The following is a 72,089-nucleotide window of genomic DNA, read 5'->3' as shown; positions in this document are numbered from 1 at the left end:
TCAAACTCTGCTTGTGTGGAATAAGTAACTTTACTGAGGGAAACAAGTCCCTTTCCTTCCATTTTAGTCTAACCTGGAGTTTAGAAAACTGTATAGTACTTCAGAGGTAGAAAATATACTGTAATTCATCATATCACAGCAGTTTTGTGTTTGTCTTTGGAAGCTGTGGTTGTGATTTCTAAATCACATTATCACTTAGGTTCTGGCTTATTTTAATTGTTGACTTCCTCCTTCCTTTTGCTCCTCTTCATCAGTGGAGGTCAGCTCAAGATATTTCTATGTTTTGGCTGCTGAGATCCAGGAAAATTTGGAAGGCCTTTAATTCTGACATTTCATTCCTGCCATTGATATGAAACAGATTACATTTGATAAGCTTCAGGAAACACAGCAGAGAATAGGACACACTTGGATTTTCTTTTTTTTTTTTCAGTAGGCAGTACTGAATAAGACTGAGCTTTGTTTTTTTACCTCTTTGAATAGAAAATTTCCAGGAATACCAGTGCTTTTTTTTTTTTTTTTTTTACAGTTTTAAAATTTTATTGTAAATTAACTAGTGGGAATGATGGGCACATCATGATTAAAACATCTTATTTATGTATACAGCAGACAATCATTTGCAGCAGGCACCATACATATATATTGTGAAAAACAGGCACACAATAGAAGTTCTTTCATAAAAGAGATGTACTTTTCCAAAAGAGTGATGTACCTGAAATACTGTATAACAAAAATATAGCAACTAGACTAATAACATCAGAACCAGGTCACATAGAACCACGACCAATAATTCAGTATTTTGAGGACAAGAACAAGAAAAGAAGACAATATGTAAGCTTCATAATAAAGAACATAACAGAATAAACAGAGAAGATTCTTTTACTGGCAACACTTGGAGCTGAAAGGCAGCTGAAAGAGAGGTAAACCGAGTTTCATGCACATCCTCACAGGAAGGGCACCAGATTAGGTAGCCCATAGAATGACCTGTTCTTGAAAAATAGTTATATACTGTTTCAGGCCAGTCGGACGGTTTTTGTTTTCGGACGTTTGAAAACAAAACGATAGGTTTTGTTTTCAGGCAAGCAGCCCTTGCACTGATTTCCCCACCACTGAAATGAAAAGCTAACAATAAATACAATTTTGAGAATCAGGTGTTTTTTCTTGTAGCATGCCACTTCCACTCTGATCAATGGCTTTATGAAAGATTTAACCACTGTAACTGTCAAATCTGACCAACCACTTCTTTGCTCCACTCCACTTTTTGCTCCACTTTTCACTATGCCTTAATGGTGCAGCATTATTATTTCTCTGCTTTTTTTAAAATTTTGGACTTACAATAATAAAGATGACTGTTCAAATTTCTGAGTAATTGGCCAGAACTATATACAGATACTGTATTAGATACTCCCATCATGAAAATGATCCACTCCGCTGGTTTATGTCCAGCTGGATGCCACAAACTAGAACCAGAGCTTAAGCTACTACGTAGGCTGTGCGGGGTGAGCTCCCACATGGACCAGAGCCTTGAGCTAGGATGGCAGTGCAGGGGTAACCAGGAGCTGAGGTGCTGTGCAGTTAGGGCAAACTGAAGCAGCCCTTCTCTCTCCTGCAAACACTGTATTTGTCAATGCTTTGGCCTTTGAAAAGGATTCAGAAGATTAGAAGGAGGCTCCTATAGACCTTTTGTCCTGCATACACATGTAAAAGAGAGGGACAGATCTATCCAGTTTACAAAACATCCAGGTTACAAGGCTTTGAGCGAATAACACCTCCGATAACTTGTCTAGCGTATGTGCAGTAAGACTTAGGGAAGTGAGCAAGCACAGTTCACTGTTTCAATAACTTGGCAAAAAGCTTGGAGATTTTCCATTTGAAAGCTTAGTTCCACTGATTTAGATGGATAATTCTGACATTGGGGTTGTCATCACTACTTCATGACTCAGTGTTCCTTCCTTGTAACAAAGGAGGGGAAAGACAATGTACAGCATGACATAGGAAAAGGCATCAATCTCAAGCAGAGCTATGAAATTATGAATTAAATTATATAATTGAACATATATATATATTCCATTATATAATGAAATTATATAAAGACAAGCTATGCAAATTATGCAATATTATGTAGCTTATTATACGCAACATTTAAATGGACACAGAAAGAGTGAAACTCTTTAGCAGGAATGGAAAAAAAGAAGAGATTTCTGAAGAATTCTACCAGCGCTATTGCCTAGACAAGAGCTATGTTTCTTTTAAGCTAAGTCCACATTTGACTTAGCTTAAAAGTCATGTGTGATTTGACACATCACTATAAATTAGGGTGAAAACCCCTGAAAACAGGAGAGATATTCTTAAAATCTTCTGTAAAAGACAGGAAGATATGATTTAGGAGTAGAGCCATGGGAGAATGTAGCAATAGCAGTTCTGTCACACATATTAAATGTTCTGATCAGGCTAGCTTTCTTCTTCCTGAGTTCCCACAAATCTGCAGAGGGGTGTTTGAAAGTTCTTAATTCTGCTATGCAATCTATGACAGAAAAAAAAAAAAAGAAAAAGAAAAGAAATGTGTAGGTGGACTGTATTTGAGCCTGTATAACAGTAGATCTCAATGTGGAGTGTGAAGCACATGAAGCACATGACTTTATGCCAGATTTATGTTCTTTTCAAATTGCGGTTGACCCAAGCATCAAGTTAAAATAGCTTATCCTTTATGTAAGTTGCATTTGGTCTGGTTATAAGTAACAATGAGACTAAATGCAGCATTGCTTTCTGAACAAAATATTTTTGAATGATACGTAACTGTCTCCTGAATAAACACCATTTGTAAGCTAAACTGTAAATGTTCAGGAATTTCAGATGACCTCAGAGTCCTCTAAAGAAGATAAACCCTGGGCACACAGTGTCTCATGATTAGAATAAGTGATTACCTCAAAGCCCAATATAAGGTCCATGGAAATCAACAGGAATTTTAGATCAGGCTGTGGAAGAACGTGGACAAATCATTCCTACTGCACATCATTTCATTCATCTGCCCAGCAATTACAACATACCTACACATTCTGTGACAAGTGAGAGTCTGTCAAGTGACTCCCACCACATTTTCTCCTTTCATCCGGGAAACTCCTTCACCAGTGATAAGTCTCTGTGCCCTGGCATCCATGTACCAGCCGAGGGGAGGAACCTGTTTGTAAACCAGATGCTTTGACATAGCTGGAACTTGGAAGGGAGGCAGCAGTATTTGGCAAACAAACTTGTAATAAGTGCACTTTGCTTGAAATGTTTATAATTTGTTCTTGAAAAATACACTGAGAAGATGGGCACTAGACATACTGCTCAGCTTTGAAGTTCAAGTTTGAAGGTGGGGATCCTGAATACTTCCCAAGGAACGTTTGACAAAAACAACCTGGTGTTCTGTAAAGTAAAGAATGTGCTTGAAGAGAGGGAGTAGGGAGTGTTAATAAGTCCCACTGCCTTGCCATCTGCAGAGAAATTATCAAGTTTCAGAGAAAAGCAGCTTCATCATAAGCAGCAACATGTTTGTATGGATCCTTCGTAATTAGCTGGTATATCTTTAATAACCAGCACACAGGTATACCAAATATCTCTTCCAAATCATGTTGATGATACTTTCAGTTTACCTACATACTGAAAAATTAGGCAAATACATGAGCACAAAAGGAGTCTCATTGGCTGCCTTACATCTTTTTAACGTAAGACACATAATGCAGGAATTACTTTGTTCAGCTGAGATGTATGTGATGCCTACTGATGATCCACAAAATGTTACTGCTAAGAAAAGAACACCAACTAGAGCTTCTCCTGGAGACAGTCTGATCAAGGTGGAAAAAAACCAGTCCTCAGGTGCTCAAAATGTGAAGACTAACATGAAGGTTTCTTCCTTGTGATAGTCTCATTGCTCTGAGGACAGAGAACTGCAGGTAGAAGTGTTGAACGTGGATGGAGGGTAACCTGAACAATCTTCTGAAATCAGGCACAACAAATGAATTCACATTTAGAATTTGACTAAACAAAGGGAGGCAAAGGTATGACAATTTTATGTTTTGTAACTTTGCAATCAAATAAATTAAGCTGAGTTTAGATCTCAAATTGGGAGGGTATACAGCCACACAAAGGGGAGCTGAGGGAGGTTCAAAACCCTCAGGAATTTTCCATCCGATTCCTCTCCTGTCAACTCAGTTTCTTTTCCCTCCCTAGCTCCCTTTCCTGCTTTGCTCTCCTTTCATCCTAGAAGACCCCTCTTTTCCTGTAAGTCTGAAACAGTTAATGTGAATCCGTGAAGACAGGGAGGCAAGCAGTGTTTGAATGGAGCGTGTGTAGCTGTCTAGACAGGAGATACCTCCTCAGCAGGGAAGGTGGTTTGTTGTGCAAGGGGAATATCAGTCTCTGAGAGATGTTGTGAAGCTCTAACAACAACTGGAAGACAGGGGCCTGGCAGGGCCAAGCAATCTAGTTAAGGCTGATTTGGTGAGGAAAGCAATGAGGGAGTCCAGGGGACCTCTACTGGAAGGTCAGTAGCAGGACCCGGAGAAGGGCAAAGTGGAAACCTGGATTGCGCTAGGTTAGCTGGACCTTGAAATGAAGTTTCAGGGAGGAAAAATAGACTCTTGTACTCTAAAGATGGCCAGGGTGGCTGGAGGCTGGGGACCTAAAATCCCATAGAAAAGGTAAATGGCTGAACTGAAGCAGCTTTGGAACCACTGCCTTAGAGCCTAAGTCAAAAGATAGGTAAGATGGAAAGAGATAAGGGAAAATATTTAGGGATTAGTTGTTGCATAAACAGTAAAGTAATATTCTTACAAAATTTTGTCTGTGTTTAATTAAGCGTGAGAATAGTTTCATTGATACCTAGTGGGAATACACATGAGTAAAGATAAATATAAAAAATAGAAACCTGAAATAGGAAATGGTGCACAAACCCAGGAATAATTAGTATGGAATAGGAAGGGCTTCGTGAAAAAAGGTGGGGAGAGAGAAAACAGATGAGCAAATATAATTTTAAAATGAGAGAAGCAAATCAGATGGAGAAAAATGATACTTTATTGATTATTTTCTGTTGATGATTTAAATATATAAAACCATATTTGATACTGATATTACTTTTAAAGGCTCAACTCAGAATACATTAAAGAAAGTATATTCAGCTTCCACAGATTAGTGAGAAGGCAAGATCTGCATTTAAAATAAAAGTCCAGATCATACAACCTCTCAGATAGGGTTAAACTAGACCAGAAAAAATTGCAGGGTCAGGGCCAAGGCAGCTGCCTGCATGCCTGTTATGTCTGTCATTGTTTGTTTTGTCTTTTTGGACTTGTAAGCTCTTTGGGCTGGGAGCGCTCCCCATGGGGCCTGTCCAACCTCCACCGCTTCAGCCGCACCGGGGAAGGCTTTGCCCAGCAGCTGGCTCAGAGGAGTCAGGGCCTGATTGAGACTTGTGTGTTATAGATGTAATACCCACCAAAAAAAAGTATCATGAAGGCCCCGGGAATGTTTTATCTCATACTGGGACTTCGTGCAGCCCTTAAGTGGTACCCACACAGGGCAAGGCTGAGGTTTTGGGTCTTAGACGCTGCGGTGATCGGTGAATACAGTGTAAAAAAAAAAACCCAGGACAGATGAAAAGACAGTTTAAAAGCAGTCCCTAAAACCGTTCACGCTGCTCGTGGTTTCACCAGCTCTGCCGGAGCCGGAGAAGAAAGCGCAGCACTCACAGGAGGCGAGTGACTTTTGGTGGCCGCAGATGACTTGCTGTCCTGCTTCCCTGTGCCAAGAAAAACAACTATCGCAAGTGCAGCGAATAGCTACAAAGGTGGGAGAGAAACCCTGCCAACACCGACATCTCAGCCTCGGTAAACACTCCGGTCGCACTTGACCGTCGGGGCGGTAAATGCCCCTCGGACACCGCACCGCGCAGGCGGCTCTTCGCCCAGAGCCTCGCTGGGTCCCGCCTGGCACCGCCCGCACCGGCCTCGCATCGGCCCCGCAGCCCCGCCCCTTGCCGCGCGCACAGCGCGATGTGCGGGGTGAGGTGTGTGCGGTGCGATGTGCGGGGTGCTGAGTGTGATGTGCGTGGTGAGGGGTGCGGGGTGCAGAATGCGGGTGCGAGGTTCGGTGTGTGGGGCGCGGGGTGCGGGGTGCGGGGTGCAGGGCGCGGGGTACGGAGCGGGCGGTGCGCGGCGATTTGGTGCCACCGCGTGGCTCCCGGCGGGGCCGCCTCCTGCCCCGCACCGTTCCCGGCGTTTCATTGCTCTTCGCCGTGTGGATGCGGCGGCTCTGGGACGTGTGGTTTCCAGGCAGAAGCTGCTCGAGACGCGCAAGGAAAGGTTCCAGGATTCAATCGCACCTCACAAGAAAATTCTGTGGATTTTGTGTGTTTGTTTGTTTGTTTTTTTCCCTGTAGAATTACATAAAGTGGGACTTGCTACAGCCAGAGGAGACGAGCCAGCCGCCAGGAATGGGGCTGCGCTCACTCCAGCTGTAGCTGAAGTGCAGCCCCGCGGTAATGCGCTCCCTGCGTACAGATCATAGAATCATAGAATAGTTTGTGTTGGAAGGTAACTTAAAGAACTCATCCAGTTCCACCCCCCTGCCATGGGCAGGGACACCTCCCACCAGATCAGGCTGCCCAAGGCCCCATCCAACCTGGCCTTGAACACATCCAGGAATGGGGCAGACACAGCTTCCCTGGGCGACCTGTGCCAGTGCCTCACCACCGTCAACATGAAGAAATTCATCCAAATGTCCAGTCTAAATCTGCCCCTCTCCAGTTTCTAGCCATTGCCCCTAGTCCTATCACCACAGAACTTTGTAAACAGCTGCTCCCCAGCTTTCTTGTAGCCCCTGCAGGTACTGGAAGGTCACTATAAGGTGTCCTGCAGCTTTCCCTTCCCTAGGCTGAACAATCTCAACTCTCTCAGCCTGTTCTCCTATGGGAGGTGCTCCAGCCCTCTGATCATCTTTGTAGCCCTCTTGTGGTTTTGTTCCAGTAGCTCCATATCCTTCTTATGTTGAGGATTCCAGAAGCAGACACAATACTCCAGGTGAGATCTCACAGGAGAGATATAGAGGGGCAGAATCCCCTCCCTCGCCCTGCTGGCCATGCTTCTTTTGATGCAGCCCAGGATATGGTTGGCCTTCTTGGCTGTGAGCACATATTGCCAGCTCATGCCGAGCTTCTTGTCAATCAGCACCCCCAAGTCCTTCTCCGCAGGGCTGCTCTTAATCACATCATCCCCCATCCTTTATTGAAACTGGGGATTGCCCTGACCCAGGTGTAGGACCTTGCATGTGGCCTTGTTGAACCTCATGAGGTTCGCACGGGCTCACATCTCCAGCAGATGATCCACTACTAGCAGTCGCAATTTTGAGTGGAGATTTCAGGGAAGTCTGTGATGCCTGGAGTGCAGTTGACTGAAGTCATCTTCTTTGCCTTATTTTTTGCAAACTACAAGGTCCGACGCAACAAAAACAAGACTAACCCTATAGGCAGGGAACCAAGAGTAGGAGAGAACAGACAAAGAGATGGTTATAGAATGCGTTTTAGCATGTCACAGTGAGACAAGGCTCAGCTTGATTGCTTCACTCAGTAAGAGTGGACATGTGTTCAAACACAGACATTTTCTTACCCTCCATCAGAAAATGTCAGTGTATACCAGCATACAATGCTTTGTCTGTGAAACAGCTTTTAGCAAATAATGACGTCCCTGAGCTTGAACACTCACCCTGCTTGCCAGGCTTGGCTACCTCTTCCCAAAAATCAGGTTGGTGCTCAAAGGAACCCACTTTTTGTTGGTAGAAGATGTGAAACAAAAGCAATGGAGGTCCTCAACAGCCTTTGAGAAAATGATCTGTGGATTTGCTTTGAACATTGGCTCCATCTTACACAACTCTGTGTCAACTCAGAAGGGAACTATGTTGAAGGTGATCATAGTTAATTTTCTTGATTTGTTAAATACAAGAGAGTTGCAGGCACAGTCTCGGGTTTTTTTGTGTCAGACCTCACACATATTCTCATTTTTTGTGAACTATATATTCTGAGGGTCCATCTTTTAAAATATTTGAGTGTAGTGTTTTCTCTTACCATTGTGATAGAGGTCAGGAATTGCGTCTAAAATGTTATAAAAATAGAGAACCCATAAGAAATCTCAGGGTAAGTTTTGACTTCTGGAATTGGAAGAGTCTTGAGGTGAATCAGGTGTGTGGCACCTCATGTGTTTCATTTGGAAGCCCTGAGCCTATTTCAGAGAGCATGTTAAAGGTGGTGCAATTTCAGTTGTTTCTCTTCATTTATTATGATAAACAATGTCTGAATTAGTCCAACAGAAGAACTAGGAGTAAGCACAATGCTTCCTGGGGAAAGAAGAGTGATCACTAATTTTATCTGTACAAAAAGTAGCCAAAGCTTCTCATAGTGCAAGCATTTACCTGTTCGGCTCAGCTCTTCCCCTTTCTTTGTGACAATTAGTGTATGAGGAGCAGTATTAACTTTCTCTTCACGATAAGGGCATGTAGAAAATCCTGTGGGTAACTAGTTAAAAGACTATGGGGGTTTCCATGTACTCTTTAGACTCCATTCTTGGACCTTTGGAATTGAAACTTAGAAGTCTGGGTTCCCACTGCTGAAAGTATATTTCAGGTGTTACTGATGAGCAAATATTTAGAATATTAAATGTAACTCAAGGCTGCCTTTCTTAGACTTGTTAGGCTTTAAAATAAAAAACAAAAAAAAACCCAAAAAATCCTTTGCTTCTGAGCTATATTTTGTGACTATGATCTAAATTGAAGAAAACAGACTGTAAGGCAATAGTACAAAGTAGAATTTGCTCTGAGTTCAGTGGTGAGTTTTGTTTGTGCCCTGGAAATTCTGGTCCTATTGAAGGCAATGGCAGAAGCTTTAGTGTTTTCAGGAGCAGAATAATTTCCTGCTATCCTTTGTTTTTATAAAACTGCCCAGAGAACATGATAAGCATTGCAGAGTTTCAAAGTTATTCTTAGAAATAAATCGATCAGAAATCCACAGGTGTTATGTATGGTCCTGTGTATGATTTCGACATATGAGTCATGTTTGGAACTGAAGAAAAATGTTCTGTGTGCCTGATCCTAAAGTTAAATTTAATGTATAGTGGTGTAAAGGCTATATACTATCTTAGTCCTTGTGTTCATCTAGTTTATGAACAAAACCACTTGTTCATATCAATGGAAAAATGCATGAAAGTATCCATGCTGAAAAAAAATCAAACACTGCAAGAAAGAGAGAAAGGTACCAATGCTGTGTATTGCCTCCAAGTCCAAGGCATGGAGTTGTCATGTTCTGGAATTCAGTGATGACCCATCTTGCATATCTGAACCTCTTCACACTACTTAGAGTTGGCATTAGCCGAGTCACTTGCTACTTTCAGTTATAGCTCCCTCATAGAGAAGGTATATTAGAAAAATCAATAGAGAAATCAATACATTTTATCCAAGTTATCAGATGTGCTTCAGGTGCTTAAGTTGCTAAATAACATTTGATTCAAATAAAATGTATCTTGCATCCTTTGTATTAAAGTGAGAGTTGGTATATATTTCTCTTCCCTCCCTCTCCATTCCCAGTTGAGTAGCGTTTGCACTCTGGCACCAATTTATGTGGAATATCAATATGTTTTTGAAATAAAATTGATTAGCATATTCTCTCTTAAAAAACTGTCTTAACATCATCCCAATAATTATGGGAAATTAGGTAGTATAAAAATACTTTGTAGTTTTATTCCCAAATAAAGAAATAATGCAGCATAATGAAGGGTTGTGCAAGAGAGGTCTAAGAGTACTTTGAAAAAGCAACAGTCAGTGAAGTGGAAAAATGAGGGAACAAAGACTGGATTTCACAGTAAACTCTTTCTGTTGGATTTCATCTCTAGGTATTACATTGATATTTTTCGTGCATACCAGTTATATTCCATGGGAACACTATGGGGCAAATTAACAGTGCATTGCACAGAGATTAGCCATGCAAATTGGAAAAATGGCAGGTAAGTATATACAAACGTCTCCCTACATCATCGTGTACTTCACTCATTGAAAAACAGGAGCATCAGGAAAGCATTTTAGGACATACTACATTTTATGAGAATATGTGTATGTTTTGGTAAAGGTGTTGATAATGCTCTTCTCAAATTCTCTCATAACAGCATGAGTCTTTAATGTAAGACTGAAATAACTATTTTTTTTTTTTTGCAAGCTAATTCTAACAGCAAATGCATGAAAAAAAGCCAAATCCACGGACTGTGTGGTTTTGTGGTGATAATGGGACTCTCATCTGTAGGTTAGAATCATACCTTGGTACCCCATTAGAAAAACCCCAGTGACATGAAAGTTTCGGTTATTTCCAAAGCTTAATAATCATTTCACCAAAGAAACCCACCACTGCAATTTGCAGTGATGATAACCCTTGCTGACAGATCTAACCAAGTGATCAGCCTTTGAAGGACTGGGGACACTGACACTGTGAAAGTATGGGGGACAGGAGAAGGTTATCTACATGTATTATTCACCCATGCAGTATGAATTGCATCTGCTTAAACAGACTTGTATCCATGCAGTATAGCTGCAGTGATGTGGCCAGCAGATTATTCTGGTGGTTCTGCTCCATTAGAGTCATCAGAGATTTCATCTTACAGTAAGTTAGCTAGTACTGATGATTTCTGAGGCTGGTATTCACTATAATCTTGTCCTGTCTTGACCAGCTGGTCTGTTTACCTGAACTCCATCATCATGGTGGCTAGAAGTTACAACTCATTAAGTGCTGGCTCACATCTGCATGTCAGATCTATATTTGTGCTTCCAGTGAGAGCTCTGTGAGCATCATGAAGCTCCTCAATTTCTTTGTAAAAGTAGAGACAAGAAATTCATGGAGTTCAGAGGTAGTCGCCCAAACATTGTGGAGGAAGTTGCTAAGAAAATGGCAGTGCAAATTCTTCACTCCAATGTCATACAGACCTTTATTGAAACAAAAGACATGAAGATGTTCTCAGAGAAAACTAAGGACTCATCATGTTTGAGCAGTTAGTTAGAGTACTGTTGGCACAGACTGCAGCATCGGCCAGTATCTTGTTTCAGATATGGTCGATATATAAAAGGGCTGTGTCTCTTGCCTCAGTCTCTTGTGTCAGTCTTATGTCACTTGCCTCCATGTGGAAGATTGATATCAGGCACAACCTTGGATAACAAGATGCTACTGATTCACCCAGACCCAGCCAGGACCTGAGAAAGATTGACCTAGCACCATTCCTGACACGCGGCAGCGGACGGTCCCGCGCGGTGCCTGACGGGAGGGGGCGGTCCCGGCGGATACCGCGGGAGATTTAAACGGTCTCTTGGGAGCGCGGCGACTGGGAGCGCGGCAAAGAGGTGCGGGGCACGTTATTACGAAGGGGCAGTTTGAGCGGCAGTTCGAGCGGTCAGGGCGAGCAGGAAGGGCTCAGGGAGAGGCTGGTGGCTGACCATGGTGGCTACCAGGCAGAAGATTAAAACTGCTCCGGGTGCTGCAGCGAGCAGGATGGATACTGCCACCCAGACAGAGCCTCAGTGGGTCCATGCAGCCACGCAGACCCTGGGTTGTAGGCAATGCCCCCCTCCAACACCAGCCTGTGCCTCTGATACCGGCTACGCTTGTGGGAGCTGTGCACGAGTCGCAGAACTCCTTCACATGGTGGCAGAGCTGAGGGAGGAGGTGAATAGGTTAAGGACTATCAGGGAATGTGAGAGGGACATAGATCTTTGGAGCAGTGCCCTCGCACAAACCCAGCAGGCTGCTGGAGCCAATGCGGCGGAGCAGCTTGATCCTATAATCTGTGAGGCAGGGGGAACAAGAGTTGGGGGATGGCAGCAGGTTCCTGTCCGGCGTAGGAAACCTGCTCCCCCCACCCAGACAATTAACCCCCAGATAGCCCTCAGAAATAAATATGAAATGCTGCAGGTAGAACCTATTCCCCAGGAAGAAGCAGTGGAAGAAGGAGATGGTCCCCACAGCCTGGAAACATTCCCTAGGCTCCAGCATCCTCGGAGGGCCCTAAAAACATCCTCTGTCAAGAAAAAGAGGAGAGTGATCGTCTTAGGGGATTCCCTTCTTAAAGGAATGGAGGGTCCCATCTGCAGACCGGACCCGCTCCACAGGGAGGTCTGCTGCTTGCCGGGGGCTTCAGTGAGGGATATCAATAGAAAACTCCCTTCCTTGGTGAAGGAAACGGATTACTATCCCCTCTTAGTATTTCAAATAGGTAATGATGACTTACAGCGCAGAAAGCTGAAAGCCATCAAAAGAGACTTCAGGGATTTAGGGAAGATGATTGAGGGCTCTGGAGCGCAAGTGGTGTTTAGCTCCATCCCAATACTAAGGAATATGGAGCAGGAAGTCAGGAACGTACAGATGATTAATGCCTGGCTCCGAGCCTGGTGTGAGGAGAGAGGCTTTGGCTTCTTTGATCATGGGGTGACCCACCCACCCCCAGGTTTTCTTACTAGGGATGGGTCATACTTGTCTCGAAGGGGAACTAAAGTTATCTCTAAAAATCTGGTTAGGCTCTTAAATAGAGCTTTAAACTAGATGTGAAGGGGGAAGGGGAGGAGACCAGGCTAGTTGGGAATGAGCCTGGAAGTGGGAAACCAGCGGCTGAGAAATGGTGTGCTGGAGAGGACCACCAGTACACCACAATAGGGCAAGTGAGGGCGAGTATAAGTGGGGACAGTAAGGATAAAACTGGGTCTGTGGAATTAGTTATTCCAAGGACCAGTCAATCGAGAATAAACTCTCTTCCCTTTATGAGGGCTGAAGGTTCATCAGCCCAGCTGAAGTGCATTTACACCAATGCACGCAGCATGGGCAATAAGAAGGATGAGCTGGAAGCTGTTGTAGGGCAAGGTGACTATGATGTCATTGCCATCACAGAAACGTGGTGGGATGACTCACATAACTGGACTACAGCTATGTTGGGATATAAACTCTTCAGGCGGGACAGGAAGGGTAGGAAAGGAGGCGGGGTAGCCCTCTATGTCAAAGAGTGCTTTGAAACTCTCGAACTGGATTACGGTGAGGACGGGATCGAGTGCCTATGGGTTAAAATCAGAGGAGCCCACAAGAAAGGGGACTTTGTGATAGGAGTCTGTTACAGACCACCCAGCCAAGAAGAAGCTGCTGATGAACTCTTCTATAAACAGCTGGGGACAGTCTCTAAATCTCTGCCTCTTGTCCTTGTGGGAGACTTTAACTTTCCGGATGTCTGCTGGGAGTACAATACAGCAGAAAGGAAACAGTCTAGGAGGTTCCTGGAGTGCATCGAAGACAACTTCCTTGCACAACTGGTTAGCGAACCAACAAGGGAGGGTGCCTTCCTAGACCTGCTGTTTGTGAATAGGGAAGGTCTTGTTGGGGATTTGACGGTTGGAGGACGCCTGGGATTAAGTGATCATGAGATGATAGGGTTTTCAGTTCTAGGTGGGATTAAGAAGGGGGTTAGCAAAGCAGTCACATTAAACTTCCAGAGGGCAGACTTTGGCCTGTTCAGAAGCTTGATTAGCAAAGTCCCGTGGGAAACAGTCCTTCAGGGCAAGGGAGCCCATGAGGGTTGGGCACTCTTGAAAAATGAAATCCTATCAGCTCAAGAGCAGGCCATCCCTGTGTTCCGGAAAAGGAGCCGGCGGGGAGAAAAGCCAGCTTGGTGGAGCAGGGTGATCTCAAGATGCGTCAATAAGAAAAAGAAGCTCTATGTGCTCTGGAGGAAAGGACAGGCATCTTGGGTGGACTACAGGGACGAAGTGAGATCGTGCAGGGAAAAAATCAGGAGGGCCAAGGCCCAACTAGAATTAAAACTCGCTAAGTCTGTGAAAGACAACAAAAAGTCTTTCTACAAGTACATTAACAGGAAAAGGAGGACGAGGGAGAATATCCAGTCTCTAGTGGATGCAGAAGGAATAACAGTGACAGGGGATAAGGACAAGGCTGAGGTACTTAATGCCTTCTTCGCCTCAGTCTTTAATAGCAAAGAAAGTTGTTCCTTCTGTTTACAAATCCAAGAGTTAGAGGGGCAGATTGAGGCTCCCGTGATCCAAGAGGAGGCGGTTAGAGACTTGCTTGCCCAGCTAGACGTCCACAAGTCTATGGGGCCGGATGGGATCCACCCAAGAGTATTGAAGGAACTGGCGGATGTCCTTTCCAAACCCCTATCCATCATCTTCCAGAGGTCCTGGCTGACTGGGGAAGTTCCACTAGACTGGAGGCTGGCTGATGTTGTGCCCATATACAAGAAGGGTTGCAGAGAGGATCCGGGGAACTACAGGCCTGTCAGTCTCACCTCAGTGCCAGGGAAAGTCATGGAACAGGTAATCTTGAGTGCTATCATGAAGCACACGCAAGAGAACCGGGTGATCAGGCCCAGTCAACATGGGTTTACAAAAGGCAGATCTTGCCAAACTAACCTGATCACCTTCTATGACAAAATCACTCAACTACTGGATGGGGGAAAGGCTGTGGATGTAGTCTTCTTGGACTTCAGTAAAGCCTTTGACACAGTTTCTCACAGCATTCTGCTTCAGAAACTGTCAGCCTCTGGCCTGGACAGGCGCACACTCTCCTGGGTTGAAAACTGGTTGGATGGCCGGGCCCAGAGAGTGGTGGTCAATGGAGTTAACTCCAGCTGGAGGCCAGTCACAAGTGGAGTTCCTCAGGGCTCAGTACTGGGTCCAGCTCTGTTCAATGTCTTTATCAATGACCTGGATGAAGGCATTGAGTGCACCCTCAGCAAGTTTGCAGATGACACTAAGCTGGGAGGAAGTGTCGACCTGCTGGAGGGTAGGGAGGCTCTGCAAAGTGATCTGAACAGGCTGGACTGCTGGGCCGAGACCAATGGGATGAGGTTTAACAAGACCAAATGCCGGGTCCTGCACTTGGGGCACAACAACCCTATGCAGCGCTACAGACTGGGGGAAGAATGGCTGGAGAGCTGCACAGAAGAGAAGGACCTGGGGGTGCTGGTTGACAGCCGACTGAACATGAGCCAGCAGTGTGCCCAGGTGGCCAAGAAGGCCAATGGCATCTTGGCTTGTATCAGAAATGGGGTCACCAGCAGGTCCAGGGAGGTTATTCTCCCTCTGTACTCGGCACTGGTGAGACCGCACCTCGAATACTGTGTTCAGTTCTGGGCCCCTCACCACAAGAAGGATGTTGAGGCTCTGGAGCGTGTCCAGAGAAGAGCAACAAAGCTGGTGAGGGGGCTGGAGAACAAGTCTTATGAGGAGCGGCTGAGAGAGCTGGGGTTGTTTAGCCTTGAGAAGAGGAGGCTGAGGGGAGACCTTATTACTCTCTACAACTACCTGAAAGGAGGTTGTGGAGAGGAGGGAGCTGGCCTCTTCTCCCAAGTGACAGGGGACAGGACTAGAGGGAATGGCCTGAAGCTCCGTCAGGGGAGGTTCAGGTTGGATATCAGAAAAAAATTCTTCACAGTAAGAGTCATTGGGTACTGGAACAGGCTGCCCAGGGAGGTGGTCGAGTCGCCTTCCCTGGAGGTGTTTAAGGAACGGGTGGATGAAGTACTTAGGGACATGGTTTAGGGAGTGTTAGGAACGGTTGGACTCGATGATCCAATGGGTCCTTTCCAACCTTGTATGATTCTGTGATTCTGTGATTCTGTGATTCCTTCAGATGCATTGCCAACCAGCCTTCTGTCTCTGAAATTATCTCATTTTGAGTTGCATATCGCTGCTGAGAGGACTGAAGAGCATGATTGTACACACTTAGTTGAAGGTCACGGGTCTGATGGATTGTGATGCTATCTAATACCTAGCTTTTCCTATAGAGCGACAGATCACTGTTTTGTGAGCCAGTGCTTTTTCTGAGTACTATGCCCAGTTCCCTGTTGACACAATGGACCCAAAGTAGTGACAAAACTTTGTGAGAATGCAGCAGTTCAGCTCCTGCTTGTGCCGGGCCACTGCCACTCTTCTCTTTTCTCGTGTCCTCCTGACTGAACAAGATTTTTGAGAGGCAGCTGGAGTCTGTGAGAAGCCAGAGTGAGCAAGCTTGCTGCTCCAGGAATGGACAGACTTTCTGCCAGAGTCTATCCTTTCTCATCATTGAGTAAATGTCCTTGTCCTTGCCACAGGCTCAGTGTGATGGCTCCATCTATAAAAAAGCTTGGTTTTTTCTAAGTCCTGTTGTTGGTTCCCCCAGTTCCCCTTACACTGACCATGGTGTACACTAATGTGATAACTGCAAAATATTAAAAAAGACCATCAGAAGCTCGTGGAGTCACCTGAATCCAAGTCCAAGGAGATGAGAAATTCTCAAAGACAACAATTCAAAGGATAAAGAAAGAGGAGGAGGAAGGGCTTTTCCCCTTCCCAGGGCCTCTTTATGGGAAGATCGCTGGCAGGGAGAGGATACACTGCAACCAGGACTGGAGTCCTGCCACAGGATGGGAAGAATACCACAAATGGCCTGAAAGATGCTAAGACAAAGTATAAGATAAGATGCAGGGAAACTTCACTGAGGAACTTGCATGCTGCTGTTGTTCTCTGCATCTATTCACTTCAGCATGCCTGGAAAGTCACATCAGCCTCAAACCTCACTGGCTCCCATTCTACAAACCTGAGAGTTTTTGTTTTGTTATCAGCCTTCAATGCACATTCTGTCCTTACTTGTCTTTCCATTATGACATACACCCTTTTGACTCCTCCAGTCAATCTGTATCATTCCATGCCGGTTCAGGATTCTCGTCAGATTTGAAATATCTTCAGGAGGTTTAGACAACAAACACCCATGAGATGATCTACACTAAATCAAGGGTAGAGCATTTTGCATCCTTCTTCTAGTGAAAATGGCGGTGTTGGCCCTTTTAGGAGAATGGAGATGGTTTGTTTCAAGTTTCAGATCATATGTTTACCAAAAAGCCAGATATACTGAATATGTTGAATACTCTGCCACACTCTTAAGAAAGTATACAGTTCTGCACAGCAGGTACAGCAGACTCTTAATTTAGTCTCTCTTCTTGGAAGTCACAGAACATAAAAATTCTTAGAAGTGCATTTGAAACAAATGTCTTCACTCACATAGCCAAGGATGACTTTGCATTGTCACTGGCATACACTCTTCAATAAAATCCTGGAGACCTTTACTTTGTAATAGGTTTACATATGTCGTTTGCCTGGAAGAGTCAATCTCTAATCTAGACAAGGCTTAGGCATTTTGTTAAAATATTGTAGAGAAGTTCAACATCCTGCAGACAGAGGAGTAATTTTGCTTTTCAGAGTAGCTGTTATAATATATATATAGAAATATAATAGAAAAAAAAATCACTTTTAAAAAACAAAGTTCTGATTTCCAGTAGGATTAAAATTTAATTTCTTCTTTTAGTATTTGTCCCTTGTAAGGTACTATTTAAATCACAGCATAAATTCACAGCAACACATACTGGCCATTTTAGGCCATATTTCTTCTTTGGTCTTTCAAGTGAGAGAATTCTATTGAAGCACAGTTAGAAAAATTACCCTTTCCAGTTGCTTTTCACAGGTATACATCAAACTGCTCCTCTAGGAAACAATTAATTGGCCTGGTCTGTTGGATCTTAGAAATTTGTCTTTGCTTTTGTTTGCTAACAGATTACTTTGTTAGTTCCAAAGATTTAGCAAGTACCTAAGCTTTTTTTTTTTTTTTTTCCAGCAGAGTTTCATTCATCTGTTCTTGTTGTATGTGAATGGATGTCTTCTGGTCACTGAGAGATAGGACTTGGCTTTCGCATTCATACATTACCCTTGGCTAATTTGAAATGCTTGATACCCCAGATGTACAAACAGCCATTGGCCTCTGTGGAGTTCGCCAGTCTGCACATTAGTAATGGATTAAAAAATGCATTTAGACATCTTTTGAATCTGTAAAACAATGTATTTACCTGTAATACATTGGACCTGTTCTCCACTGCCCTTCACAGTCACTCACATCGACACAAAAATCGGAGCTGTCTTCCATGAGATAAAGATCAGACAATTAAAGAGGAAAGAAATCATAATATGTATTTGACAAATGGAATCTCAGGTTGCATTCTCAGTGTTATAATGACCAAAGTGTTTTGCTTTGTTTTTTAATTTTCTGTTGCTTAGATTCTTTTCTTTACAAGCTACTGTACTACTGGCAAAGTCAAACTTTCACAAGTCAGAAGATTGTCTTGAATACAATCCATTTTGACCGTAGTCTGAAACAATCAAAGAGGGAAGGGAAACAGACAAAGGGTAAGAAGGACTCAGAATCTGGATTTATGAGTATGTTTATGGAACTTCTTTGAGAGGCAGAGGAAGATCTCTTCTCCAGATACTGACTTACTGTGTATTTGAAATAATAGCGGGGAATGTGCTGCAGCAGGACTACATTTCAGACTTCCCTGCTTGCAGGAAGCTGCCCCTTGCCACTGGGTTGTATGAATATACTCTTAATCGATTTTGCATTGCATAGATTTGCAATGTGAAGAGTAAGAGCTTAAGAAGATCAAGGTGCCTGGGAAATATCCCATGACCTCTTGGGTGGTCCACGCTTCTCAAAACTGAAGTTCAAATTTTCTGGAGATATTAGGAATAAATGCTTTGAAACTGGTAGGCACTAAATTTTGATTTTTTTAATTTCAATGAGTACACACCAAAAAATAACACTGCTTTCTCAGCTTTAAGATACAGCAGGCTTGCCTAAGCCTCTCTGCTTGTGATGCACAGTAATCATCAAGCTGGTTGCTGAATTATTTCCTTATAAGTTCATTTAACTTCAAAACTTCATATTATACAGGTCACATGTTCTGGTGATATTCAGAAGGGAATTGTCACTTTCAAACAACTAATATCAGTCATTCTTCTATCTATATTTGGATTGCAGGCTCAGGAAAGTGTGATGGCAGTTATTAACTGCTCTCAAGAAATCCACTTGCAAGATGGATTTATTTCTTGATTAATGATGGAGATTATTCAAGTATTAATTCCAGTTTTTTATATCGCGAGCTTGATATCATCCTTGTTCTCTCCACCCTTAAAATTACTATGATTACTCTAATTGTTAGAAAGCTATTATTTGATTCAGATTTGCAAAGTAATTATCAGCTAGTAGCACATCTGCCATTTCTTACTAAATTTTGGTATGTATTGTTGTATCTCAATTAACAAAAGATCTACTAACTGAAGCATTGCTGCATGAATTCTAGTAAGGCTTTCAAGCATGACATAAATTTTGTCCTGATTGATTCTGACTCTTACTGTGTGCTGCTTAATTTGTTACTTTGCATTTCAGAATTGTTCTGTGAAGCCAGTGCTTGATGGCTTATATAATGATTTCTTCGTCTGCAGTAGTCTGATGTACATCTAGAGGTTTTAACTGATAGAGCATCCTTTATGAAGTTATTTTTACTTCTGATTTGCAAGTTGTACTTTCATTACCTTTTCTCTTTGATTGTGTCACAAGCTACAGGGATTAAAAAGATTTACAGTTTTTAATCTCATCTTTGAGATGGTACTACTAACATAATGGGATAAGTATGTCTACATATCTAGTTTCTCTTTCACGAATATGAGGAGCAGTGAAGGCAGCAAACATACCAGCGATTAATACTGGAGCATCATTGATTTGCTTTTTATGCCAGCTGTACTCTTACATAAGATTGTTCAAGTTGTTGCAAAATTATAAACCATTTAAGAAATGAGATTTTTAGCATTCATAAACATGCACAATTGCTTGCGTGTGCACACATGCATGCATACTGCAAATGTCTGTGAACATTTTTGTATTAGATAAACAATTTCAATAGCTTACTGCTGATCTATTTAAAGTGTGTCTTGTACTGAAAATATACCAATGGGTCAGTTCACGTGCAATGTTGCTTTCTTAACACTGAAAACTCCGCTCGGTTATGAAGTTCAGTTTATGTAAGTTTTCTGTAAAAATTTTTAGAAGCTATTACCAGACAAAACCCTTTTCAAAGTACAGGCTTTTCTCAAATTTCTTCTGCAGTCTCTAGATTTAGAACAATCTCTGATTACAATGGTTTTCCTTTACAACTTCTTCTTATTTTAGTAATTTTACTTACTGGTTTTACACTTAACCATAGCCATGGAAATATTCTTAGAAACTTTAAAGTTAGAAAGCAATTTAATTTAATTTATGGAATTTATATGTATGTTGGTGACACTGGAATATATGCTGTTTCAATTGCATTTATTGGCAGTTTTACTTGATTTTTTAGATATTTTTATTGTCCTTAGTATTTGCATGCATTACTGTCATATGAGGAACACCAGCATGTTGTATGTGTACTAGAATTCCTAATGATTCCAAGGACCTTGAACAGGCTGGATTGTGATCCACAGCTTCAGAACCATTGTAGAAGAGGAGCAAAGAAGAATAATAACTTTTTTTTTCCCACAGTGGAGCTGTATATGTCAGGCTATAGAGATACCGCCTTTTTTTTCAGTGGTTACCTAGACTTTTTATAATTTGTTGATCTTTAAAACAGTACACTATTCTCATTTTATATTTTGATTTAAAAATGCTTATTTTTAAAATTACCATTCATATGCTATTATTAATAATTTTACTTTAAGCACATATGGCTAAGTCTCATCTATTTACAGCACAGAAATACATACATATCTGTCAACATCAACACCAGAAGACTGGATTATTTGAATTGCTTGGAGCAGAATGTGGTAGCACTAATTATTTCCTTTTAGACTTGCTGTGGAATGCAATTCTACAACAACAAGCCACTTGAATTAAACATTAAATCTGTTTATTTAGGGTGAAGTCGTTATTTCTCGTGCCCCAAATTCTTTCGTGTTGCTAGACTCGTTATTTGGAAGTGGAACTGTGCTCTCCTGGGCATGGAGAGCTGGAGTCTCTGAGGGAAGGCTAACATGGAGAAGAGTGCTGAGGGTCAGGAGTCTTGAATTTTGGAGTGCTGCATGACACTGTAGAGCTGCATTTTCTGTTACAAGTTAAGCAGCTCTCTGTTCCTTTCCCTTTCTAGTTGCAAAATTAGGTGTAAGCTAATGGATACATATGGGTTTCTTTTTTTTTTTTTTAATTTATTCTGGATTTATTGTGTCATATCTTTACTGAAGCTTCCTCTTTCACCCATTTGGACAGCATGAGAGCATGAAAACACTTTTCCAGCAGGCAGATTAATGTCTTTTTTCGTCCTAATGAAAACGAGAAGGCTGTTCTGTTGCAACTCACTGCTTAAAAAGGCAAATGTCTTCTTCTCCAAAACAAAACTAGTAACCTCTAAAAGAAGCCTCTTCTCAAGCTCACTACATGTTCAAATTTATCTGATGTTCTTTGCTGATGCTAAAGATTTCCCCATCCTTTTTCTACTCCTTCACTTGGAGAGCAGCAGACGTTTAAAAGTCCATCAGGCCTGGCACTTTATCTTGTTTCTGCCTGATCAGATGCTTATCCTCATCTCCAGACATACCAGACCTTAGATGCACTAACACTTCACAAGTGTAGTGTAAACTAGACACTGTCTTCAAAGGACACAAACAGGTAATCTCTATGTGCTGAAAACACAGTACTGAAATTAACGTTAAACAGTTGGATGAAAAAGCTCAGTGTTGAAAGCTCTAAAGGGGTTTTGAATAGCTGAGAGCTCTGTCTGGAGAAAAGAACTTTCCAGGAGCAAGTTCTTTAACCAAGACTTTTCTTGCTGAGCTGCCAGGTTGAGTCAAGTCTCCTACAAATTGTACTGAGAAATCTCTTGGGTGTACAGGAAAATTAGTACAGTATGATAGAAATGAAGTCTGCAATCTTGAGTTCTACTAACTTTATGCTCTGTTGATTCCAATGGTTGTTGGTAGGTCAGAGTCATGCTCTATATCACCTTTCTGCATTGTTCTTAACAGTAGTTCTTAAAGTCTTATTCCAGTATGTTGACAGAAACTTTGCTCTGTTTCTGACGAACCGGGACTATTGGGCTCCAGGGTTCTGCTTTGATGGTGTTGGCTGAGCCATACATGAGAAGGTGTCAGAGTAGGGCCACTGGAAAACTTAAAGTGGGAAATTCAGATTGGAATTGGAGGAAGGCAAAATGAACACAGGCACAGAAGGACAAAGTAAACACTGGAGGAGGAGGGAGAGATGATGAAATAAATAACATAGCTGGCCAGTTCCTCAGTTGTACTGGGAACAGGTAAGATGCACAGTAGCCATTCATGGACTTTATATCCTGCCTAAACGTGGGGTAAACATAGACTAAAACAACCTTAAAGATCATAGCAGAGTCTCACCTCCAAATTCTTCCAGCTGCATCATCTATGTCAAAGTACTCTTGAGGCAAGTTGGTACGTGGATGCTTTTGACCACTCAAGGTGGCCCTTCCAGGGCATTTCTCAGGTGTTCAGATGCGTTGGCAAAAAGGTTGAAAACTTGGTTTATGGTACAAAAATTATGTAGTTTGACCCATGTTTGCATGATCGAATTGGCACAGCATTACACCTTACTAATATTAAGTACTTAGGGATATGATTTAGTAGTGGACGGGTATGGTTGGACTTGGTGATCTCAAAGGTCTTTTCCAACCTTGGGAACACAGATGAATTAAATTTCTATGAACAGAGATGGGATTAAATTTCTAAGGAATTGTCACTCTTTGGTGTATAATATAGATCGGGGATGTCACAATTGTTGCATAGTTTTAACACATACAGGGCAGATCATACAAACCTGGCAAGGTCCTGCTTAAAATTACACTTCAAAATGACTCAAAGGTTTAGGTACAGGAGGGCACATTTAAACCAATCAGCCACAGCTACATTGTATAGTTATGCTACATTGCTCCTATGTGATTGTGTTAGGAGCATTTTCATTTTCAAAAAAACCTTTTCTGATTACACCAATTTTTAAAGAAGCTTTGAGTGTTTTCTTCTTTCCTTTTTTCCCCTCATGGTGTTGTGACAGGCCGAACCTGCCCCATTATCATTCATCCATCTACACAATCCTCACCATTCTGGAAGAGGTATTTGTGTTCTGCTACCTCCAAAGGGAGAGCTGTTTTCCATGAGCTGTCGAATGGAGTGCAAGACATGGATAACTGCTGGGTGAGCATAAATTAGTGTGCATAGGTTTGAGTGGCTATACAGCTTCAGGGCTTCTTTTTCTTTAAAGCTTTCATTTGTGCCCCTGGACAGTGGTTATTTTCAATATGAAAGAAGACAAGTCTCAGCGTCAGCAGTTGTGCTGGGCTGCAAATGTATCAGAAATTAAATAAATATATACACACTTCATGTATGTATACTAACGTTCTGAGTTTTATAGGTTGAGATGCTTTATTGAACTTTTAGAATAAATATTTATGTAAACTGCTGAAGGTCAGCTACAAAAGCAATGTTATTATTTGGCTTAAAAGGATTACCTACAATATGTTGTTAATATGAGGTTCTCATGTTCAGGCCTAGTTCTCTTACTGCTCATCATTAAGATACAGTTTATTGAAAGTGTTAGAAAATCTGTGGTTCAAACATAATTTCATTATGCAGAAGTAATTTTCTTTAGTGCAAAAAGAAGAGGAGAGCAATTGGCAACATTTATTTGTGAGACCGTATGCGACCTCCATTTCAGCTATTTATGTCATACACTGGCATTTCATCTGTGTACTCCCAAAGTAGATCTGCTGTAAAAAGATGACCTCTGTCTTATTTATGGACAGAACAGAGGTGACAATGGTCAAAATGCTGAGGTTCTGACTTCCCAATATTTTCATCAGCTCTGGTAATGCATCTTAACTGGAAAATGCTGAAGCTGTCAACATGCAGGTTTTGGATATTGTGTTCATGTCAGATTTTCTGTAATTCAGCATTTGTAACTGTTGTTTTCATTTCTAAGGAGTCCCTCACAGCACATGTACTGCCTCAGACATTCCTGTACAGGCATGTGATTCCTCTGTTTAATTTTCAAGAGCCTTTCTGTCTTCTCATTAAATGGCAATTTCCTGTATCAGAAATGTAATGTTCTCTCAAGTTGTAGAATTATATTTCAAGATCAGAAAATTATTTATTTTTATATGTTAAGTGGATTTGGGGGCTTGGAAATCAGGTAGAATACATAAATTCATTTGTTTCTTACTGCGTTTAAATTTTTACTTTAGGTTGTTTGCAAATTAGTACTTTGACATTTTCAGCACAAAATGACATACTAACCCTACCCCTTCAGCTGCAATGGAAAACATTGTTAAGATTGCAATGCCAAGCTTTCAGAAGCTGGGGTAGGTGGTGGTGGGAATGGCATCTTGTCTAAATTGTGTATTCCTTCTTGGCCCTTGCCTCCGCTGAAGGACTTATAGTATTGCCTTTAATTGTGTGAAAAGGTCTGTTTTTGTCTTGTCTTATTTAATATATAAAATAGACCATATTTGTAGATTAATTAAAATCACCTATGAAGAAATGCTGGGGTTTGTTTCAGAATTTGGAAGATCTTTAGAAAAGTTGGTTGGGGATTACAGGAAGAAAAAGAGTTGTCTATATTATGGCAGCTGGAGTATGCATCGAAGAGATGTACCTGTCTCTTATACTTGCAGCAGTATTTCTGGACATCTTACTGATATCAAGCTTTCCACTGATGTCCACTGGTTTCGTTGTTGCTTGGGATCGTTGAAAATGTTTTGAACTCTCAGAGCTGAAAGCCAAGACAGTGGGAACTGGGCTTTTAGCAGATAAATTACTACACAACGATTTCACAAAAAGTGATGCCCAAAGTGAGCATGCAATTTTGACCTCAGTCTTTTTAAGCCTATGTTTCAAGATGTTCCTCATCTTTCAAGGTGTTTTGGAAGTAAAGTTGAAGTGTTCAAGGCCAGGCTGGATGGGGCCTTGGGCAGCCTGATTTAGTGGGAGGTGTCCCTGCCCGTCACAGGGGGGTTGGAGCTAGATGATCTTTAAGGTCCCTACCAAACCAAACTATTCTGTGATTCTATGATTCTAAATTGTATTATGTTTTTGCAAGTTAATAATAAAATAGGAATTGGATAATTTTGTCTTCAGAGTAGGGTTTGAACTATGCATGGTAAGAAACCCACAGATATCCACTGAATGATGAGGACAATATAAATAGTTGCTCACTACATGAAAAGAATCCTCCTGCAATGTGGTATGCTGGTGCTATGCAAACAAACAAGCAGTTAAAACACACCAAAAGGAAAAAAAATAAGAAAGCATACTGACAGCCACATAATCAGACTGGAAATATCCAAGATGGGAGCCTTGAGACTATGGTATGTGTGCCACTGGTGGTATGAAAACTATTTCAAAGTGGTCTTCAAATAAAATCCAAGCATCTGAGCAGAAGAACGTCTCTTCCTGCATGTGAGTTCCTCTTATTACATTCTCACAGGAAACTGGGATGAAAATCTGGCAGCATGAGTACGGTTTGTTTCATGCCACATTTCCACCACTGTAACAAATCTGGTAAAATGCATTTCTTTTCCCAGAGCTAAAAAGATTACTCCAGGCTTAAAAATATCTTCTTAAGAAACAGGTAACATTACCTCAAGCAAAGTGTTGTGTTATACACTTACTCCCTTCCTCCAAGTCTTATTTAGCAGGGAAGATGAAGTCAAATAGCGTTTTGTCCTTCTAGGAATATCCTCAGGTGCACTTCACAAGCTTTTGCCAAGTAAGCTAATGGAGCCAGTGAGAACAAAAGAAGAATAGCTTGTTGTCTTGTGTAATTTTAAAGGAATTTGCTGACAGCTAAAGAACTGTGAGTGTTAAATTCCATCCCAGGCATTCTAGTACATAAACTATAGGAGGCAGAGACTTTTCCCACCTGCTGCTCCTTAAATCTGCTCTGACTCTTCTTATCCGTAGCTTTCATTCTCATCTGATTATAATTGCCTGGCATTCACTGTTTGTAATCCTCAGGCTTCTTATAGCTCATTCCTCAGCACATCTGGGCTCCTTGTTCCAACCCCAGTTATCTCCACGTTTTCCTCAACCCCAGTTATCTCCATGATTTCTTCAGCCCGGTTTCCCTACCCAACTGGCCCCTGAACACCACCTTCCTTCGCCTTTGTCCAAGACTCAAGTTTAGTCCACACACTACAGCATTAAGGCACTGAAGAGTCCTTAGGGATTTACTACTCAAATCTACATTTTCAGCAAGCAAATATTTCAAAGCAAGTTTTTTCTGAAAGCTTATAACTTAGCAAAAGCTGGGTGTTTTTATCGTAATGCTTGGTATACTTTCCTGATTAAAAATTCCTGTTACAATGAGGTTGCTGGGTAGATACATACATGTACCAGATATATTTAAGTGAGTACTTTATATCATCATATACTCTATAGCTATGTAAGCAACCTTGTATATACATCTATGTAGTATAAAAGTATAAGCTGAAGCAATTTCCACAGCTGATATTATCTGAAAAATGAAAATTTCTTAAAGAGATTATACCCAACTGATGGGTAAACTTGTAATTAGTGATGCTGTCATTAACTAGTCATTTAAGTAGGTTAATTAAAATGTGGCCATGCATTTAAGAACTAGATTGGTACTAAAAAACTTATTAAAGATAATATTGCAATCTATTTCACTTGTAATATTTATTCAAGCAGAACCAGGTATCCACTTAACTGCTAAAGATACAAAAATTTACAGTGATTTTTTTGATCAATAGAATGCATCAGAATTAATAATGCCAAGTGACTCCTAACCAATGTATAAAATTGAATGAGTAGAAGAATAACACAGCATTTTCAGCAGTATGGGAAGTGATGAGTAACATTCCAAAGACATTTGCAACTGACAAAGAAAAATGTATTAATGCTTTCTACTCAATATAATAGAAGGGTATATATGGGTATACATATTTGAATATATCATTGCAAATACACAGACACGTGTATTAGTTTGAATCTAATAGAGTATTATTATACAGTAAATCAATTAATACAGGACAATCTAAAGTTAATTCTATTGGGCAGTCAGTGCTAGTAGATTTACTCAAACCGAATAATCTATGCATGACTATCGACTAGTAGAATTATTAAAACCAGTATTCATTGTTATAATTTCAAAGCTAATACACAAAAATATCAATCACTGGAATCACTGGGTGCCATAAATAAACTCTTTTGCTGTCTTTAAACATTCACAAATGTTCAAAATTCTGCAATATATATTAATACATTGTATCTTGACAGAGTCCCAAGCTACCTGTGAAGTTACTGCACTTCATGTACTCTCTAGTACTTACAGATGTGTCTGAATGCTTCACTTTGCTGCTGCTTTTGAGAAGAGAAGAAAAAGGAATTAGGGAAAGCCTGTTGAATATTTAGGAAAATATTCTGCTGCATTACTGAAGTAGCAGGAGATCCGTAAAACCGGTCCACAGAAATGCTGTGTGGTTTGTCAGTCTGTAGTGGAGGTGAAAACTTCCCCATGATTAAATCACTGTTTACATTCCATTTCTGGTATTCATGCACAAACTGCAGTCTGTCAGCATACAGAATTTTCCACAAAGGATTCAGAAAGCAATGGGTTTGGTAAAGCCAGTTTGGTGCTGGGTAGGAAGGAGAGTGTCCCCATGGCATGAAATAATTCACAGCAAGGCAATGCTCGAGCTCCTTTTGACGGCCTCGTTTTCGTGACCTTCGATGTTGCCTGAAGTCTCCATGAACAAAGTCATTTAAGTTAGATGGGTGAATACTCCAGTAATTTCCTTTGCCATCCTCACATCTTCCCACCTTGATGAAACAGTCATTTAGTGAAAGGTTGTGCCTTACACTGTTCCTCCAGCCTCGACCTTTGTTCCTGTAGAAGGGAAAATTATCTTCAATGTATTTGTAGATAGCAGCTAAGTTCAGTTTATTCGTAGGGGAAGAAAGAATTGCCTTTGCAATTAGGGCTATGTAAGATAGAGGTGGTTTGTCCAGAAATCTTGCTTCACCCTCAGTCACAGAAAGACCCTTTTTGGCACGTGTGTAAGAGCTGGGGATTCGAGGTGTAATCCTGTGAATCAGTTTTCCTTCTTCTTCTCCTCCTACTGTACAGTTGGGTAGACTTCCTTCGTTGTTTTCAGAGAAGACTTCACTCATTATAGCAGCATTTATTTTAAGTGTCCTGATATTTTGCTGCAAGTAGTCAGTTGAATAGTTGATTCACCGAGTATAGCCAGCAGGAGAAATGAAAGCTGGACTTGAAATGTGCTGCTCTCACATGCCCAGATTCCTGTTTTATACTCTGTTAAGTCAACATCCTTAACAATGAAAACTGAACTGCCTGTGTTTACAAAAGTCAAGGTGCAAGTCCTGGCTGAATGAAAAAAAAAAAAAGACAAAATAATTATACTATGTTAAGTATGAAGTTAAACAAACCATGACGTTAGCCTCCCACTTCGTTATAATCTGAGAAAACACCCTTCAGTGTTCCCTATTGAAACATAATGATTAATGAAAAATTGATGGTGGCTAGGTAGAGTTGTGAAAGGATTAGACCCTCCAGCGATATGCAGAACAAACTGAAACCAATACGCTGGTTCCTGTGTTCTACTTAGTCAAACATGTTGCATTTAGCACAATAAATGTTTGTTTCATGTGCTATAGGAAAATACTATGTGAAATGAAACTTATTATCAAATTTTGCAGCTGCAGGGTACCTGTTCTTGGTGAAATCGAATTATAGCACAACCCCCCTAGAAATTGCTCTTCATTTTTCTTATTAACTCTCTGATCCTAATTGTGCAACTAGTTTTCATGTTGAGTATGCACGTGACTGGTCCTGCTGACCCAGGGAACCACTTGAGGGAGCAAGTACCACTCAGAGGAAGTGAGTTATGTGCACTGGGACCCTCAAAGCACGAACTGTTGCTTGAACTTTGACATTGCTTTCAGCTTGCTTAGGTCTGACACAGTTAAGGACAAGATACTAATCTCATGGGAGTAGTCAAGAAAGGTAATTAAATATGTTTAAATATTTTCAAAATATATATTTCCAAATTAGATCTATGTTTTGAGGCATCAACAATAGCTGTGAAGATTCAACCTTATGAGGCTGAAGTTGATGTTGTTCTTCAGGCTCTGATGCATTCTGAAAATAATCCTTGATTGCTTCATTCAGACCTAATTCCAGCAGAAAGAGAAAGAGAGAAAGGGAAGGGCTAGTGGGTGGTGGTAGGCTGGTGGGACTAGAGCACCTATTAAACTGTTATGACCAGGAGTCAAGACTCATAATGTAGTATTATAGTTCACCAGCTCTTCACCAGCTTCGTCACTCTTCAATAGAGGATGATAATTCCGTGGGCCTGACCAGCGTTGGAAGTTTTCTTTCTACATCTCTAACTGAGGCCCCAGGTAGGCAGCAGGCTTCCCTACGTAATGGGTCCAGTTTGCAGATTAGACCTTTTGTTACCTTCAGAAGGGAGTCCCCTATGACAATAACCCATCTTTTCTTCTTAACAGAGGCGGTTTTGATGGATGGTTTAGTGTGTCTTAACCTAGGGAACATCTCTAGGCTGAGACCCCATCATCCTCATTGCGGTTTGGTTCCACTTGCAGAGCACTTATTGTGCAACGAACCTGAGAGGCTGAGGGTGACACAGAGGAGACACACCTGATGCGCTGGGCAGGAACCTGCTGCCATTCCCCTTCATCTCCTAAATTTCTCTCCTTAGCTGAATGGACAGAGGATGTGTGGTCCTCTGTCACACAAGGCCCGCCCGCCTGTTGGGTCTGAGACAGGGAGCAAAGAGTGCTATTCCGGTGGTCAGTCTCCCTCTCACACTCCCTGGTGGTCCTCAGCCTGCTCACCTCCTCCCTGAGTTCTGTCACTAAGCAGAGGAGTTCCTCCACCTGAACACAACTCTCACCAGTTGTGTGAATTCCTCACCAGTGTCCTATTCCAGTGCAAGAAGGGATGCTCTGCAGCCTGGAATCTGGGTGGCAGCATGCAGCCACGGGAGCTCTGACTCTGAAGCTACATCAGCATGGCTGGTACAGAGCTTGGAACAGACTTAATTTTCTGCTGGGTGGCCATCATGGTTCTCTGGTCCTTCTGGCCGAGCTCCAGCACCCTTCCTGCACGAACTGCCATGCCACCCCCTGCGTCAGCTGCTACGTGGCAGCTGCTGCATCTGGCAGTCAGGAGCCACCCACTCCTCACTCCCTCCTGCTTTCCTGTTTTTTCCGGGGCTTCCCCAACTCAGGCAACTGCCTTTTTGCCCCTATCTAGTGCCTGGCTGCAGAACTTACCATCCCTGACACCGATTCTCACCAATTTAGCCAATTGCTTGCAATATTTAACACAAATGTTTGTAAATGAGGTGTAACTGGTATTTTAACAGCCTTGTCTGTTCAAAAGTCTTGGTAATGACATGAGGAACATGGGACTGAAGTCTCAGTGATGACTTGTTTTGAAGGCATTCATTTCACCTGCTCTATACCTAGAAATTCCCTGCCTGGGATGTTCCAAATTTGCCATCATCTTTCCGTTACTGGTGGCTTTTCACAAACTTCTGATGACTAATTTACCCAGTTGCTACTCCTGCTCTCTTATTTGCAGCTGAACAGTAGCCAGATCATAGCAGAAGTTATTGAGATTAGCTCTGAAATATGTGCTCTGGCACTTCAGATAATTTATTACAAGTCATCTCATATCTGTTGTTGCAACTGTAAGCAGGTCATGCCTAAAGGGGTTTCTACAATTATAAGACTAAAAGTTTGTTTTAAGCTCAAAATATTGGATTTGCTACAGATGATTAGCTTATTTTGACTTAGATTTGGGTTTTTTTATGGAACACTGCAGTTGCAGACTGGAGAGCAAATGTCGTTCAGTGGACAAGGACTATATATTTCTTCCCCCATATCTCCAACAAAGAAACATTGTCCATGTTTTTAAAGAAGAACTAGCCACAGGTCCTTGACTCTGGACCCTGCAGTGAGGAAAGCACTAGAGATTTCACTGCTTTCTTAGAGACTCATGGATACATGGCTGGAGAGCACCAGCATCTATATTTTTTTTTGCATGCCCAAAAACCATAGAATGGTTTGAGTTGGAAAAGACCTTAAAGATCATCTAGATCCAACGCCCCTGCCATAGTCAGGGACAACTTCCACTTGACCAGATTACTCAAAGCCACATCCAACCTGTCCTTGAACACTTCCAGGGATGGCGCATCCATGACTTCTCTGCGCAACTCATTCCACTATTTCATCATCCTTGCAGTAAAGAAATTACTTTCTAATGTATAAGATGTTAGGAGAAATAAATATCCAAATTAGATCAAGAACAAGCAAAACCATCCTATTAAGGTTTTCAGTTTTAAAGGCAGGTTTTCAGAAACTGAGGAAGTAGAGGTTTTAGAAGGAGTCATACTGAAGAATTCAGAAATTTAAATGTAGTAAAGGCCTGAAAGTCAAAAGCAGAAAACTTGAACTCAAATCCTAAGCAATAAGGAAAATGCTCAGGAAAGGGCTCCATACTTGAAGAGATGAACAATCCTTTAAGTAAGTAAAGGAAGGGAATGAAAGACAAATGAGTGAGCAGAAAAAGCTATATTTGGAAGGGCTGAAAGCCCTGCTTTCTGAGAATTTGATTTTTTTTTTCAAATATGCCCTCAGGACAATATTCATCCCATACTTCTGGGCATCTTGCTTATTCCTCCTTTCTCCACATTATTCCTGTCTTCAGAGGTGAAAGGGAGAAAATCTCTCTCTTTCCCCAACTCAAGGTTCATTCTAAAAAATGTAAGGCAAATTCTCTGGTTTATTCTGTTCTTTGTGGGAATCTTGTCACTGCTTGAAGTGTCTGCAAAGATTTCACGTTAGAGAGAGATACACCTTTCCTGGCTTAATGTCCAGTTTTATCTGAAAAGAGGCAGAGAAAGTGTACTGTCTACTCTTATTATAAAGATTTTTTTCCAGCACAGGGAAACAGATTATTCTTCAAATATCCACATACATCTTATTAAAACAGCGTTTTTGTTCCTGCATTCTTTACAGTTCTGCTAAAACATTGAGTTGTTAGAAATCTGAGATTTCCCACAAAACACCACTACACAGAAGGGGCTAACTTTATCAGCAAGGCTAATTAAATTGTTAATGATTTCAATTTGACAATGAATAATTTTTTAAAAAAAGATGAATGGGAAAATCAGAAAACTTGGAAATTCTGTTGCAGTAATGCAATCTGTTTAGAATTTTCACTGTGCAAACATTGTCTTTTCCTCTGTGAATGTTTGACTCTCAGTCATCACTTTAGTTTAAAAGAGTTTTGTCAGTGACTTAGCTGTGATTCTATGAATGTGTGCTATCCCCTTACAATAATTCTAATATTTCTTTTTTTTAATCTGTTTACAAAGACTGCAATTTTTCTACTTGGTGCTCTAAAAACCATACGTATTTTAAACAGTGACCTGGTTTGTAGTCTGGGTGACAGAGCAGACCAGTTGCAGTCATAGGACAAAGTTTTGTAAAAAAATCTGACAGTGCCTACAACCTGTAACTAAAATCAGAAAACAATTGAGGGCAGCCTTTGTCCTTACTCAGTCTTAGTTACTGATATTTAACTTCAATCATGGAATTTAGAGAGAAAATCTTGCTTTAGTGAAATGCTGTACTTTCTTCCTTAGCTCTACAAACTTAAAGAATGAATTGCTGTTTCAAAATACCTCTAGCAACAGACCAGCAATGTTTTTTTTCTAAGAGATATAACCTTTAGGATCTTCCATCAGGGCATGGTTTAGGGAGTGTTAGGAATGGTTGGACTCGATGACCCAGTGGGTCCCTTCCAACCTAGTGATTCTATGATTCTATGATTCTTGTTCAGCGTTTTTGACAGTCAGAACAGTGTTCTCTGCAAGGAGAAAATGTTTTTATGCCATATCCTAATAGATTTATTTAATAACAGTGAAGTAAGTAATACATCTCATACTCTCAGGTGAAGAAGTGCAGTTTTCTAGGGCACTGGGGCATACACTCTTAGGAAGCCAAGTGGAACCAGACTTTATATGCTCATCTTTAGTCGATGATTAAGACATAATTGTTTTTCAATTGACGCAGAAAGGTATATTCTCTCTCCTCCTAGTTAAGGCCAAGAAAGATCAACTGGCCAGTGCTAACAATAGATATGCCAAAATCATAGGCAGGTGCAAGTATTTTTTAATTAAAAGTCTATTTGGCTATTGCTTTTGTTACTCTGCTGTGTGTTTAATTAAGTCTCAAACCTGCTAATTCTGTGATTTTCTTCTGTGTAATATTTACTATGTTGTTCAATAGAGAAGCAATCCCATGCAGCGCTTAAGTTTTTACAGTTTTCCTCAATTCTACCTGTTGTTTCTACTGTTACTTTAACAGTGTTTAAGAACACCTAGAAACCCCTTGTCCTGATCCAATGTTTGAATTTGCTGTGTTCAAAAACAGTAAGGAAGATGAGGCTTTGGAAAAGCAGTGATTTAGAGAAGTTTTTCCATTAAAATGTTCTAAGATCATCTGCTGCTGTTGCAGTTTGAAAGGAAACAGATACACTGATGCCTCATTTAGATATTTTTGGGCATCATTTTGCAAGATGCAGAGAACAAACAATATTATTTTTCATTACAATATTTTCACAGTGTTAGTGCCATTCTTATATGTTTAACTATGCTTGTTTCAGTGTAACTCTATATACATTTCTGATAAAATACTTGTACTGTCAGGAAACATTCAACTCAGTACAAGCTATCCAGACAAGTCCTAAATCAGGAGCAGAAAAGACATAAACCTCTGCCTCTCTGCCCTCAAGAAGATGAAGTTTGTGAATAGGAAATTGCTTTCCAAAAGAGTGTGGCCTTCCTCTGTTCTCAGCTATGTCTGTTGGCCTCCACTCCTATTACCACTGATATTTCTTTCTTTGCGAAAGAAGAATCTTTTCCCTCTTTTAAATTGTTTATTTCTTAAACAATGTTTTTCTGTTTCTTATTTTAACTGACCTTACTAAGTACATGCTGCATCTCTCAGTAGATAATGGCATGAAGCTGAGGACTTTATTGCTCAGTGGTAGCACTTAGGCTAAACTGCTAAAGAACCATTTGGTTCCCAGCTCTCAAGTTTCCTTACATCCAGAGAAACAGAGAATTTGAATTCAATGAATTGCAAGACCCCAGTGCACAGGATAATCTGAGTCAATTAAAGTCACTGGTATGATGTGGTTTAAAAAATAAATATATGCATACATTTTTTTTCTTTTTCAGAACAACCTACAGCCCTTTACGTGGCATTCAGCAATTTGAGTGTTTGGGCAGAATGTCTAATATAGTACCTGCTGAAGCCAATGGAAAGAGTGTCCTTAACTGAACTGGTGCTGGTGCTAGACCAAGACAAATCACTGTTTTGTTTTAGCAAGCATTAAGAAAATAGAAATTACAACAAAAAGTAGTCAACAGATCAAAACTCTTTTTAACTGGACTTTAACCTGTTTTCATACAGTCTAGCAAAAATACCAGTTTCCATATTTTTTTGTTTTTCTGCTTTTCTCCTTCCATTTTCAACGAGAAATTGACCCATTCTCAAAGCATGCCTTGGTATGAGATACACTCTTCCTTCCCCTGAATGGAGATAGTGGGCAGCCCTCATCCTTCCTGTGCATCTTATCTCCATGACACACCAGAGCCCACCTGGGAAGTGACCTTCCATTTGCATTAGTCTATGCAGCTTTTTATAAAGAAAAATACAGAATGAGAAAGGGGAAATGTCTTTTCACAGAAATAGCTGTAACTATTAAGGTAACAGTGTCATAAGTCTGTTCTCTTTGTTTGCATAATTGATAGAGTAATATTTTCTTAGATTATGTTGACAGAAGAAAGTGAGTTGCCGTTACAGCAAGAAGCCTGATTTTCCAATCTGAACTTAATTCATAAGATACAAACCCAAAACATAAATGTGGCAAATCAGCTTTGCAGCCATGTGCCGAGCAGTAAGCAAGAACAGGCAGAAGTGATGCTTCTGGGATCCCACTGAGTGAGAAAAACTCTGGACCCTTCAGTGAAGAAAGCACTAGAGATTTCACTGCTTTCTTAGAGACTCATGAATACATGGCTGGATAGCACCACCATCTACCTTTAAATGAGAAATCTTGAATGTTTTTACTGCTGGCCCTTGTTGAAAAATACAGCATTGTGCAGTACTGGTTCAAAATTGACAATATCCACAAAGTTTATGTGCTGTGGTAGGCATTATGTAGTTTATAGTAGAAAGTTGTTTTATAGATCTCTCCTTATATGCTGTTGTCTTAAAATATGATGGCACTAGCGAAGAATTATTTTTTTTACAGTGGCAAGTGGGACAGCTATTGAGAAATTAAGATAGAAAAGCTTTGGAAAGACCTGGAGATGCTCTTGTGGTGTGGGAGGATGGCTCACCAGAAAAAGGTATTCATGGTAAGATGTTGTCTACCTTGTTGTCTGGTAATAGACATATCCAGATTAACTTCAAAGTTACCAGAGTCACCCTAACAACAAAGAAAATTATTCAAGGTGGCTTACAAGACATGAACCACTTGGGATTGTGTATGAAGAGTTAGGTGTCTAGACTGCACCAAGATCTGTGATGATGCCACAAATGCTGTCAGCTCCTGATGTGGTTAATGCCAAGAAAATCCTGCTATATTTCTTAGCTCGTACTGCGCTATTAAATTATTGCATAGACTTACCCTTTGAGACAGACACAGGGGAAATAGGAGAGGTTAAGCAATGTCAAGGAAAAAAAGTTGACATGTCACGTTCATGATCTTTGTCCCATAAAGACTTCATCTTTCCATGCATGGAATGACATAAAAGTAAAAGCCAAATGTTAACTGATTAACTTGATTGAGAAGCCATGGTTTCATTTCAGATCAAAGGAAGATAGCCTGCACAAAATTTGGGAGCCCTTTAAACAGTGCCACGTGTTTCTTCCTGTTGTTTATAGCTGTGTGGCACAGGGTTTGTGTTTCAGGGTTGGCTGCACAAGTTAATTCTGCCAGTTGCTTTTCTCTTTCTCTGTTTGGCTGGATGATGCTTAATGCAGTCTAGCATGAGACGATTTCATAATCTAATTAGTGGTGAATTCAGTCATATTTACAATGGTGCATTACAAATTCGTCTCCAGTGTACTCACTTCAATTTTTTATGGCATTCCTGGTTAATTTGGATTGCGATGCCTACTCCTTAGCTAGAAAAAAGCTAGCATAGTCCTAGGACCTGGCCCACTGGTTTAGCATTGTATATACATATGGCAGAATGTGACATTGCACTTCTATATATGAAAACATTGTAAAAGAATGGCCTTGAAAATATATGTAAGAATAATACACACTATAGAAACTATTTACCTAATGAAGAATACATGGCAATCAGAGATTAATAACTCCTCATTTGTGCAATGTGATGAATTTGTTGTGCAACATAAGTTGATTATCTAAAAATAAGTCTATTTGTGCAGTTTAACAATGCAAAGAAGTTAGTTTTTAAATGCTGTTTTTCTTAGCATGTACGGCCACATAAAAATAGGGAATGCAATACTTGAAATGTGTCATTGAATTTGTAACATCTAATATTGTCAGATGGAGAACAGACCAACATAACTCAAACACCATAGCATCTATTAATAGGCTTGCCTCCCTTTTGCAATGTCAACTGTAATATTAATCCTTGTTTTAAATCACAGTGTCTCAAATATCAGCTGCTACTAGACGTACAGTTGTTCTTCAGTTTATATCAGAGAGCCCAATGGAGTCTTTTGAAGGACCTAGTCGGTTTAGCAGGGCTAACTTATTAGAAGTCCCCACTGTGAATGATTTCTCATCAGAGGATGAAGATGTTAAATCTGACATTAAACCTCGTTTCTCTCCACTACCCAGAAGGCGGAATTCTGCTTCTTCAGAGGAAGAGGAGGCAGATACCCCCAGCACCATTGCAAGAAAAGTTTCATTTGCTGATGCATTTGGGTTTGATCTTGTGTCTGTTAAAGAGTTCAATACCTGGGAAGTTCCAAATACAGGACAAAATGATGACATAGTTGATGAAGTTTTCCCTCAGGAGGAATATTATTTCTCTCAACTCTTTATGTTACCTGCTTCGCAAGAAGAACTTTTGCACAAGGTGCGAGAGCAGAAAGTACTGTTGGAGTCAGTTGTTTTCCTGCCTGGGATTACCTGTATGAATGGCATTATACGAGTCCTCAATGTATCCTTTGAAAAAATGGTGTATGTTCGGATGACACTGAATAACTGGCTCAGTTATTATGATATCCTTGCAGAGTTCATGCCTAATTCTTGTGGCAGTGAAACCGATCAGTTCTGCTTTAAGATTTCTTTGGTGCCTCCTTACCAGAAAGATGGAGCTAAGGTGGAGTTCTGTATACGCTATGAGACATCAGTTGGTACCTTTTGGGCAAACAACGATGATAGAAATTACACACTGATTTGTCACAAGAAAGAAACTGTACCCAACTTGGATAATAAGCCACACAAAGAGGTTTCTGATAGACATCTTAAAGGCTGCTTAAAGACGACACAAAGCAGGTGAGATTACACCTTAACTTTTGGTAATTTATTATATAGCTGGCTAATTATATCTTTCTAAGTGTGGTTGCTGGAGCTGACACAGCCCCTGCTGTTTTCTTCTATTTTTTTTTTCAATGATAAATTGGATCCGACTTGTTTTCAGTAAATCTCTTGTATATATGAGCCAGTAGCTTTCTGCAGACAGGTTGGTTGGGATCATAGATATATGGCATGCATGCCACTCATTTGAAAAGTAGCGTGAGGGTCTGTAAGTTATGGGCTGTGTACTGATTTTGATCTCTGTAGGATATAAATTGAGCTGACATCAGTGAGAGCTTTTCTTCAGACTGAGGTAGCTGTACAATTAAAACACTTTACATCCATTCCCTTGATAAGCCAACAAAAAATTAAAAGGAAAACAAATCCTGAGTTTTCACATGATTTATTTAATATTCAGTTCTCTCCATGCAATTATTATAATAAAAACAGCACTGATGGTTCAGGAAGTAGATAACTCAGGGAAGGATCCTCTTGTAAAGAGAATAGCCGATATGACCTTTCCTATAAGCGGTTGGGCTATTCTGCAAGTTGTATATTGGAGTAATAATTCCACTGGTTGATGTTTCTGTCTCACAAATAGCGAAATGGGTAATGATTTATAAGGCGGAATTAGTAATATATTAAAGAAAAAACAGATACATAGACTTTATCTCGTATCTATTATTGCAATTAGATATAGGCAAGCCCTACATTAATTATAGAATAAAGTGGGAGTGGTTAACTTATAATTTAGCCCCACGTAAAAGACACACTCGGGAACAGTAATTTTTGGCTTCCTACTCTGTTTAACTCATGTGTATAAGCGGAACAATGTTGCCTGTAGAAATTTCTCAGATTTTTGCTCAACGGATTTGCTATAATCTATTTGAATGCTGCAGAACTGATTCTGTGTTTTACCTGCAGCATCTTTTGGAATAGTTAAATCCTGAAACTGATTTCATGTTGGGTTTTTATTTCCTATACTCTTTCCAAGTAAGGTAGTGGTGTTTCATTTCCCTGGTGCTCTTCCACTGGACTTAACTGGTGGGAAAGGAGGAATAGAAGTGCAGCAGGAGTGGGAACTTAAGGGGAAGGGAGACCGCCAGGGCTTCCCCTGTGCAGAACCTCCCTTCTCAAAACCCAGACCTGCTGAGAACCTCTGCTAGACCTAATTGCATGTCAGCCCTGTGAGGACAGGTGCACAATATGGCTTAGTGCCTGCATCAACACCATGGTGTAAGAGCAGCCGTGCGGCTAACCTGGGGCTTGATTCATAGTCAGTCCATAAAGCTCTCATGGTAATTAGTGTCCCTTGGCTCAGGTCTAGAGACACTGCAATGATGCTTCTGTGGGAGGACATCCTGACATGTCGGAACTGAGGGAATGATGCCCTTACTTGCCATGTAGTCAGATCCTGACCTTTGTGCCTTGTTCTGTGTGTCATATCTGTCCTTTAAGAAGTGTCACACGACCCATCCTGGGTAAATAAGATAGCCTGAGGTCCCCTGCAGAAGGACCATGATACGGAATACCACAGGCATACGCAGGCAGTGTGACTTCAGCCTGAGTTCAGGTAGCCTGCGTGGAGAAGATGACGGACACAGAATGCTGAGTCTTAATTAAGCGAGCCCTGGGCTTCCAGATTCTTTCAGAACTGAGCTGCAAATTTAGATACAATTGAACATCTAAAGTCAAATGGCTCCTAAGTGTTTAATTCTTTGAAGTCTCCTGTGACATATCTAGTGCTAGCATAAGTTGTAGAAGTGTTTTTAATGTGTGAATCTCTTTTACCTGTATATGCTAAATGTAGTATATATGTCAGACATACAGATATTTTAAAAAATGGGAAAGGAGCTAACAGGTCTACTCCTTAACATAAAATTTCCTTGTCTCTAATTGGAGAGTAAAGTTGTCTCCCTCCCTGTCAGGCTGCAGAGGAATATGTATATACCTACGTATGTCTGTGTGTATCTGTGCGCATAGATATATATGTGTATATATACACATAGGTGCATACTTGTTCATATATACACATACACACGTGTCTATTTGTGATATTAAAGCCAGAGTGGTCAAATACTTGTTTATATTAAGATTTGTTAACCGTTAACTGTTTTGGCAAAATGTTAACTAACACACTTTCAAGACACTAGTGGCAGAAAGGCATAAAAAGAACTTACGGTAAACGCAAAATGATTTGAAAGTATTTTTGGAACACAATTTCAGTGATTGCCAAAGCTTCTGAAAGACAGTTCTGGCAGATTGTAATCCAGGACCAATTTTATGCTACAGGGACTTCACTGACTTCATCGGAGTTACAGCTTTCACCAGTGTAAATGAGGTCAGCATCAAGGCCTTTTGTTTCAAAAGAACTAAGATGCCAACCTCCATTGCTCACTTGTTTTTCAAAGTGTCTTTGTACATGTTGCCCCTTTGAGTGAGGAGGAACACCCTGCAGACATCTGCAAAAGTACCTCATTATTCTCCTTTAGACCCTCATTAAAACTCCTTTGCTTTGATGTCTAGAAAAAAGCGCAAGAAAAACAAACCCCCCCAAAACTGGCAAAGCGAGGCTGCTGATGTGCTATGACTCCTTCATAACATGTTTAACAATGCTGCCTGTTTCCCTGCTCTCCTCCACCAGCCTCTCTCTCTCTCACCTCTTGTTTTATCTTCAGATGATAAGGTCTGCGTCTTGTATATATGCTGTGCTATATGTCCAGTGGGGGTCCTGGACCGTAACTAGCTTGTATTAGGAGCTACAGCAGTGCAAACAGTTATACACAGAAGTAATAATTTAACTTATGGTTCACACAATAAATCGGCAGATAGGGGGTATTGCTATCCATGCCCATGAGCTCGATGTTTTATACTAAAGATTTTTTTAATAGCAATCTGAATAGAAAGATGTTTTAACGGGACAATTAATTCAGTCCCTAATTCAAATTCAGAAACCTGCTATAACTTTTTTAAAAAAAATCTTGGCCCTGAGATACTTATGCTTTCTCTTAAATGTGCAATTTACCTCTTCAGTTAAAAAAAGACTGTTAAAGAATTATGTTTTCTAAGTAGAGAGTCTGACCGACTCTAGGGCATACTTGTGTGGCTCATTAAATGTCATTAGCGAGGATTAGTTGTGTTAGTTAAGAGAAAGGAATAATTTGAACTTTCAGAGGAAGTTACTGAAGAAACACAAATGATTGTATCACGTTACCCATAAGAATATGAGCCAGGATAGGGTTCTGTGAATGAGAGCAGTGGGGTAGCTTCTGACACCATTACTAAGAAACAAAATAAAAAGGACTTAACCCTCAAAAGTTGCACCTGAAATAAAGAATAGTGGGAAGTAAAACTGCATGGAATAATTAATGCTGAAAACTGTCTAGATTTCAGAACTACATGACTTGAAACCCTGCCTATTCATTACATGTATCATTTACCTTTGCATCTATGTCTAGGCATGAACAAATAGTCTTCTCTTAAAGTCACATAAAGCATTTGCATCTAACTGTATTTTCTAACTGTATTTTCCAAGCTAAAATTCTTCCCAACATAAGATTTAACTTTTTTAATGTTTTTGAAAAATCTTGAAGGGATTCACAGGTACAAAATATAGTTTGAAAAAATAACATATGAATGAATTACTTTATGTTTTAGTCTATTTGGAAGTATGCATTTAACTTATACGTACTTCTAAATATATTTCTATCATGTATACACACACTTAAACATTTAGGAAAATGTAAATTAATTGTATCAGCTCCACTGTTTTCTGGTTTTGTTTGACTTTTGTGCTGTTGGAACATGGATAATGATTCTGAACACAAATTTCTCCTGGTCTGGACCACGTGATTTTATTGTGAACTCCAGGCTCCTGCATTAGCCTGATAAGACAGGGACTCGTTCTGTGATGCATGAGGCAAACTCCTGTAGATCATGCTGCACAGCTCAGTGATAATGACCTGCAAACCATTTACACTGTCACTGGTGTGGCTGTGCCCCATTTCTGTGCTTGGTCCTGGTTTGCCATCTGTCAAGAGCAGCAGTACCAAGAGCACAAGAAAAATGGCTGATAAGCATAAGAATTGTTTTACAAAAGAGTAAAATGTGTGTTTAGATTCCTGTCCTGCCACAAGGAAGGTGGACGCTAGTGCTTTCATCATAACAGATAGAGTTATCCCCCTCTCACCTTTCCGAGCCCTCAGGTCTGTCACTCTGAATTGATGTTGGTCCTGTGCTTTTTTCATCATTGCCAGAATGTACCTTTCTTTGAACGCTAGTACAACAGTTCACTTGCCTCTGTTATGCCACTTTAAAACAAAACACAAAATAGGGCAATGCCTCATCAAGAACTACTCTATATAAAATCTGATATGAGAAGAAAGAGAGAAAAATCCCTGTGTCTGTGGGCCACCAGTGTCAGCTTCATAAAATCGTAGAATTGTTTGCGTTGGAAGGGGCCTTAAAGATCATCTAGTTCCAACATCCCTGCCAGGAGTAGGTACACTTTCCACTAGACTAGGTTGCTCAAATCCTCATCCAACCATGGCCTTGAACACCTCCAGGGATGGGACATCCACGACATCTCTGGGCAACCTGTTTGCCAGTGAGGAAATATCTTCTGTGCATGAGTACTCTCCCATCTTCAGCTGCTATCTCATCCCCTTTCTGAAGGAGGGCAAAGGAAGTAAGTTGCTGAAGATCCAGCCTGGCAGGACTGCACTGTGGTCAGCCAGTCTTCTGCAGGCAGATGGCAGATCAGTGCTTAGGCCGCCTTGACAAATGGAGTTCTACATCAGCTCATCTTGACCTTTCTCACAAACCCACAATGTGATTAAAAACTCAAAGGCTTCTGAGGAAGGTGGAAATAGCTTCACACATGCTTTGTTATGAGGAACAATTGTATTGTTCCCAGCTGGTTTATTTAAAACATGGCATTTAAATTACATTCCCTTTTAATGCTTGTTTTATTTTATTATTGCACATCATAATCAGAAAGGGAAAAGGAGAGCAGAAAAGGCGTTAAAATACACGTCTTCTTTGTGTACTGCTGTTTAATATCAAGGTTGTTTCTGGCATTTCAAGTCACAAGTTACACCTTGATCAGCATACAGCTATGGGATTTGACTAAAGTTTGTTACTATTTTTAGGCAGTGACTGCAGTCACTGTTTTTACCGGGAGAGCAGCTGCTAGAGAATCTATCCATTCACAGGGAGACAGCTAAAAGCAGGAGTCCCCTGCTATTCAATCTGACCTAGTATTCCCAGCCCTTCTCCTGGTCATTGCCAGCCTCTGACAGTTGTATAAGCAGGTAACACTGACACCAAAATAAGACTTCTCCAGGTACTTGAAGACCGTAATTATCAGGAATGCAGGATGATTATTTAAGGTGGTCTAAAATACATTATTCAGACAAGTAGGACAAAAGTGAGCTGTGGAACTGAGGCTGAGTATTAGGACATGCTTCTCAATAGTGACTTGAGTTATCTTTTAAGGAAATTGCTGCAGCCTTACTTTCCAAAGTAATTTAAAATAATTTAAGATAAACCACTTACTATTTGTTTTTCGCAGAATGGTTTTGGGTTGGAAGCGACTTTAAAGATCATCTAGTTCCTACGACCTTGTCATAGGAAAGGACGCTTCCCACTAGACCAGGCTGCTCGAGGCTCCATCCAACCTGGCCTTATGAAATATATTAAAGATCCTAAAGATAATATCGAAATTAATGGCATAAAGTTTTGAATCACAGAAATGCCAAAGAAACCGGTGGAAGTTATGGATGAGAATAGCACACACAGAACAAATAGATGCCTGATAACCATTCTTGTTCTAATTGGAGAGTACTTGCAGACTGAAAAACTGTCTCAGTTTTCCTTTGGTGGTTGTGGACTGTGCTATCCATTTATTGCAATGGAAATATTAAAATGATCTTCTAAACTTTCAAGTAACAACAGATTTGCTGTCAATCTTAGGCTAGTATTTACTCTGAATCTTATTTATGTCAGCAGTTTCTCTGTCACTTCCATGATCTACCTTAAAAAGTGCTCTCACCAACATTACAGAACAGAAATTTTTGCTCTAATGAATGGGAAATATTGGTTGCTGTAAAGCTTGTTCTCTTGTTTGCATAAAACCGTACAAAACTGATGTTTTGTAATCTGAGTATCATTTCTCAACTGTATGATATGCAAATACTTGTGTTTATATATGTATTGCTTGGCTATACACTTGTAAGATTCTTTTTTTTTGCAGTTGCTACAATTTCATCAATTTAAATATGTCAGTACTGTAACACTGTTAAAACTGACTCTTAGAGCTCTTTAATGCAGTAGCTGACTTGATCCTACAACAGGCGCAATAAATAAATTAATGAATGCCAAGAGTCTCACTGAACTTTGTAGAACTCTGCATGAGTAAAACTATCCTTGAATGTTAATATTTACAGGACCAAAGCTTATTTCTATGCTCTTTTATACCACTGATTAAGGACCTTCAGACAAATAGAAATATATTGCTAAAGAAACTCCTGTATTCCATTGTTCATTAGTTCTTTTGTTTAGTGAGATATCTGTTTTGCAAATTGAACAAGGCTGGTAATGACCATTTCAATGCTCTGCCTCCCATCCACTGTTCAGGCATCATAGTTTATAAATGTTCAGTTGAAAAAAAAAAGCTCCGCTACATTCACCTTGACTTGGCTAAGTGTTAGTCCTGAAAAGATGTTTAAAGTCAGAGAAACACTAACTGAAAACACTGGAGCCATATTTAATCGATGCATTCACTACCAATGTAATCTGAGCTGTTTATTCTGATTATGAACTTTAAGCCACGATCCAGTCACAGCACCGTGGCTCTGAAATTGAAGAAATTGATTCAGCTGCAGCCTAAGTTCAGAGAACCAATTGCCCATTATACTTGAATTTTTAAGATAGAACACGTATTTTCTGCTTAGTTACAAAAGGTAGAAAAAATGGTCCAAACAAATAGTTTGCAAGTTAAATGCAGTCCCTGCCATATGGCAAAGAAAGACAGAAGACCTTTTAAACACCGTGGGAGCATGTTAGAAGAGGCTATTTGATCCCTAGATCTTCAGTGACACACGGGAAAATATTAGTTGATATGCCAAAGCATAATGAGGGGCTTGGCTTTCTGACTGTCTCTCCACTCTCCTTCTGATCTGTGGAACCAGCTGATACTCTGACATTAAGCCCAAAGATTTATTGCTGCTGGTTACTAATAGCAGTCTTAAAGAGCACTGAAGAGCACTGAGATACACAATTGAATGTGAACCGCAATAATATTTATGGCTGTTGGACGATAAGTTTAAAATGTTCAAGCATGGATCACTTCATGTTGTGGCAGAGAGGGAGTTTGTCAGTCTTTCTTTCTCCCAGCTACCCTAGTAAATCTGCACCAGTGTCTCCCAGGTCGTCTTGGTAGAAATATTGATACCTATCACACAGCTGCCTTCTTGCTGTGTGGTAATAAGAGCATGCAAATAAAAAAGGTTATAAAAGCGTCTTTTTGTCATGATAACAACTGGGACTTTTATCTTCTTAAGATACTTGTTGAAAGATTTAGATCATAGTTGCTCTCTCAAGAATGACTGGCTAAGGCTTTTTGGGGTCATTTGATTTGTTCTCCTTCCCAGGGATGGTATCTGTGTCTTAGTCTCACCTGACCACCATCTATCGCTCTACAATCTTTCTAAGACATCTGTCATCTTCTCGCATATGTGCCTCAGCAAACCACAGTCGGCCTCTAGGAAATTGCTCTCTTGTGACATGCCAATAGGGGACTGCTCCTTCTTTACTTTTATCCACATGAGATCCAGGGAAAGACTGGGTGCCACATAAGTTAAGGTCTTTTTCCTCTCAAGTGTGCCCAAAGTAGACACAATTTGGTAGAAGTGCAGGACCTGTTGATGGTACTTGCTTTTCTGTCCTTCCATCTTTTAAAACAATGGGACACAGAAATCAGAGAAGAACAGACAGCCTTTGCCCCCAACTCCATTCTACAACACCATTATGGTATTGGACTATGACCCTTCCAGACAAAATAGCAGCCTAAGAAGTGTCTTTTCTGACGTCAGGCCAAGCTTAGCTCTTTCGTGGGAATCTGGACTCCTTACTCAGCTTTTCCTCTTCTTCAGCAGCCTGGCACTGGTGATAAGCTTCACAATAGTAAGGTGCTGCATTACTAATTCACAATGGAGCTGTCAATGGATATTCTGATCTTGTCTGGGGAAGTCTTTCCTGAATAAATTCTTTGTTTCTCAAGTTCTGTCGAGGGATTTATGTAATTTTCTGACCAGTGTGTGTGCAAAACAGCTATGTTAAAAGGCTTCTGAACTGTTTTCTTTACAACAATGCTATGTGCATGTCGTAAAAAGGTGCGACAATCATGACAGAGTTATAAAGATGTTTGATAAAAGTTGCAATCTTCCTGTTCATAGATTCTGTAGCTTATTTTGAGATATAATTTATTATGCATGGGGTTTTCCGCAGTATTTATACCTATGGTCATGAGATTTCAGGATAGATAGGGCTGTATTAAGGATTTGAGCCTGGCACCAAATTTGTGTTTGGCTCATAGTTCAGTCTGTATGACACTAAAATCTTCAAATAGACAGATACACATCTACATATATTTTTTAAAAATAGTACAATTGTTTTGCCATTAAAACTCAAGGTCTTTTTTAATGAGCTATAAAATAAAGACTAATTTCTTGGGACCCTGTTTGCTTTGAGGCTATGATTATTCTCATCCCAAACCAGGCCAATGCATTTTGTTCTGTGCCACCTATGTCCCTGCTTCAATCATAAACTAAGACTGAAAAATGAAAATAGTAGTAATTGGAAAATATAATCCCCTGGATAGCACCAATCCAATAATCTTAATAAAAATAGGTTTATTACAAACATTGCCTGAACCCTACTGGGAATTATCTTTTCAGAAAAAAACACTCAAATTCCCTTAAAGCTTCTCTCTTGATCAATTGTACCCCTTGACACTATTAATCATCATACTATATACTGCTTATTCTGAGCATCTTTTTCCATTTCACTTTCCAAACTCCTTTTCTAACTTCTCCTTCTTTAGAAGTTACAGGCAGTCCTTTATTGCCCTTTTGCAGGCTCAACTTTACTCCTGTTTTGTGTCAGTCTCTTTTGTTGAGATGACGAAAACTAAGTAGCATTTCCTTGAGAGGGGAAATATATTCTTTTCCACAGATTTCACACATTGAAGAAGAGGTTCTTAGTGCTCCATTTTTTGCGCAAAATGCTCATGAAGATTGTGAGACTGACTTTTCTGATAATGCAGTCTTCTATTTACAGCATAGTTTCAAGATGGTAGCTGCAGATCAAGACATACTATCGTGCTAATATCCTCACCTACAGCTCTAATGATGAGCGGGTCACTCCATTTCCCTGCCTCTATCCTCTGTGTCCTGACTATCAACAAGGGAGCTAATTAGTGTCAGTCCTGTTATTTTGGTGACACCTATTTACTAAGAACTAGATTGAGCTTTCTTTAACACCGCTGATAGTTGAAGGTCATATAAGAAAATCAAGCTCGTCTAGATTTGCAATAAGAGCTCTGATTTTACATACAGCTTCATTCTAATAGGATCACTTGTAATGGCATAATATTTTAAAATGTTAATCAATACTATTCTACTTGATGTTCACACAGCTATTCATTTATGGCTGCTGATTTTCTTTGCAGTTTTTAGTATAATTTCTGAATCTCACCCTGTGTAATCTCAATCAATTTGGAATCTAACAATTTAATTTAAATTATTGTTTTCTGCATTGTTTAAATTAAATAATTTTTCTGTTGTAGTTTTGTTTTTTAAATACCTTCTGAAGAAATTAAATGTATAAACAGAAGGCAATGATACTGCCACATATGACATGAATAGCATCATTATGGCTTAGGCGCATATGACATCTCCACAAGGAGGGATAACTTGAAGCTGAAGTACTCTTAGGTAGGAATTGGTCATATTTTCAGGTACAGTCATCTGGCAAGTAGAAATTTGAGTGTGTGTGTGTGTGAGGAGCCCAGAACTGAGGGACGGTGCTCACTGAGCTTCAGTTGCCCGCTGCTGTTGTTGTCAGCATGGACAGCAGTGCTCCATTCTGTGCTCAGACCACTTTCTCCAGTCTTGCTCTCTTTGTAATTTGTGCAGCTTTCGGTTTCAGCCCTGCCTAAGGTCTAGCTCCCAGGACCCGGGATTTTATAGAAGGCAGTTATTTCGGCCTGAGGACACAGCCAGCTGCCCAGGTCCACAGCCCAACACCTCCCTGAACTTTGGTCTGGCACACGAGGTTTCCAACACAGCTCTGATGCATTAAGATCAGCTTCTCTTAACAACATGTAAAATCCTGAAAATGACTCGGAGCATTTCCGTGAAAGGTAGTACAGTTGAGTACCTAGCTTCCTCGCAACTTTCTTTCACGGCCACTTTACTGCTTCCCCTCCCCTCAATGGATTTGGCACTTTGGAGGTCACACATCCTGCAGTGTTGGCACTGACTGCCTTTTCCTCTTTTGCTCTTTTGCTTTGCTGCTGCTCACTTAGTATTTTTCTTGCAAACCCTGGATGGACTTTCCTCAGTTCTGGTCTTACATGACCAGTCATAATCCTGTGTCCAATTGTTTAGAGCTCACCCTGGGGTCTAATGTTTTAAATTTATGTCATTTGGTTTCATCCCTATGTCCTCTCTTAAAAGCACAGAAGACAATTTAATTTTCTCATGCAGTAATGTTACTTTTCTTGTATTTTCTTCATGTCTATGTATTCTATCGCAACATCTTCTTGTACGGTGCACATCTTTTTTATGCACCCCAGTCTTCATGTGCTGCAAATCTAGTTTGAATGATTGAAATTCTTTAGCAACCACAAAAAATGCATTTAGACGATTCCTAAGAAAAAAAATGTATTCCTTTAATTTCTACCAATTTCTTATCAATACCTTTACGTACAAATTGTTTTAAAGATAAGCTATTCTTATCTAATGATTTCTAGGAGTTTAAGACTGCCTCAGCAGGAGTTGCTGAGAGATGAAACTTCTAATGATGATTTAAAGCAGTGAAGTGTGTAGGCTGAAACTGAAATAATTATTGCTGTAACCCTCTAAGCACTCTGAGTTCCTCAAGAGAAAATACTTTGTTCAGAACAGACCCTGAACAACAAAATGCTAAAAAAATAAAATACAAAAAACCCCAAACCCTTGGAGCAGGATGATAATTTAGAACTAGAATGAGTATAATGTGAGGATGTTCTCAACAACCACTCACGAATGCATCAGACATCACAATTAAAAAGGAATAATAATTATGGCCCCATTCTAAAGTATGTAATATTCTATTCCATTCAATAAGCCATGAACACTTTAAAACCATCAGTGTAATCCACAAACCTATATTTACAACATTAAACTGGATGTTCTGCCTTTTCAATAACTGTCATCTCATCTCTATTATTTTCACCTCAGACTCTAATTGTTTCTTTTATAGGAACTAACCTACCAGTGTCCTTGGCAGTACAGTTTATGGCTCATGCATTTACAGTAATTGTTTGGGCAATTTGCCACACCATATAACAATCTTCACATCACAATCAGTTTTTACAATAAACAGCATTAGTTTTGAAAAATACAAGTGATGCATGATTCTTATGGTAGATAAAGGGCACCGAAGATGCCCTTTAGAAAGAGAAAGGAAAATGCTCAAGCCTTGAACTGCTTGAGAAAAATACTAATGTCACAATAGAGCTAATTAATTTGATGGTACAAACAAGAGGGGGAAAGGGCCTTGCATTCATTAGTGTCAATTCCAAATGAGAGCATACTGTTCATATAAATAATATTCTGCCTTCTTTTAGACAAAACGTGCAGGTAAACAAATCAGAATTAAGCACCAGTTCCTGCAATCACAATGATTTCGCTTCTTAGCATTTTTAAGGCTCTTTCTCTGCTTTAGTCACAGGGATCTCAAATCCTGGGTGCGTACAACTTGCAGGTAGAGCTGCGGACAAGGCCATCTCCTGCTGCCCACCAGCCCGGCTGTCAGGCACTACGGGCGTGGACGCCTCTGGGCATGGTACCCGTCTGCTCCTGGGAAACTGTGCCCTTAATGGCTTCTCTCCACAAGACACAGGTGGCTGCCAATAAAGATGTCCCAACACATGCAGCTCTGCTGCAGACATTTTGTAGCCTCTCAACTTTCAATAAATAAGAGGTCAGACACTGGTCTGTCAGGAGGCTGTTTGACACACCTCCAGCAGGCATCGCCTCCCGTGTTAGAAATCCGTCAGAGGTTATATAAGGAATACGCCCTCTTACGCTCATGCACGGGCTGGCAATCCTCAGCCTCCCTATCATCTCTCTGCCTCCTTACAGACCCTGGCTTGTGCCGAGGCACAGTGAGACGAGGCCTCAGGAAGCACAAAGGTGGCTTCAAGCCAAGGTTGTACCTCCCCTCCTCGAGGAAGGCTGCGAATTCTCTGGTAGCATTAGGGCTCGAGACTAGTATTTATAAGGTGATGGAAGCACGTGTGATAAAGAATCATGGAATTGTATTATAAGACTGTAACTTCAGTGATTGATAGCACAGGCATTAATTTAAATCAGTAGTAGAATTGTCCTATAGTAAAATTTATATTGAGCCTTATGGAGGTAAGGAATGATTTTATCTTTACTTGTAAAATATTTAGTTAATATATTCACTGGTAGAGATAATGTAGAACTAACTATGGAGACCTCATCAAAGGGAAGTCAAATTCTGCATTTTGGAGATCACACCGGCATCCTTGACTGCTCCTGAATCCGTTTCACGGGTTGTCATACAAAGACACAGAGGACAGGACACAATTTGGATGTAGATCCCAGAGGATGTATCTTCAGTGGTAGTCTCACCATGATAATGAGACCAGAATTAAGTTTATATTTTTAACTTTTTTTTGCATAGTACCAAGGTTGTTTTTTTTTTCCCTTCATCTCTCCATTGTTTTGCCAGCATTTTCTCCCCTGTCCCACTGGTATTTTAAAAGCAGTATACATAGAGCAATATTTCAAATGTAGTTTTTTAGGAAGCCAATTGTTATAAGGGGTTATGTTAAAAAAAAACTAATAGGGGGGTGGGGGATGGCTGAATTCTTACTTACTGAGAGTTGCAAACAGTTTAATACAACTTCAAAGCTCTGTTTAGAACTTTACAGATACATGGTCTTTCCAAAATTCCCTCTTCCTTACAAATTCATTTTTGTCGCATGACTACTGAAATTCAGAATTACATGTGGAAAATTCATTATTTAGTTTCTCAGCAATGTTCAACTAATTCAATTCCTCCAAACATTTTACAGGCTTTCTGCTTTCAATGTACACATAGAACTTTTAAAATACTTTTTTGCTGTTGCTTGTTTTTTTTTTTTTTTAAATAAATTCAGATATTTCATTCTCTACTTCCTTTTGACATGAGGTCTGCTGCTAATAATATGAAAAGAACCAAACCAAATTGCCAGCCCTTCCCTCCTCCGTGGGGTTACAGTTCTGAACAGGATGCCTCTTTGGCTCCAGTGACATCTCAAACTGGAGCACTTATCTGCACTAATTTGCTTTTTGCTTTTCTGCTTATCAGTAGAATGTTGCTGGCATACTTAACTACTTCTTTTCAAAGATCTTGTGTTGTTTACATCCCAGCGGCATTATTCTTCGGCAAGGCTAGCTATTTTTGGTACTAGACCTAAAAGCACTGGCTGTATTGAAAATCCTCTCGGATTTAGAAATCTAACCTGAAATTAAAACAGAGTTACTATTTGGCTAGCAACTTCAGTCTTGCTACTTTCTTTTGTGAGGACATTTTAGCTTCACCTCAACTTCAGAGCAGAAGATGCTTGTTTTGGTTTTGAATCTACTTGAAGTAAAAACCAGAAGCATGGAAGATTTTATAAGGCCCTATCTGGATTTTTAACAAAATTGTTTTGAAAAATCTTTTCACTTCTACATGTTTTTAACTAAATATTTGAGAAAAATATTCTTTAAATACTTTAATGTCCCCATACTTCTCTAAATTTCAGAATAAATAATATACTCCCACATTTTCTTTTAAGTATGAGGTAGTATAAAGTTGTTCATGTTGCATTAATTTCAAGAATTTTACAGGTACACTTTCATCTCTCTGTACACTAACAATTTTAATTTTTTTTTCACATTCTGTAGAATAAAAAGCTTGTGATTAAGTATTAAGTTCTAGCATAAGTGGATATAACACAGAACGATGCAAATGTTGCTGCAGGCTATACAAACATACAGACACAACTTTTGCCAAATATTGGTGTGTGAATTAAACCCACAACAAGCTATAACAACCTCACCCATTATGAAGAGATTAGTAGCTCCTGGCTATAGTCCCAAACCTATTTCAGACCACACCAAAGCACCTGCTGTTTCACAGTGAAATGTGTGCCCCTGAAAGCATAACTCTCAGTGTATATAGCTGCATAGAAGCATTTAAAATAGGGCTGGACTGGGACTATGGGATTGTGAAGTCTTATCCCTTGGGAAATATGTTACACAATCCTGTTCAAAAAAAAATATCCGTGTTTCCACACCGAGACCTTCTCAGCTTCTTGTTCCTGGTACTTACACTGAAAAATTACAGGATCTACTTTTGAATGCTTACAGATCTTAAGTTTCCACAACAAATGTTTTTGTGAACTCTATCAATATGTTAACAGAGTCTTGTTTCTTCATATCTTTTCTGCCTCCTCAGTGTTTACCCCTTTGCTATATTAATAGAAGGCATTTGTTTGTCCTCTCATACTTTATTTTGCTAGGCTGAAAATAGAAATACTCAGTTTGTCTCCTTAGTTAATATAGATTTTTCATCCTGCCAGTTGTAGTCATCTTCTGCATCTGTTCCAGTTTGAATTAATCTTACTTGAACAAGGTACACAAATGTTCCAGAGGAGTTCTTACTAGTGCCTGGTGCCATGACATGAATATTTCTTGGAAATCTTTTATCACTGGGAATACCTTCACTGACACATTACTGCAGAACTCTGTTTGCCTTGTTGCTCTGGCCATCTCATACTGGTGACTTTGAAATGTTTTCTGCCAAAAACAAACTCAGATTTTTCTTGCTTGTCTGTTTCTTCCAGTTTCTGAGCCCTCATTTTGTGGCAGAAACTCTTTCTAATCCCTAAATGTATAACACAGCATTTTGTAATTTTGAATGTCATTCCTTATCTGTTATTCTGATCCTCCAGGCCACCCATTTCTTTCAATTCTCCTCTGTGTTGGTGATGTCTCCCAACTTCCTATCTGCCGTGGATTTAATTTAACTTTGACTTTTTGTGCCCTGGTCTGTAATAACATGACTGAGTAAGTCTGATTACACAACTGGTCCTCTCCAATTCCCCAGCGATACTTGCCAGCTCCACACAGCCCAGCTCATGGGGCACCACTGGCACTGAGCCTCTCTCCCACTGCCTAGGTCTTGTACTCATCTCCCTCTTCTCCAGTTTAATTAATATATTTCCCATGTGGCTGCACAATAAAAGCTTTCATGAAGTCCAGAGAGATTTGATAACTGATCTTTAGACAAGGGAAATATAGTAATCTTATCAAAGACAGACATTATCAGGTGAGTCTGGCATTTTTTATGTTATTTTCCATTATCTGTATTTATTCTCTCATTTAAGTTTTGTTCTAAATCTACTGCAAAAACTTTTTTAATTCACTTGGGCCTATATTTGCCCTGACACTACTTCTCTTCTTTTTCCTAGATTTAACTACTGCTTTTCCTATTCTTCTGATACTGTTGCAGTAGTATGAGAACCAATTTGATAATTTGAATAGCAAAGATTTTAAGCCAATGTATGATTTCCTCCATTGAATGTCTCGGTATTTTGGGTTGGAGACTATCTGCTCCTTTTAATTGGAGCATATTTAAGCACCAAGTTCTGCTTCCAGACTGGATGTAATAACATCACTTTTGGTATATCTGTTCCTGTCAGTTATGCCCTGAAAGATCTTTGTTCCTATAAGATTCTGCCCTACTACTAGCACTGTGGTAGAAAAGTTTAGGAGAAGTGTTTTGATTGTGGGATTATACATATTGCCTAAAATCATGATCAAACTTCACTGGTGCAGTATACGTACCAGCCCTTCCTGAAGTCGAACAGATATGGTTTATTGGCTAAGTAATTTTTTTTTCTTGTCACTTATAAGTTGTCTACTCCTCACATCTTCAGGATTTAACATTTTTCTCAGTTTATCAATCCAAGTCCACATAACTTTGGGACTTCTGAACTCCTATGCATGACATCCATCAAATTTTAAATTCTCAGTCCTATGAACTTTTTGCTGATATTCCCATTTGTTCTTTCTAAATGCAAAACTGTAGTGATTACCTGTTTTCATTCCTGCTTTCTTTTTATCACTCAGTCCAAGCGAATGATAATTCCATCAAGAATGAATCATATGAACATAAGTATTTTTTTGAAGCTGGTAGAAATTCTTAAGTTCCTGATGTAATTTATGAAGATGTGCCCCATTCAGCTAAAGGATAAAAAGCAACTGAGCTTCTGCAGGTATACAGGTACTTATGCAGGAGGGGAACTGAATCAGCTGATATAATGGATTTTTCTATCTCACATTGTTGTCAGAATGCTTGGATCACTTAAAAATAAAAAGATTTTTTTTAAACACAATTTTATCTCTCACTACACAATGTAGGCATATTTAGACCACCCTCCAGAACACAGTGAGAAAATCTATTTATAAAACAAAAGATTAATTAATATTACAATATGCTCATGGAATTTTGATAGTGAGCTAGGAAATTTTCAGAGAAATATGGAGAAAAAATGATCAGTCAAAAATCTTACTAACTTGACAAACACGTTCTAATTGCCACTGTTTGATGAAGGAGCTAATTCTTATTGGATATTGGGAAGTGTTTCAGTCTTTAGAGTCTACATATGTTTTTGAGATTGTTCTGTGGTTGTATGCAACTGGAGTCTCAGCATCTTCATATCACTTCTTAGACTGAAGTAGTGCTGTTAAATGACTATTGTTTTATGCTTCTTCTGGTTCTCAAAGACTACAGTATCAACACCACAACTTAGGGTAATTTTAGATTTCCCACTGGAATAATTATGTGAGCACAGATATTTCTGATGTAAAAGTAAAATAAGGAAAATAGCTGTTATTCTGACTTTCCCTATACTCAGGTGTTTGCAGGACAGGTATGCACAAATAATGGGCTGTAAACCAGAAATCTTTAGAAAATTCAGTGCAACATGCAGGAGGTTATGTTATAAGCCCTGCCATGTGGATCCAGAATGTGAGGCTGCATTGTCATTGCTGTTCATTACCCATGTTGAAGTTGTGAAAAGAAACTTACAGACGGAGGCTCCAGATGGTACTAAACAAGATTTAAGGACAAAATCAGCTCTAATCACAGCAAAAGCAAAACTGAGAGTCTTGGGTCGCACACTGTGTGTTACAGTCCCAGCCACTAAAAATCAGTATCTACATTGCAGTTTGAATTTAGAGTTACAAATTGAGATTCACTCAGCTACTTTCCACTATCTAAAACTTATGGTTCTGGCCTAAGGCAGCCACTATACGTTCCCTTTACGTGATCAGTCTCCTTCGGAGGCAGAGAAGAACCTTTGGAGGCCGTGTCACTCCATCTCACTCATGATATCCATGACAGGGGGAACAAATCTCCCTTCAGACATGTTAATCTCTTCCCAGTGATGATGGAGTTCATGTACACAACTGCCTGAGCACGAGCACTGAGAAAACTAAGGCTAGATAAGGTAAACTCCATCCTGGCACATGCCTGTAAGCATCCAGCTTCAAGCAGCTTTATACCTGTTCACTTAAAAGTTGAGTAAAATAGTTACTACTCCTTAGGATCTTTATTCAAAGACCACGTCTATCTTTAACGCTGAAGAGCTATTAGTCAAAACCAAAAATTACCACTGGATAAAGAACATAGGGACAGAATTTATTTTCTCTTTTCTCCAAGGAATGATGAGTAAGCTAAAGAGTAAGGATTCTGTTTGTACATCTGAATTTAAGAGTAGCAGGCAAATCTGCCCTCCAGTTTCTCCTCAAATAGTCTGCAACCTGGTAACTGGGGTAAATTTTGGGTGTGTATGCAGTGAAGTTCTTAATCACATCAGGGTGTGATAGAAGCTGAAAGTGCCACTGCATTTTGAATGTAGGGTCTGGCTCCCAGCAGACTGTTATGTTAGATAAGGGCATCAACATCTCCCCTTCTTCTGGGAATGCTTCTTGAAAGAAATATGTGTCAAACTCTATTCGTTTAAGAAGTTGATAAGGGCCCCTGCTGGCAGCAAAGGATGCCATCCCTGCTTCCCAAAAGTTGCATCCACATGGCTGAACACTGCAGGTGGCCAGCTACATTCAAAGAAAAGCTTTGAGACACTCCTTTTTTGTCCCTTGGTAGAAGGTTCCCTGCTGTGTCCATGTAGTTTTGGGATCATTATTTTGGGGTGACTGATTCAGCTCATGTGTTATACATGTCTAGCTCCTAATCTGGGTCTTTTGCAGTCACCCTATTAACACCTAAATGCTTTAACACATCTGTCTCATGGTTAAGCCCCAACCTACAAAGTGTCTAGGCTCATGGAAGCAGGTGGGTAAAAAAGATTGAAAAGGGCAGAAGAAAGCAGAACTAGATGTAGCATCGAGACATACGAGCATTAAAAAAAAGAATAATGATGTCTAAATAATAAGCAGTACTGATTTACCTTAAAATCCCTGCAGACCTACTGAAAATAAGAGCTAGGCTCTGTCTGACTTTCAGTATGAAATGCAGATTATAGCAACTGCTGGCAGGGCAAAGTACAACTTGTTGTGAGTAGGAGAGTGAGAAACATGCAGAGGCTCTGCATGTACCAGAATTCAAGAGTGACGTGACATTCGTATAGACAGCACGAATAGTCAGTATTATTGCAATTAATCGTGAAAAAGAACTGTTGAGAGAGCACTATATAGTGTGCTTCAAGGACAGTTTCTAAAAATAGAAGTCCAAGAGGAAATTTAATAGGGCAGTGCATTTTATTCCAAGTATTTGCCTACAAGATTCTTCCCTTGAAGTATCTAATGGTGGCCAGCATCAGAGATAAGATGCAGAATGCTGGGATCTTCTGTCTGCTTCAGTCTAGCAATTCCTATATAGGCTGGATTTTAAAAAGTTGGTGACAGTCAGTGTCTAGGTTCTTTTAACAGAGTATAAATTTAGCATCCTCCCTCTGAATTAGGCATTTAGATGACAGAGTTAATGTTATATCAATTCAAATGAAAGACGCTAGGAGAAAATAGAAGGGGAAAAGATTAATATTTGAAAATTAGAAAGTAATTTTCAGTAACAGGTGGACGGCTGGTTGAAAAAAGCATAAATTAAGACCTACAGGAAAAAAATTGCTCCTCATAGAGAAGTCATTAAAAGTGATATAATTTACATTTTACGTAAGTGACATTCTTCTTTATTTTTTTTTCCCTCCTTTCTATTAAAGGTTACATCCCCATAAGCATGCAATTCAAACTGCTATCACTTTGATACTGACGAGGACCGTAGGCACTTAGCATCTCTCTGTAGGTGTTTGTTGTGTTGGACCTGGCCTTTGTTTTCACAGCCAGAAAAGCAACAGAAAAATTGTACCAGCTGCAGGGAAGCAGAATTCGTTCCTGCCAGCCAGGCATAGTTTAGCAACAGGATTTATACTGTATACACACAGGGAGAATCTTTTGATTTATTTCAGGTAACAAAGATGTCTTTTTCCAGCAATCTCTGTATTCATACAAATACTTGAAAAATATAAGCATGAGAGAGGTCCAGTCTGCTGGACACATATATGCTTCAGGACCCTTTCCTGACCCCAAGGTTATGCTGTCCTCCTACTGACCCATCTAATCACCTTTGTGCTGCTTTCTCAGGAAAGGTCTGGGAAAACCCATCAGCTTTGCAATGTAATCTGAAGGTCAACACATTTTCATTTTCTTGGCCAATTCTTTCATTGACCAGGTCATTCAAATATATCTAAATTTTAGAAAGCTGTTATTTTCAGAATTTCAAACCACATTCAGAATTTTGTGTAATTAATTAGGAGTCTTTGCAGCTGAGTCTAAGAGGAATTAGAACAACATTTTTTGCAAAATAACAAAGGAAGTGTCTTTTTTGTTTAACAGCAAAGAAGAAATATTGGCAACGTCTGACGATGACACATGGAATAATTCAAGGACTTCAGGTACAACACTTGGTTTAATTAGTTCTTGCTTACTGCACAAGTTAATTAAAAAAGGTAGTATAACAATCAACCTCATGGAAATATTCAAGTATATTTTTGTTAACTCTTCAGACACAAACATCCCAGAGATTGTTTATTCACAAGCAGAAGACAAAGACACCAAGTCAGCTAATGAATATCTAAAAGATAAAAATGCGGAATACAACCAGGGTGATCATGAAGATGATGAAAAAGAATTAGAGTTGCTGGTAAGTGTTATACAATTATATCTACAGTATTAAATGATATGAATCCATTTACGCTTCAAAGCTGGTGAAACGTCCCCTTTTAACAGAGCTGACTGATGTACTAATTTACAAATGTAAAACCTTGGTCTGTACTTTCATTGAATCTCTAACTGATTCAACAATAGAAGGTCCTTTGATTTCAGTATAGTGCATCAACTTTTTCTAGTATTAAATTAATGACTTCTCCCTTTTACTTCTTTACCAGAGGCTCTATATGACAGTTTGAAGGAATTAGAAGAGTAGCATTTAAAAAAATCTCTCCCTAGTCTCTAGGATGGCAATATCCTTAAATAAATGCTTTATATTTGGTAAAATTCTTATATTTATGGGACTGTTTGCTCTTGGAGTATTTCAAAGGATAACTATGTAACATGCTGTATGAGCAAAATAAATATATATATTTATATTAGCAGATTTTTCTATATCAGTATTTGACATTAGATTTGTTATAATAAATTTCACACTCAGTGAACATTCAATCTATTTGGATTTGTGTGTGTGCATGTGTGTGTGGTTTGGCTTGCAGTTTTCAGTATGAAAGAAAAAAAGGCAATAAATGAGACACGAACAGCAATCTATTATTCTCAGTGTCTGTTCTCAGCTCATATCATTTGGGCGCATAGATTCATAATCATAGATTATAATAGCTATCACCTGTGAAAATGTGAATGCTGAATCAGACAGGAGAGAAAGATGAGAACCAATCTTTTTTTTTTCTTATTGATAGAGAGAGAATAAATTTCCCTTATTTGAATATATTTTTTCTCGTCTTTTACTAAAAAAAAAGTTGAAAATTGTTGCCTATTGTGGGACCTTTCACTGCCTGAAAGTCAGCATCACCCTTTTTTTCTTTTAAATTGCGAAACATAAAAAGGAGAACCTCTAAAATCCCTTGTTGTTCTCAATCCACCCTATTACAAAAAACAGGATCAAATATAACCGTTTGTTTATCAATTGCCGGATTGTCCATACAATAAATGAAGGGGGAGCTATAATTTAGATGTTAATTTGCACTATGCACTCTTTAATGAATTAAACAATGAAGGCTTATAATAGATGGAAATACGACCAAATCTTTGAAACGCACAGGCATTGGCTGACAAGACAGCTGTGCAGTTGACAAGTAACATGAGCCTTATGTGAGAAGAAGGGGAAATCGTAAGATTTGCATATAATTATTGAGATCATGCAAATGTCAGTTATGAGGAGGGGAAAAAAACACAGGCATCTCACTGTTAAATCCTGACAGTTGGCATCACCGAAGAACTCAAATACACTTGAGCACTGGTTGGCAGAGGGTCATTAAAACAGAATTTGCAGAGACATTAGCTCCCTCACTTTTCTTTGAGTGACGTTTTACTATTAATAGTTTGCAGAGGCTTTGCAGAAAACACATTAATAAGAGAAACTGTAATGGGGGTATCTACAGCAAGTGCAAATGCATAAAGGGGTGCCCAAGCAGCTAGCCTCTAATTGATCAGCTAGTGTTATCAGTGTGACTATGCTAAAGTGAGAGGAGAGTGCAGTGACAAGCAGGCATAGCTGAATAATACAATATGATATTTGGGAGCTAGGAGGGATAGTGATTAGTTTCTGGCCTTTTACTTCACTAATCTCATTTCCAACTCATGTCTTACCAGATTGTCTAAAAACAGTCTGGTTTGAAGCCTGTAAAATGGTCCCTGAGAGAAATGAAGCAAAGATAATCCTTACAGTATTTGTCAGTGTGAAATGTGTCTTTGTTTTACTGGACAATACTGTACATTACCAGGCTTTGATGTACTGTATCAATGCCCTCATTTAAGCACCAATTCTCCCCCCTTCTCCCCGCCACCTCCCTCTCTCCAAACCTAGAACCAAATGTGTAGAGAATGAATTACCCTCCCTTTAAGGAATATTCTCTTCAGATTTAATTTGTATAAAATGCACTAGCAGCTTACTGAACTCATGAATAAAGAGAGAGGGTTCTGAATGCTACTTTATTTCCTACTCCTTTCAGCACCACCATAAAGCTCATTACCTATGTTAAAAAATACATACAATGCAAATTTTGCAAATGGTTTGGACCACATTTCCCTAAAAGCTTTGTTACTGAAAACAAAACTTGCCATAACAAAATCCTGCCTCCTTCATTTGGCATATTTTTGCAAAGCACTTTTTGATCATTCTTTTCTATTCTATTGTTTCAGCTAAATCAGCACTTCACAGGAGCTAGAGGTACCTCTTCCAGAGATGAAAGGAATTTATACACATCAGAACCAGTTAATTTTCCAAGTGACACTGAAAGATTGGAGAAAAAGTTAACATATACAGAAAGAAGTGATGACTTGCTAAGGCACCCTGTGCCCATCAGTTCCTCATCTGAAAACACTGCACAAGAGATACGCGGAAAATTAAAAGATAAAGTTAAGTATTCCCCAAGAGATTATAATAGTCAGCCACCAGGGAAGGAAGTTACTGCTGGCTCTGTAAACAGTGGTGAGTGGTCTTTGGAACGTAATAGTACCAGTGAAAGCCTTTTATCAGCAAAATATTTTCCTGGGACAAAGCAAAATGAGGCTATTGATACTAAGGCTTCTGGCTCAGGCCAGCAAAGAGAGTGCCATGCAGATATTTCAAAGGGTGAAACAGATAGTGCCTCAGGAAGCAAGATGATGGAGAGGTTATTCATCAGTGAGGATGCTGCTGATACCTCGAAAGGGGTCTGTGAAATGAGACCAGAAATGATTTCTCCAGAGCATGATGAATCCATGCAATTAAATGCATGCATAGCAGAGACACTGGATGGCAATGCTAATCCAGCTCAGAAGCAGCAGGCACTGCAAACATCTCATCAAACTCTGGATTCATTGTTGTCAGGTGCTGATAAAAATGAGGCAAAAATCAAGATGATTGAAAGCAAAGTTCAGGTACATTTAAGAGGAGATTTATATGCCGACACTTTTGCACATGCTGGTGTCTCAATAGATTCTGCAAAAAGCCAGTATACGCAAAAAAAAGGTGTTGGTGAAATGCCAGAGAAGAACCATAACACTGGTGCAGGGAAGGAGACAAAAGTCATTGAGGTAGCAGATTTAGCACTAATCGGCGAGGAGGAAGCACCCAAGCCTTTCAAGTCACATAGAAAATGTGCTGCCAAAGCATTGAACACAACGCTTCTGTCAGCTGAGGACAACAAACAGGCACCCAAACCTGCACAAGCAGATCGGACGGCATCCTCTCTAGGGGATGAAAGAATTGCTGAAGACGTTGGGGAACACAGAGGGTTCATGAGGTTAAAAGACAGAGGAAAGTCAGACGACACAAATAAAGGAAGACTGATAGGCAACGAAAGGGAAGCAAATGCCGCAGAGCAGAGGTGGCAAGACTTGGGTAGTGAGGTTCGGTGGGGAGAGAGGGGGAACACAGTGCCTCAGAGTATGGCTTCCACGAAGGAGTTGTTTACTTGCCAGGAGGCAGAGAGTTGTGAAAAGTCTTCTGTCTCTGAGCAGAGTGTTACAGAGGAAGCAGAGGCAGGTACAGCTTATATAATTAAAACAACATCAGAAAGTGCTCCAGAAAAAATGTCTGCCAGTGAAAAAGCGGTAATTGCTAAGCTACCTCAAGAGACTGCACTAAGTGACAGGCCCACAGAGGAAAAGGAAACAGCGTTTGATACACATGAAGGGAGAAATGATGGTTCACATTATGCTCTTTGTCAACTCAACACAGTGGGTGTATTATATGACACTGAATTTGAAAAGGAATCAGTTTTAGGTATTTATAATGCACGCGTACATGAAACACTGCAAGGAGAAACGATGTCTGTATGTAATAGCAGGGAAAAACGTGCCAAAGCACAACAAGACATCGGCGATATTCTACCTGTAGGAGAAGCAGTAAAGGCTTCTGCTACAGGAAAAAAAGAAGATTTGCAGCAGGGTTTATATTCAGAAGTATTTAAATGTCCCCCAAGCACCCAGAAGCATTTATACAGTGAGGAGGTAGAAGCACTCTATAGGGAAGGAAGCCATGTTGGTACACGTCCCTATTTACATGCTAGAGCTGAAACAGAAATGCCACCTTCTGGCACAAATACTGTGCCTAGTTTCCATTATAAAAGCTCTTCAGTGGCATCTTCTGAAGGGTCCACTGTGGCAGGAGATATGGAACATCTGTATAGCCACTTGGAATTCAGAATCATTGACAAGGTTGCTGCCGAATCAGGGCACAATTTAAGTCTACAGAGTGAAATGACATGTATTAATAAAAGCCTCTCTCCTGGAGCTGGGAAAAAAGAACTAACTTCCACTTCAGACATAGTGATTTCTCAAGAAGAAAGAGGAAGAAGTACAGGTCAATGTTTCCATCAAGCAGAGGTCAAACAAGAGAAGTCACTGATGCCAGAGGTTTTAATTAGTAAACTTCCTGAAGAAGCCGGAGGGACAGGCTCTCTATCTGACCATTCAATAACTGAGGGGAATATGCTAAACTGGCTTGATGACTCACCCGAGGAAAGCCAGCACATTTCTGATTCTGCAGAATCTTCTAACCAGAAGAGCAAAGCACTTAAGTTACCTAATGAGTCTCCAGGTTTAAACCATATTGCTTGTAAAATATTTTATTTCTTCTTCTTTCTTCTATTTGCCGCAACACTCTACCACTATGATTTGATGGTTTGTCTTGCACTCTACCTGTTTTCCTTGTACTGGCTATATGGCGAAGGAAGAATAAACAAAGAGACTGTCAAGAAGGAATAACATAATTCAAGAAGGAATAATATAGTAATAATTGGTTGTCAATTGTGCTCAACATCCATGATCAGTAGTCTCCAACTCCTCCAATGCATTTTCAGTTTTAAAGAGTTTATTCATCATTAGAATCAAAGCAAGTTTTCCACAGAAGCATCTTTTTTAAAAGATTACATATAAAGTTGAGCCTTCATATAAGTAATTATACTATATAGGACCATTACATTTGGATCATTAAATACCTATATGAATATGAGTTCTGAAGCATGTCAAGTTAAAATGAAGTACAGCTGTTGCTTCTTAGCAGGATATGAAGAAGCAATGCTTCATATCTCTTCAGTAGTTTAAAACACCATTTTCTTGCATTAATTTCTTTTGCAGTAAAGCATCTTTTTTTCTGGGAGTTTTTTTCTAAGGTTTTGTGTAGTACATAACAACACAAGTAATGGTATAAAACCTTACTTGGTATTTTGGTACTGACATTGCAGTTGAACACCTAGTGTAATCATCCACTCCTCTAAGATATATGACATCTGTTGATGGGTTAATAATTTTTTCCAAAATCTTATTTCATTCTTTTGACATAGAGCTCCAGCGGTACCCTTTTGAAAAATATAAGGCTTTGACTTCAGTAACATTATGAAACTTTTGGAATGTAACTGCATAGCAGAGTAGATGTGCTTTTCCACCCTGAAAAGGCTGAAGGTCACAGCCACAGGCCTTTACCATTCACTCGTACACAAATGTTTTTGTTTTTTGTAAATGAGGACTGTGTAATATGATGGAGAATTTCACTGAACTAAGTGTTATTCAACAAAGCCCTTGAATTACATTTTTTCGTCAGTGTTGCTTGAGCACATCTATAATACAAAGCATTAAATAAATTTTACAAAGGAGTGCTATGACTGTGTTGATCATGTCTGAATTAGATTTATTGCTTTTTTCTATGACTTGTTGCCTACAGTTAAACAAACTCCAACAGAAAACACAGGCCACAGCCCTGGCTTTGAGTAAGGCTGTTTTGTGTGGTTGGGCTGAAGCAGAAAAGCCTGGTTTCCACACTAAGAAGAGCCCAGAGAGATTCTGTGGAGCAGGAATCCCACGGGGCAGGCACACTGGCTGCTCTGCTGTTCCAGCATCACTGGTCTCCCACATAAGGTAATGCCCAAATTTTGTACAGAGAGAAAAAGAGAAACAGGTCGTGTTGTGCTTCAGCCATTTGCCAGAAGATGGTCTCAAATGCCGTTAAAGGTAATACGTTAAAAAAAGCAACAAGGCTCATAATATTATTGTATCCCTAGAATATAAGAAGGAAAAAGAGTTGTTTAAGCTATAGTTGTTTCCCTCTACTCATTGCCACTGTGAATTACTATGTCAACCGTGAAAGATTTGGTTGCAGTGTATGGCTGGAGCTACGTAATAGTGAAGTCATTTAGTTGTTAGCTTAGCTCTGAAATAAATATTTTAAAGTAGATTTAAAGTTTATTTCCATGTTTCAAGATGTCAGAAGACTGCTACAGTAGTCACCCTGGCATTCCTATTCCCCAGGTGGCCAAAACTTTGGAGCACTGTGGAAGTGGTGCATTCAGTGGTGTGAGCAAATGGGTGGGTGATCTACTGTTGATGTGTGTTCTGATGGCTGGATGGTTTGACAACGATTCATAGCAATCTATAAATGATTTATAGTGATGGGCTAGAGGCAGTAAGATGGAAGGCTGAAGTTTGTAATACTGGTGCAGATGTTCAAAGGTTCAAATCTATCTAGGAGCTAAATGTTCATTGAGATGAAGAAATTAATTCTATAAGCCTTAGGAGCTCGATCCAATAAAAAGCTTAGGCTTAAACTTAGAGCAGGATTGAGCTTGAATCTGTGTAAGTCCAAAATAATGGCCTTGAACACTTCTTTACTTGGAGACCACAAATTCTGAAAGCATCTAGCCTTTTCATGATGTTTATAGTCACTTTTTTAAAAAGGATGACATTCCCTGAGTTTTGCTGGTTTTCTCTCAGCAGTGTGACAAGTCACTGGTCTAAGTGGTTCAGGATTTCAGCCTCACAGGAACAGAGACATCAGGTATTGCTTCACTTCCAAGTACAGCAGAAACTCTCAAGTAGTGTCTAATCTGTTATGACAGGATCAAGGTCCTCAGAGGACTAAAAAGGTGAAGAAAGTACCCTGCATCTTTCTTGCTGAAACTGTCACCATGCAGTTAAGTACCAGACTCCTGGGCCAGGGAGAACAAAAACATAAGGCATATTTCAGTCTAATTGTTAAAACCACAATACCAGAAAAAAGTATCTTTGCAGTTCCAAGTTCAAAGCCTTTTTCAATCTAATTTACCCCATAACTCTTGAAAGTACATTCAGAGCAAGGACCAAAACCTAGGTTCCTCTACTGTTAGGTAAATGCTCTATTCACTAAACCACAGAGTTCAAACCCATGTTTGAATATCTTCAGCTTTACCAAACATGGGCCTTTTGTCCAGCAGCAAGTACTTTAACCATTACACTGCTGTTGATGTTAGAAGGATATGGTCCCCAGGGTTTGGAAATACCTCTGTGCATAGGTGGCTTCCTACTTTCTCAACTGAGTTATGCTGGAAGTGGTTCTCTGCTCAAAATAATAGCTACTTTTCTTTCCATTTGAGGCTATAGACTCTCATTTACAACTCGCATCCCAGGGGGCTTCTTCTCCTAGGACTTTGGTCCAAAAAGAAACATGTAATGTCTATTTTTTAGATAAATCTTAATCAGACATACTCCAAATGCTTAAGCATTTGACATAGCTAAATAACTTTAAATATCTTGGACAAAGGCTTTATCGCAAGTAGAGTTGAGCAGTTCAGCAACCATGAAAATGAAAAAGTCTGGTTGCAGTTTTTTGTTGAATCTTGGGGACACCAAGGAGTATGCATTTTGAGGAACATTTTGTCTGCTTGTTTTACCTGGGAGCCATGACAATCTGGAGTCATGGGAACCTTTGTGTGGTGGTCCTCTGTACGTAAATGAGCATGTTGAAAGTGGTTTCTTTCATGTTATTTAATGCAAAATATTTGGTTACTTGTCAAAGATTCACCTCTGCTGATTGGACAGAAGGAAAAGAGGTCAGAGATAATTGATAGGCCCAGGAGTACAGGTGGAAGAAAGTCGTTGACTTGAATCAGTCTCTGGAGAATGTCAGAAAAATGTTACAGAGAGCCCAGGAGAGTCAATATGACCTGCAAAAAGCATAGAGGGGATAAATAGAGAGGATCTATTAATACAGACATTCATTAAAAAGTAGTGGGCTTTTAGGGTGTGTCATAATATACTTCAAACAGTTGCTAATTAACAGCTGAAATTTAGCTAAGTTACTTCAATCTCTACAGAAAGCTAGCTTCAAACATCTGTATTTCTGTGTCCAAGAGTTCAAACATCTGGGTCTGCTGTTTTAAGACGTACAGTCATTCGGAGTTGGAATTTAAGGTAAATACTTGAATGTTAGAATAAGCATATTTCATCTACATACAAGTGGACTACTGTTAGCATTTCTCAGATTTGGAATGGGATTTTACATTCTATATTTAAGATATTTAGTCAGCCTATTGTACCTCATGATTGCAAAACAGGACTCCAGACTGATCTGTGAACACAGGTGCCTGAACTTTAAAGTACTTATGTACTTAAAACAACAAAGCAAGTAATTTTATCGTTTGATAAGCTATCTTGTAAAAATCCTCTTACTTTTATTTGTAGTATGAAAACACCCTTATAACATTGGCAAAATATTCAGCTTTTACTTATTTCAGGGAATAAGCAATGTGTTGTGCTTTTGCAATGATCCTTATTTAGCTTGCCTACAAGCCCTCAATAACATATTTCTAGTTAATACTTTCATTTCTAGTACTTTCTAGTTATTTCTTAAGGCAGAGCAACAGAAATAAGGTATGAACATATGTGACAGGCGTGTGGTCATGAAAGGCTCAACTGTGATATAATACAGATACGTAAAATAATATAGTGGGAAAAGGCTTGCTTGCATTACTACAAGTATAAGAGGTACATACATCCCATACCATGGGAGTTGTCTGCCATGGCTATTTTCTGAACTCTAAGTATAACAAATACATTAATTTCCATATTGTGGCATCTATAATCTGTTGAATTTACTTAAATCTAAATTCAGGGCAGCAGGGAGAAGACTGGGAGGAAGTTCTGTATCCAAACATCTTGCTAGGAGATAGTGAGAACAAGCCACATCATTGAGTGCCTTAAATATTTGTTGTTGCTAATTGCTTGTTGCTTCTTATCCACCAGTGAGTTTTGGCTTGACAGTAGATAGGCTAGAGAAACAAGCTGCAGACTTTAAAGGTCTATTTAATATTGGAGAGGAAAAATACGGAGAACAGTATGAACTAGATCTCTAAAGGAAGTTTAATATGGTAATATTTGCAGTCACTATACTAAATTTTAGCTGTCTAGCAGTAGCTGCATTCCTGAGTAAAACACCTAAGCTCTCAAGTCATCAAACTTACGATTGAGAATCAAATGTTTTAAATAGGGAGCTGCCAAAGTTAGAAAACCCTGATGGCACGTTTGGGTCTTAAAACTTTGCCCTGTCAGAGGGATCAGTTACGTAATGGTGGGTTGCAGTGACACGTTTTTATTAGATCAGATTCCACATCTTGAAGCTCCCTAAGCTGCTGCTTTCAGAAAGAACACTTTGCAAAAAACAATCACAGAGTTTTGGGACTGGAGAAACAAAAAGTTCAGCCCCTTAAAGTATGGATTGGAGCATTTGTCTAAGAGGGAATGATTGGATTCAATCCCTATTCCAAGAAAAACTTGTGCATTTTATGTGAAATTCTCATTAGATAAAATACATGATAAATTCTCCTTAGATAAAATACATTAGATAAAACTGACACCAAGACTTTCATGTCTCCTCAGCCAGGCCAACTTCTTAGTCTTTGAAGTTACTCTTCCAGATGTACACCAGTGCTTCACAAACTGGGACTGAAGAATTGTTCTAACCATGGAGGTATCTTACCAAAACGTTCACATGTCAAATGGCTGAGCCCACTGTGCTTTTTGAAGATCTTGATCTTATGAACTGTATTTTAAGGTCAGGCCCCTTGTGATGAAGCACAGCCAGGATTGCTTACATAGACTGGACCAAGGAACTGAGATGGTAAAACATGTAAATATCTAAAGACTGGTGGAACTTGTGGATCTCTCTCGGATCTGCAAATATGCTTAAATCCCAGTACAGTTCCACTTCAGGCAACCATATCTTTTTGTGAATCTCAGCTGAGCTTTCTAAGACCTGCAGCTTTTCTGAGAGTACTGTCTGCAAAGGAGACCATAGAGGTACATGGATAATGGTGAGACTCAGGATACTTTGCTGATCTAGGCGGTCTTGATGCTCCTGAAGAGTCAGAGTTGAGGTGGTAATCCAAAGCTCTAGTATTCTTTGGGTATCAGGGGAGATTTTTTTGACCAAAACTACGTATGCCTGGATGAGGACAGAATTTGTGCAACAGGGTGAGTAGGTTGAAGAGAACAGATAATTTCTGCATTCTGAGCAGGCATGAACTAGGTGAGCTGAGTCATTTAATGAGTGAGTTTTGTATGACTTGGAGGTACATACGAGATGTATGCATGTCTACGTGTATGGGTGGCACCAGGAAAAGTGGATGGAAAGATGAGAACTAGATTTCATATATGAATGGAGAAGAAACAATAAACAGAATGGCTAATTGGAAAGTTTCTTAACAGCATTCTCAAGAGACATGAAAGTTTAATAAGTTCTGAGTAGGCTGGACAGATAACACAAATACAGTATTAGCTATATAAAGTAGCAAAAATAAAAGTATATACTAACTTCTTTTTGTAATTTATCACTTACCACTTAACAGAATTACAATGGAGAATAACTTGTCCTTGACCTTAATATTTAATGATTCAAGATTGGAGCATAGCTCTGAGGACTAGAAACACAGGCTCCTTCTCAGGATACTATAGCCCTCCAGGGAGGGACAGCCTCCAGCTGGAGAAAAGAATGTGCCTTGTGGCCATTTACTCAGGTTGGTTACTAATGACATAAAGCTATGTTCATCAGGAGGAAGCAAGTGTCTATCAGCCTGTGGTTACTTGAGCAGAAATATAAACACATCCATAAATAGTTAAGCTCCTCCAATCCCTGTGTTGTCTAGTTCAGAGCCACTGAGGAAATTCTCTAATTTCTTTCAGCACACGCAGATGCAAAAGGAGATTCAGGTTCCCAGGGATGTCAGACCATGACTGTGCTTCACATAAATGTGATGACAAAGAGATCCTAGGACGTATAGACTCATAGGAGCCACTATACTGGTTATATTTACATAGAAGTTTCTTTTCCTCTGCACCAGGGGATCTTTCTGGGGCTCAGTGTGCCAACTGCTTGTGTTCCTGGCACTGCCTCCTCCAGAGGAAGACAGAAGACTGCTCCATACTTCCCTTGTGCCTCTGAAGGAGCAATGAGAACTGCCAAGGGACAGACAGTGAAAAACCCATCTTACTAATTAAGGCCCCTTTATTAGGGAGAAATTTCTTCTACTTCCAGGGCAATTGGGAACAATTAGGAGCAGCCTGAACTTTTTAAATACAGCAGTGACCTGTTTGGGGAAAGTTCCGATTAAGCCTTTAAGAAATTTCTTATTTCTCCATGCAAGCTATGCACTTGTCTTTCCCTCTCTGTTATGGATGAGCCAAAATCCGTAACTGACAGATGGTAAGGGTAAGAGGTCTCTCTCCTGTAGTTTTCTTACCTCCTTGAATGCTGTAGGCTGTTGAATGGTTTCGGGCAATTAGAAACACTAAGCAATGCTTTGACCGTCCTTCGAACTAGGTAAACCTACGGGAAATGAGCAAGCAATCACAGGGGTACTTGCTTTGTACACAACATAATTTCATGTTATCAGGGACAGAAGCCAAGATTTTGCAAGACATTAAATATGAAAGAGAAATATTGGTTGATAAACTACTGGTTTATCCATAGTGAAGTATTTGCATAAAAAAGGACCTTCTAAGTACTAACTAGAACTCTTCTACACAATTTTGTGGCACAATTTGAGTGTATAATCCTTTTATGTAATCCAGTATTTTGTAGAATTATGTCAGAATTATTAATAACCCTTTGAAAAACAGAGGGAAGAAAGGAAGAGAATGAGAGCTGGAAAAGAGAGAAAAAGCAAGCAAGCAAGCAAGCATGTGTCTGCATTGTACCATAGCAGATGAGAGATTCAGAAATAGGATAATTTTATTCTTCTGAGTTCAGGTTGAGCTCATAATTAACATGTTACTGTTCTTTAAGACATGTTGCACTCCATAAAGTGCACAAACCCAGATATGCCTTTCCATTCCTCCTACCTTGTACATTAGTAATAACAAAAGCATCGGTAGCAGAAAACTGATTGGTGAAGGTTGTGTTCCTGGGGGTAGAGGCAGTGCCTCTGTTTATCCTTGTGGGCAATGTGGGCAGGCTGCTGTGAATGCAGAGCATTTGGATGACATAGCTGGGACATGCTAGCAGCCCACTTTACTTGGACTCTGCTTCCGTGTTTCACGTGTACCCACTCATGTGACCATTATCAACCACTTAAGCCACCTGTGTTCTGGGGCACTGACATTTGCCTTCAATCTTATGATAAAGGGCATTCTAATCTGCACGTACAGTAATGCACTTTTTTAAAAATTGCACGATATATAATTTGATATAAAGAAACTTTTAAGCAAGCTGTTATTATCTTGAAATTATCAAACATTGCAAGACAAAGTGCAAGAAACTCAATACTCGGAACTGAGGCTGCGACCTTTTAGATTAGCTGATCTAGACAGACTTACACCACCTGTAGCTGTATATCATCATTTAGTGTGGACATGAAGTGAGAAGTAAACATTACAATTTTTCAAAAACTTGTTTTCTGATATGGCATAAAGCATTAGCATTACCTACAAAATTCTACAAAAGTCAAGAATTTATGAATTTAATAAGCATTGATTATAAATTAAGTTAATGACAACTGTGATCTCTTTAATTATGTCTTTAACAAAGCAGTGTTAACTCCTGACCCTGTAATGTCTATTGAATGACTTCTTTTCTGAAAGGACGGGAGCTCTTCCAGTGCTATAGATGCTGAAGATTTCATGGAGAACCTCTCTAACCACATCATTAAGAACTGCAGCCCCCCTTCATATACCTACCTTGATATCTTCACGTTTTTCCTCCTATTTGACATCAGTATCAAAGCTGTTTTCTAATCATCCTACAATTTCCCTGCTGGCATGAAGGCTCCTGCAGAAGACGTGCTGTGACTGTAGCTATGTCTAAATGATGAACTGTGGGCAAGTGGAGGCTTGGTCAGCTCATACTCTGGGTGAGCATGAGGTTGCTCTCCTGATGGGCAAAAATGGCTTAGCACACCACCAAAAGTGACCCCTGAGTTCTCTCGGCAATGAACTACTTTGAACTCCTGAGAAGGAAAGTGGTCTTTGGTTGGTACAATGTATGACACAACGAGCCCATACCTGCTTAGAGGAAAGGAGGAAATAGCTCATATATTGACTGACTAAAGCTGAAGTTGCCAAGGAACTGAATGTGTATGGAGAGGCTTAAGGTCATTCCAAGCATATTATTCCATGGATTGCAATCTGAAATATGTGAACTTCAGACAAATTCTTCACCCAGTTTTGCTCATAAAATGTTATTGACTTCATATAAATAAATAAAAAGTATAAATTGTAAGTTTCACTGCGTCATTTTGCAATGACACGTTTGCAATTTCAAGAAACTGGTTGAATTTTTCACATTGAAACTTAGAATTATTTCACTCAAAGCATTAGTGGAAAGCAGTATGAGTACAGCACGGGTGGGAAATACTGAGGGTAGAATGGGAAATAGTCTGCATTGGAGTGGAATTTGGCTCACTGCTTTGCAGCAGGTGTCTGAGATATTCATGCCTGGGATAGCATTTAACTCAGTGTTTGAACACCTCTTGGCATAACAAGGTCCAAATATTTAAGTCTAAGAAATAACAGCTGTGTTTTTAAAGGTATTAGGGTGGTGAAATTAATGAAATATGGCTAAAAAGCCTCTTAACTGACATCTTATATCCCAGTAAAAGATGTGGGATAACTTCTTATTTTGTAAAACATTTTTAGAGCAATTACTACATTACTTTGATTCTAACAAATAAAAAGAT

At 39.8% G+C, this 72,089-nt stretch overlaps 2 protein-coding genes across 4 annotated transcripts; one reads left to right on the top strand and one right to left on the bottom strand.

Moving 5' to 3' along the window:
- Positions 1-23,428: 23,428 nt before the first annotated feature.
- On the bottom strand, positions 23,429-28,232 carry LOC128853887 (forkhead box protein D1-like). Its single transcript, XM_054082200.1, has one exon. It carries the CDS (start codon positions 28,093-28,095, stop codon positions 27,244-27,246), a length of 852 nt encoding a protein of 283 aa, XP_053938175.1. The 5' UTR covers positions 28,096-28,232; the 3' UTR covers positions 23,429-27,243.
- Positions 28,233-36,713: 8,481 nt separating this feature from the next.
- On the top strand, positions 36,714-71,627 carry PPP1R3A (protein phosphatase 1 regulatory subunit 3A). Of its 3 annotated transcripts, XM_054056742.1 has the most exons (6): positions 36,714-37,531; positions 57,793-57,851; positions 57,963-58,099; positions 60,328-64,026; positions 64,879-64,942; positions 70,996-71,627. In XM_054056742.1, the coding sequence occupies exons 1-4, from the start codon at positions 36,738-36,740 to the stop codon at positions 62,875-62,877; spliced, it is 3,540 nt and encodes a 1,179-aa protein (XP_053912717.1). In that variant the 5' UTR covers positions 36,714-36,737; the 3' UTR covers positions 62,878-64,026; positions 64,879-64,942; positions 70,996-71,627. The 3 variants fall into 3 exon arrangements, with proteins under 3 accessions (XP_053912717.1, XP_009564951.2, XP_053912719.1); XM_009566656.2 differs by lacking the exon at positions 64,879-64,942; XM_054056744.1 differs by lacking the exon at positions 64,879-64,942 and having other exon boundaries at positions 60,328-64,119.
- Positions 71,628-72,089: the final 462 nt, after the last annotated feature.

The sequence above is a fragment of the Cuculus canorus genome, chromosome 1, assembly GCF_017976375.1.
Source record: "Cuculus canorus isolate bCucCan1 chromosome 1, bCucCan1.pri, whole genome shotgun sequence".
Taxonomy (NCBI): Eukaryota; Metazoa; Chordata; class Aves; order Cuculiformes; family Cuculidae; genus Cuculus; species Cuculus canorus.
The sequence above is the reverse complement of the archived record's forward strand: the minus strand, read 5'-3'. Positions and strand labels throughout refer to the sequence as shown.

Bases quoted from the DNA above. Each gene is read 5' to 3' on its own strand.
- PPP1R3A (XM_009566656.2), top strand. From the start codon at position 36,738: ATGGAGTCTTTTGAAGGACCTAGTCGGTTTAGCAGGGCTAACTTATTA. The intron at 57,852-57,962 runs GTACAACACTTG...TTAACTCTTCAG, and splicing joins GAATAATTCAAGGACTTCAG to ACACAAACATCCCAGAGATT. The intron at 58,100-60,327 runs GTAAGTGTTATA...CTATTGTTTCAG, and splicing joins AAAAAGAATTAGAGTTGCTG to CTAAATCAGCACTTCACAGG.
- LOC128853887 (XM_054082200.1), bottom strand. From the start codon at position 28,095: ATGAGTGAAGTCTTCTCTGAAAACAACGAAGGAAGTCTACCCAACTGT.